Raw genomic sequence first — 72,089 nt, forward strand, 5'->3', positions numbered from 1 at the left:
CTAAAAATAAAAAAAATTATTTACAGACCAAATGTAATGAATAAATCAAGAAACTGCAAATCTTGCAGGTTCCCTGCGCAAACCAAGAATTCGATCTCCTCTTGTACGAACAGCCCATAAATCAAGAAAATCATAAAGAACTATTCTAAACAATAATCAGATTTATATAAAATCAATTTCAGATTATTTGCCCATTAATTTTGGGAACAAATTTACCAAAACCCATATTTGCGCAAATCGAATAGAACACCTTCTGCCCATTTGCGCAGGTTCAGATCTGAATTAAATTGATTCAAGCTTTGAACCATGACTCTGATACCACTGAAAGGATGGGATATCCATCACATGGATGCCCAAGTATAGCGGAATGGATTGGGTGAATTTCAAAATTTTCTCCCATCTTTGTAGGGAATCGAATTCCCTATTTTTAGAAAAACATGTTTTTCAAGGATCAATCTTGAATCAAGAACCAAACCAGATCTATACCAAAAGGAGTAGGAGGGAGGATGTACCTGATACGGAGAAACAATATCTCCTAATGGAGGTGTTCACGCCCAAGGAAGGATCCAAAATCTGCTCCCACTGAAAATGGCGTAGTGCAGGATGAAGCAGAAACAACAATGTTCTTCCAAAAGAACTTGACCCTTCACAAGAATCAACTGGATGGCTTGTGAGTACAGCTCCAACCAATCTTTTCCCAAAAGATTGGAGTCAAGATCAGATCTTGATTTCTCCAAAGAACTGGAGGTTGAACTGAAGGTAATGGCGGCGGCAGAAAGGAGGTGACAAGAGAGTATTCGCAGGGTGCAGAATTCTCTCTTCTTGTGATTTTCAGCTCTGAGGAGAATTGAACATCAATCACTAACAGTTGCTGCCCCTTTCTTCTTTCATAATCTTAAAGGGATCAGCTCCTAATCCCATTAGGAGTTGCTAATCCAAATCATATTTGGATTAGAAGTCCCTTTAAGTGATAAGGGATAACCCTTATCTTATCTGCAGATCAGATCAACCATCTCCTAATCTAATTAGGAGGCTTCCAGATCTAAATCTCATTTAGATCTTGGACTCTCTAAGTGGATAGGGTCTACGCCCAATCCTATCAGCTGATCCATCTCAGAATTCGCCCATTTTAATTGACTGATCAAATCAGCCCAGTTCGAAATGGGCTTAAGGCCCATTTAAGGTTATGTACTCACTTAGCCTTCCAAACTGCTACCCAGTTGCGCTTCCTTGTATGGCATGGGACCCAAACATTGATCTACACATCAGCCACATGGGTTCAGCCCAGCCTTTGTTACAATGCCTGGCCGAATACACTGTTATGGACAGTGCACCCCCTGAAACCCATCTTATGGGTATGGGCCCAACACTTACCCTAAGTGGTCCCTGGGCCAAGCCACCTTGTAACACCCAGGGACTGTGGGCAGATGCAAGATTAGCCCATCAGGTATTATCCTCAATGGTCTTACACTTAACCTCTCAGCCCATAATGATCAAACACTACTCGACAAGGGAGGACCTCTCCCTCGACTACAAGGAACAGGGTTGCACTCTCTGCTTACATGGATCCCGGGAATTAAAACCTTTTGCAAATCATTTCGAAACCATAACATATATATATCTTTATATAAATATATTTTGCAAAACAAAATCTCAACAATTGAAATCGGCTGCCGGTAGTCTTGGTTTCCATCAGAGAGAGTGCATCCCCGATCATTACCTTTGTCCGACAAAGGGGCTGATCTTGTCACTATTATCACCCACTCAGATGAATTCTCGGACTGTCCCAACATACCCAGGTTTTGACCCCCGCTAAGGATCTCACTGATTGGTACATCAAAGACAGCCCAATCCGACACCTAGCGTAGTATCATAATCGAGTCTAGGGGTTAGGTGTAACTTTCCAGTTTTGCCCATCTATCTCCAAGGTCCAGGGCAATACTGGAAATCTGGTCCAGTTCAAAGGTTCTATTAATCCTACACTGTATGTGCTTCGGGTCTCACCCTGGTAGCTGAGACAAGCCACCCCAACAGTTGGCCGCACACTAGTGTCAGCCTTGGCAGGATAAATCTCCCCAGACTTACCCAATGGCTGTGAACATTCTAAACTAACACAAGTCTCATTAAGTGTCTAGTTTAAGGGTTTTACACAGAAACACACCACTGGAACATGAACCAAATGTGTACTTTATTCATTTACAATAAATTCATTGATTGAAGCTAAGGGCATACAACTGTCTAACAACCAAAACTGCTAGCAGTTGATTTCGATCGTTGAAATTTTGTTTTACAAAATATATTTATATAATATATATATATAGGTTTCCAAAATTGTTTGCAAAAGGTTTTAATCCCCGGGGTACATGTAAGAGGAGAGTGCAGCATTGGGTCCATAACAGTGTATTCGGCCAGGCCTTGTAACAAAGGCTGGGCTGAACCCATGTGGCTGATGTGTAGATCAATGCTTAGGTCCCACGCCATACAAGGAAGCCCAACTGGGCAGCAGTTAGGAAGGCTAAGTGAGCACATAACCCTAATGGGCCTAAAGCCCATTTCGAACTTGGTTAATTTAAGCAGTTAAATTAAGGGGGTGAATTCTGAGATTGGATTAGCAGATAGGATTGGGTCTTAACCCTATCCACTCAGAGAGTCTAGATCTGAATGTGATTCAGATCTGGAAACCTCCTAATGAGATTAGGAGAAGGATGATCCAATCTATAGATAAGATAAGGGTTTACCCTTATCACTTAAAGGGAAATCTGATCCAAATATGATTTGGATCAGCAACTCCTAATGGGATTAGGATGATCCCTTTAAGCTTATAAAAGGAGGGGGTGACAGCCTTTAGACACACAACAGCAACATCACTGCAAGTCTTTAGAGATAAAATCACAAAAAGGAAGAATTCAGCAACCCCGATGGGCTAATCTTGCATATGCCCACAGTCCTTGGGTGTTACAAGGTGGTTTGGCCCAATGACCACTTAGTGTAAGTGTTGGGCCCATAAAGTCCATATGATGGGCTCAAGGGGTTCACTGGGCTTTCCAGTGAATTTGGCATGGCCTTGTGACAGAGGCTGGGCTGATCCCTTGTGGCTGATGTGTAGATCAATGTTTGGGTCCCCCGCCATACAGAGAAAGCCCTACTAGGCAGCAATTTGGAAGGCTTAAGTGAGCACATACACTTAATAGGCCAAAAGCCCAATATGAGCTGGGCTAATTAGATTGGCTTGAATGGGGCGAATCTGAGATATGGACCAGCCTTAAAGGATAAGGGAAAGTCCCTATCCACTCAGTAGGAGTCCAGATTTGAATATGATTCAAATCTAGAAACTCCTAATCAAATTAGGAGGGTAGATCAGGATCTACAGATTAGAAAAGGACTCTACCTTATCACTAAAAGGGATCAACATCTCTTAATAGGATTAGGAGCTGACCCCTTTAGGTTATAAAAGGAGGAGGGGGTGGCAGCCTCAAAACACACTCATCTGAGATACAGATACAACACAGAAGAGAGAAATCAGCAAACAGTGAGACCGTGCCAATTTCTCCCTGCCGCCTCCTTCTTGCTGCCTCGATTAGCAGTTCGTCTCCACTCACGTGGGAGTCATCAAGAAGCGTTCTTGATTTCAGTTCTTTGTGAAAGAATTGAAAAGAAGTTGTGCTCACTGACGGATTTGTCGAAGCCCTCAAAATTAGTACTAGTCCCACAATCAAATAATTGCAGTAAAAAGTGGTACTAGGTCGAATCCCACAGGGAGCAAATCAGTAATCTCTTAGCCGAATGGATAAAGTAATTGAGTGGGAAAATAACTAATATTTAAAAGAATAAGAAATCAATAGAAAACTAAACTAACAAGAGAAAATCAGTATTACCGAATTCTGGTTCAAGAGTTCGGGTTGAATCGATTGGCCATCGATGCTAAGTACATTTCAGCATTCTTGCAATTCAAACACTTAACCTTAAATTTATTAGGATAGCCATAATAAACCTTGTGTTTTCCTAATTCAGTTAACCAAACCCAACATTTGATCAACACTTATCACCACTCAACTGGGTACGATAGCGTCCATATTAAACAGTGATAGCATTAAGATTTGTGAAAACAGTTAAACCAAAATAACAATAATTGAGATAACTACAATTACTGTTTCTTGTTCCATCGATTCCTTTAGGTTGAATCATGTTAAAACATTGGTCACAGGCTGTCATGAACAATTGACCCAAAAACAAATCAACCTAATTGCTACTTGGACCATTATTCGTGACAATTACGGATCACCGAAATCATGGATAGCAGTAGGAAGATCAACATTAATTTAGTTTGTCAACTAATTAACATCAACAACCAATAAAAATATGCACAAGAATCAATGAATATTTCAATTAGAAAGCAAGAAAATAAAGTAACTATAGAACCTCACAATGAAAAAATCGAACCTCCCCCCTTGAACCAGAAAAAGAAGCTTAGCTACTCATGATCTGCACAATCTCCATGCCTTTCTTCTCCGTAGTCGAACTGCTTTCTTGAGCTTCTTGGCCTCTATGATCTCTTGGATCTTGGAATGAGTGATTATAGAGCTGGTTCACCCCCCTCTTTATATAGCCAAAGGAGAGGTCTATTTTCCAACTCCTTCTAGGAGATCATCTTATCTTTAGGGAGTCTTGATCTTCTTTGAACTAATCCTATCCTATCTCTTATCTAATCCCCAACCTTCTTATCGTTATAGGATTACATTCAAAGTTTAGATCTAATAAGACTCTCTCCCTCTTGGGAGATTACATTCGAATTAGGACTCTAGACTCTTGTATCCGAGTTGGGCTTCTCTGCTACTTGGGCTGCTCCAGGTTCTTCTGCGAGTTGGGCTTCAGTTGTTAAATGGGCCTGGCTGTGAACTTGCTCCGACTTTGGGCTCGGTTTCGTACTTGATGCGAACCGAATCAGTCAAAACCCAAAACACAAAGGTTGTGGGCCTTTCATTCTTCTTTCTAATGCTTCTTGAATTGCCCAATTCGGAGTCTGGAATTGTGAGTTAGGCCCAGATCACTGAGTGTCGCCGAAACTGTGCAAAATCATCCGAATTGGCCTGTTTCCTTCCAATTGCCTTCTTTACTGCCCTGAATCGAAATACAACAGTAATGAGTCCATTTAAGTGCTAAATAAATGTAAAAGTGTGAATATTAGGGGATAAAAATAGGATTCTTTTTTGTCTCATCACTCACCTTCCATTCAGTGGGTTCTTGCGAAGGATCCAGTTCTTGTGAAGAATGTTGCGGATTCTGCTCTGTCCTACACTATGCCATCTTCAGTGGAAGCAGTCTTTGGTGACTTTTCTGGGCGTGAACACCTTGGTTGGGGGATACTAATTCTCTGTATTAGGTATTTCACTCTCCTACTGTTTTGTCCAGATCTGGTTTGATTCTTGATTCAAAATTGATCCTTTGATGGGTTGTCAAAGCCCTCAAAATTAGTACTAGTCCAACAATAAAATATTTGTAGTAAAAGTGGTACTAGATCGAATCCCACAGGGAGCTAACAATAATCTCTAAGCCGAATGAATATTATCACTGAGTGAGAAAATTAAATAACTAAAATTAAAAGAGAGTAATAGCAAACTAAACAGACAAGAGAAATCAGTCTTATTGAATTCTGGTTCAAGGGATTCGGGTTAGTCAATTAACCATCGTTCATAGGTAGACTCTGGTAGTCTAACAATTCAAGCATTTAACCTTAGGTTTGAAGGGATGAGAGATCCATCCTATGGATGCCCAAAAGATTGCGGAGTAAGGGGCAAATTTCAAAAATTTTATCTCTTCCTTCAACTGGGAATCGTATTCCCTATTTAGAAAATCATATTTTCAAGGAACAATCTTGAACCATAAACTGACCCAGATCTGAACCAAAAGGAGTGGGAGAGGATTATACCTGATACGGAGAAATACTATCTCCCAATGGAGGTGTTCACGCCCAAGGAAGGATCCAAAATCTGCTCCCACTGAAGATGGCGCAGTGCAGGGTGGAGCAGAATCAGCAACGTTCTTCAAAAGAACTTGATCCTTCGTAAGGATCAACTGGACGACTTGAGTACAGCTCCAACCAATCTTTTCACAAAAGATTGAAATCAAGATCCAATCTTGATTGCTCCCAAGAACTGGAGATCGAACTGAAGGAATGGCAAAAGCAGGAAGGTGGCAGCAGGAAAGAATTCGCAGTATGCAGGAAATCTCTCAATCTCTCTTTCTTGAAAGAGAAGAATGCTATGGATGTTGTTGTTGTAGTAGGCTGCCGCCCCCTTCCCCTTTTATAATCTCAAAAGGGATCAGCTCCTAATCAGATTAGGAGCTGCTAATCCAAATCATATTTGGGTTAGTAGTCCCTTAGTGATAAGGTATAACCCTTATCTTATCTGCAGATAAGATCAGCTGTCTCCTAATCTAATTAGGAGGTTTCCAGATCTAAATCCCATTTAGATCTTGGACTCTCTGAGTGGATAGGGTCTAAGCCCAATCCTTTCAGCTGACCCTCTTTAGAATTCGCCCCCTTTAAATGACTGATCAAATCAGCCCAGTTCGAAATGGGCTTAAGGCCCATTTAAGGTTATGTACTCAAAAGGCTTCCAAATTGCTGCCCAGTTGGGCTTCCTTGTATGGCGTGGGACCCAAGCATTGATCTACACATCAGCCACATGGGTTCGGCCCAGCCTTTGTTACAAGGCCGGGCCGAATACACTGTTAATGACAGTGCACCCCCTGAAACCCATCAAATGGGCTCTATGGGCCCAACACTTACACTAAGTGGTCCCTGGGCCAAGCCACCTTGTAACACCCATGGACTGTGGGCAGATGCAAGATTAGCCCATCAGGTATTATCCTCAATGGTCTTACACTTAACCTCTCAGCCCATAATGATCATACACTGCCCGACAAGAGAGGACCTCTCCCTCGGCTACAAGGAACAGTGTTGCACTCTCCACTTATATGGATCCCGGGAATTAAAACCGTCTTGCAAACAATTTAGAAACCATACATATATACTTTTATATCTTATATAAAATATATTTTGCAAAACAAATCTCAACGGTTGAAATCGGCTGCCGGCAGTCTTGGTTTCCATCAGTGAGAGTGCATCCCCGATCATTACCTTTGTCCGACAAAGGGGCTGATCCTGTCACTATGATCACCCACTCAGATGAATTCTCGGACTGTCCCAACATACCCAGGTTTTGACCCCCTCTAAGGATCTCACTGATTGGTACATCAAAGACAGCCCAATCCGACACCTAGTGTAGTATCATAATCGAGTCTAGGGGTCGGGTGTAACTTTCCAGTTTTGCCCATCAATCTCCAAGGTCCAGGGCAATACTGGAACTCTGGTCCAGTTCAAAGATTCAATTAATCCTACACTGTATGTGCCTAGGGTCTCACCCTGGCAACTGAGACAAGCCACCCCAACCGACTTGGTGGCACTACAGTGTCAGCCTTGTCAGGATAGGTCTCCCCAGACCGACCCACTGGCTGTGAACATTCTAAACTAACACGTGTCTCATTAAGTGTCCAGTTTAAGGGTATTACACAGAAACATACCAAGGGAACATGAATCAAATATGTATCTTTATCCATTTACAATAAACTCATAAAGTACATCATTCTGATTGAAGCTAAGGGCATACAAAACTGTCTAACAGCTCCCACTTGCACTTAGGTCCAATCAGGTACTAGCCGGAGTCCCATGCTTTCCACGTGTTTCTCAAACACTTTCTGTGATAGTGGCTTTGTCAATGGGTCTGCTACATTTTCCGCTGACGCTACCTTCTGAATCAGGACGTCCCCTCTACCAACAATCTCCCGCAGTACGTGGTACTTCCTCTCGATGTGCTTCGACTTCGAGTGGGCTCGTGGCTCCTTAGCCTGAGCAATGGCTCCATTGTTGTCACACAACAATGGGATGGGTGATGTGCTGGACGGAACTACTCCCAACTCGTGAACGAACTTCTTCATCCACACGGCTTCTTTGGCAGCCTCACTTGCGGCAATGTACTCGGCCTCGGTCGTGGAGTCTGCAGTGGACCCCTGTTCGCTGCTTTTCCAGCAAACATCACACGATCCTATCGTGAAAACATATCCAGATGTAGACTTTCTATCATCTGGGTCTGACTGGAAATCGGCATCTGTAAACCCTTGGATCTGTAATGAGCTACCGTCGAATACTAGACAAAACTCTTTTGTCCTTCGAAGGTACTTAAGTATGTTTTTCACAGCAGTCCAATGCTCCTGCCCTGGGTTGGCCTGAAATCTGCTTACTACACTCACTGCCTGAGCTATGTCAGGACGAGTGCACAGCAAGGCATACATGATGCTCCCTATGGCTGAGGCATAAGGAACGTCTTTCATGCCATCAATCTCCTCAGACGTCTTGGGAGACATCTTCTTGGAGAGAGTGACTCCGTGCCTGAAAGGAACATTTCCTTTCTTGGAGTTTTCCATGCTGTATCTTTTGACTATTTTGTCAATGTAAGCAGATTGGGATAATCCTATTATCCGCTTCGATCTATCTCTATAGAGTTGAAGACCCAGTATATAGGAGGCTTCTCCAAGGTCTTTCATGGAGAATTGCTGCGAAAGCCATACTTTCACCGTAGTTAACATTCCCACATCATTCCCAATGAGTAGAATGTCATCTACATACAGAACCAAGAAGGTAACCTTATCCCCACTGTACTTCCTGTAGACACAGGGTTCATCCGGATTCTGCTCGAAGTCAAACGATTTGACAGCAGAGTTAAAACGGATGTTCCAACTTCTAGAAGCTTGCTCAATCCCATAAATGGATCTGTTAAGTTTACATACCATGGTTTCCTGACCTGCAGCAACGAAGCCTTGCGGCTGCTGCATATAGATATCTTCAGCAAGATCTCCATTCAGGAATGCAGTTTTGACATCCATCTGCCAAATCTCATAATCATGGTATGCTGCTGCAGCTAGTAGGATCCTAATGGATTTAAGCATGGCCACAGGTGAAAAGGTTTCCTCATAATCGATGCCCTCTTTCTGAGTGTACCCTTTCGCCACCAGACGAGCCTTGAAGGTCTCAACTTTACCATCGGGGCCCTTCTTCCTCTTGTAAATCCATTTGCAACCGATTGCCTTTACCCCGAAGGGCGGATCTACTAGAGTCCAGACTCCATTGGTCTCCATTGAGTCCATCTCTGTCCTCATGGCCTCCACCCACTTCTGGGAATCTATGTCCAACATAGATTTCGCGTAAGTCACGAGATCCTCCTCACTAGTCAAGGTTTCCACCAGGTAACTATCCTGGTCATAACCATAACGGACTGGTGGCCTGGATGCCCGAGTGGATCTTCTAAGTTGGTCACTACCTGGAATTTGTGAGACATCTCCCACTGCTCCTGAGCTCTCCTCATCAAGAACAACTTCCTGACGATGGGTGTCCAGGATATAGTCGGTTTCCAAGAATTGCGCATTTCGACTGCAGAACACTTTCTGCTCACTTGGGTCATAGAAAAGGTAACCTATAGAGCCTTTTGGGTAGCCTACAAATAGGCAACGGCTGGTCTTAGATTCCAACTTGTCTGCACTCGTTCTTTTGACGTGTGCTGGACAACCCCAAATCTTCAAGTGTCTGACACTTGGTTTCTTTCCGGTCCAAAGTTCATATGGAGTATTCGGAACCGATTTGGTTGGAACCCGATTCAGCACATAAATCGCAGTCTCTAATGCGTAACCCCAAAAGGATGTGGGTAACTCTGAGTGTATGAGAAGCGACCGGACCATATCTAATAAGGTCCTATTCCTCCTCTCTGAAACATCGTTAAGTTGTGGTGTAGCAGGAGGAGCTAATTGTGATACTATCCCATTGTCCTTTAAGTAGTCCCTGAATTCGTCAGAGAGATATTCGCCACCTCGATCGGATCGAAGGGCTTTAATTTCTCTCCCTAACTGTTTCTCGACCTCTTGTCTAAACTCTTTGAACTTTCCAAAGGATTCAGACTTGTGTCTCATTAGGTACACGTAACCATATCGTGAAAAATCATCTGTGAAGGTGATGAAATACACCTGTTGATTTCGTGTCCTAACACTCAGGGGACTACATACATCAGTATGTATTAGGTCAAGTGTGCCTGTACATCTTTCAGGCTTACCGTCAAATGGCCGTTTCGTCATCTTGCCTTGTAGGCAAGGCTCACAGGTGGGAAGATCTTCTACAGCTAGAAAATCCAAAGGACCATCCTTTACCAACCTTGTGATTCGGTCAACACCGATGTGGCCAAGTCGGTAATGCCACAGACACGTGGGATTAAATGTATCACGGGCTCTCTTCTTGGGGTTTTCAACCGACGTAGTTTCGGTTATGTTAGTTTCTAGAGAAGGATGTAGAACATAGAGACCGTTCTCCAGTTCCCCGTATGCGATGAATCTGTTATTTCTTTTAATAGTAATCGTATTACTAAAGAAGACAGAATAACCATCTGCACACAATTTTGAGACAGAAATCAAATTTCTTCTTAAATTTTGTACATAAAGACAATCTTTAAGTACAATTATTCCTTCTCTAAAATATAGTTCCACGGTTCCTATGGCCGCGGCTGCAACAGTTGCAGTAGTCCCCAAGTAGAGTGTGACTTCTCCTTCACTCAGCCTTCTGCTTACCTTGAACCCCTGCAGTGAGTTACACGCTTGAGTTGAAGCCCCGGAGTCAATACACCAGGACACAGAAGCTACCAATAAATTGGTTTCTATAACACAAGTTTCGAAGTTACCTTTCTTGGATTCCAGGTAGGCAGGACAATTCCTTTTCCAGTGGCCGGTCTTCTTGCAGAAGTGACAGGCATCTGATGCCTTGTCCTTCCTCTGTTTCTTGGGTTTGGCAGCCTTTTTCTGGGGCTTTCTCTTCGCCTTCCTTTTCTTGCCCGATTTGCCAGTTTCAACAAGCATGGCAATGGGCTCATCCTTTTTAATCAATTCTTCGGCCCTCTGCAACATATTGCTGAGTTCCTGCAAGCTGACGTTCAGCTTGTTCATGTTGTAGTTCATGATGAATGGATTAAAGGATGGAGGCAGAGAGTTGAGAATAGCATCGATCTGAGTCACCAGATCCAGCCCGGATCCAAGAGCCTCTAGTTCGTTGATATACCCCATCATCCGGAGACAATGGTCGTGAACTTGTTGGCCCTTGGTCATCTGCGCGGTCATGAACTGTTTCAAGACCTTCTGCCGAGTAGAACGATTCTACTCTTCGTACATTGTCCTAAGACTGTCCAATACGTCTTTAGCAAGTTCGATCTGATCGAACTGCCTCTGAATTGGATTGTCCAAGGAGGCAATGAATAGCAACGGGCAAGGGAGTTTTTCTCCTCCCATTCTTGGTATTCTCTTCTTCGGGCCTCAGAAGCCCTATCTCCCGGACGGTCCGGGGCAGGATTCTTGGCTACCTTGTCCAATCTCTCAGAGGTCAAGACCAACATAAGGTTCCTGTACCAGTCAGCATAGTTTGGGCCTTTCAACTTGTTATCATCAAGTAGCTTTGCAAATGATCCGTTCGCCATTTTCTGATAAAAGAGCAAACATCAGTCCACGACCTAATTTGATTCATGTTCATTGCATAGATATGGATTTTAATCTACGATCCATTTCCATTTATTCATCTCTGAGATTTCCCTCCTTTCTCACTGACGGAGTCTACGGGTTGTCTCTGGAAATGTGGGAAATCACATAGGGTGCATGAGGCCAACTGTTTCAGCTGCATAACCCCACCACCTTTCTGTGAAGGATCATATCCACTCATCATATGAGTTTTCCCTTTGGCCTCTGTCAGACAAGGTTCAGAGCCGTTTTCAGGTAAACCTTTCTGTCCAGTGAGTGCATACCCATCATATTCGTGAACGCCAAGGTATCGTGAGAGAGTTCCCATTTTCTGGTGAAGCCCCTCCCACATCGGTCTATGACGCCCCTATCATCTTATGAAACACTTAGACAAGCCCAACAGCAAATGGATAGCCCATTTTCTGGTGCGTTTCCTCATTACTGAAGGACCCATCCTCGTGCTAATGATGGAAGGCCTTTAGAGAGTTCATCATATGAATCTCCCTATCACATGCACTCATATTATCTGGAGGGAACAGATAATTACGCCCTAGTTTTGTCTTTAGGTCAAACCAAAGTGGCTCCCACTAACTTTCATAAAGCCAGATTTTGGTGGGCCTAAATCGGATAGGGTTCCGCACGAGACCTCATGATGAGGTGTTGGGCCCACCACTGAGGGAGGTCATCCAATGACCAAAAGGGACACCATGGCAATGATGTGCATTCAGCCATGGTGTGCGAAAGAGCCACTGTCGATTGAGCATGGGCCAAGTACTTATGGCCCATGTACGTAGCACATCACACATCCATACATCACATGCAGGGATAAATTGATCCAATCAATTAATTATCTGTAAAGCCCATTTGAAGCCCATTTTAAATCCATAATATTAACCATTAACATTATCTAGGTATATGGGCCGAACGGTTCAACCCATATAGCTTTAAGGGTTAAGTGGGCTTTTAGCAGTTTTAACTGTTTAAAACTGGGCCTTTACAGGTTGGGCCGAATTAACCATTCAATTAAATATCAATCCTTAGGCCCATTAGTGGGAAAATTAGGGCTGACTTTCAGCCTTGATTAAACCCTAGATTCGGTCCAAACAGTTTGAACCAATCGTGGTTCGAATGGGTCTAGGGTTTGATTTTTAATTAAATCTTTAATTCAAAAAAAATAATCTGAAATTAATTACTGATAAAAGAAAAGCAACAATCAGTAAATCGGGGCTGTTCGCACAATCCATCCTGCAAAACAGAGGTTAGATCACAGAATGCAGTTTCATAAACTGCAAATCGCCGATAGCGATTGTCCCATCTGCGAAATCTTCTTCTCTACGATTTCTCCTTTTCTGCGCCGCCATCTTCGATCCATAATTACAATAAATAGAAATCCTATTTCTATTAATAATTACAACAGATCGAATACCTATACATTGAGTCTAGAAAATAAAAAAAATATTTACAGACCAAATGTAATAAATAAATCAAGAAACTGCAAATCTTGCAGGTTCCCTGCGCAAACCAAGATTTCGATCTCCTCTTGTACGAACAGCCCATAAATCAAGAAAATCATAAAGAACAATTCTAAATAATAATCAAATTTATAAAATTAATTTCAGATTATTCGCCCATTAATTTTGGGAACAAATTTCCCAAAACCCATATCTGCGCAAATCGGGTAGAACACCTTTTGCCTATTTGCGCAGGTTCAGATCTGAAACAAATTGGTTCAAGATTTGAACCATGGCTCTGATACCACTGAAGGGATGAGAGATCCGTCCTATGGACGCCCAAAAGATTGCGGAATAAGGGGCGAATTTCAAAAATTTTATCTCTTCCTTCAACTGGGAATCGTATTCCCTATTTAGAAAATCATATTTTCAAGGATCAATCTTGAACCATAAACTGAACCAGATCTGAACCAAAAGGAGTGGGAGAGGATTATACCTGATACGGAGAAATACTATCTCCCAATGGAGGTGTTCACGCCCAAGGAAGGATCCAAAATCTGCTCCCACTGAAGATGGCGCAGTGCAGGGTGGAGCAGAATCAGCAACGTTCTTCAAAAGAACTTGATCCTTCGTAAGGATCAACTGGACAACTTGAGTACAGCTCCAACCAATCTTTTAACAAAAGATTGAAATCAAGATCCAATCTTGATTGCTCCCAAGAACTGGAGATCGAACTGAAGGAATGGCAAAAGCAGGAAGGTGGCGGCAGGAGAGAATTCGCAGTATGCAGGAAATCTCTCAATCTCTCTTTCTTGAAAGAGAAGAATGCTATGGATGTTGTTGTTGTTGTAGGCTGCCGCCCCCTTCCCCTTTTATAATCTCAAATGGGATCAGCTCCTAATCAGATTAGGAGCTGCTAATCCAAATCATATTTGGGTTAGAAGTCCCTTAGTGATAAGGGATAACCCTTATCTTATCTGCAGATAAGATCAGCTGTCTCCTAATCTAATTAGGAGGTTTCTAGATCTAAATCCCATTTAGATCTTGGACTCTCTGAGTGGATAGGGTCTAAGCCCAATCCTTTCAGCTGACCCTCTTTAGAATTCGCCCCCTTTAAATGACTGATCAAATCAGCCCAGTTCGAAATGGGCTTAAGGCCCATTTAAGGTTATGTACTCGAAAGGCTTCCAAATTGCTGCCCAGTTGGGCTTCCTTGTATGGCGTGGGACCCAAGCATTGATCTGCACATCAGCCACGTGGGTTCGGCCCAGCCTTTGTTAGAAGGCCGGGCCGAATACACTGTTAATGACAGTGCACCCCCTGAAACCCATCAAATGGGCTCTATGGGCCCAACACTTACACTAAGTGGTCCCTGGGCCAAGCCACCTTGTAACACCCAGGGACTGTGGGCAGATGCAAGATTAGCCCATCAGGTATTATCCTCAATGGTCTTACACTTAACCTCTCAGCCCATAATGATCATACACTGCCCGACAAGAGAGGACCTCTCCCTCGGCTGCAAGAAACAGTGTTGCACTCTCCACTTATATGGATCCCGGGAATTAAAACCTTCTTGCAAACAATTTAGAAACCATACATATATACTTTTATATATCTTATATAAAATATATTTTGCAAAACAAATCTCAACGGTTGAAATCGGCTACCGGCAGTCTTGGTTTCCATCAGTGAGAGTGCATCCCCGATCATTACCTTTGTCCGACAAAGGGGCTGATCCTGTCACTATGATCACCCACTCAGATGAATTCTCGGACTGTCCCAACATACCCAGGTTTTGACCCCCTCTAAGGATCTCACTGATTGGTACATCAAAGACAGCCCAATCCGACACCTAGTGTAGTATCATAATCGAGTCTAGGGGTCGGGTGTAACTTTCCAGTTTTGCCCATCAATCTCCAAGGTCCAGGGCAATACTGGAAATCTGGTCCAGTTCAAAGATTTAATTAATCCTACACTGTATGTGCCTAGGGTCTCACCCTGGCAGCTGAGACAAGCCACCCCAACCTACTTGGTGGCACTACAGTGTCAGCCTTGTCCGGATAGGTCTCCCCAGACCGACCCACTGGCTGTGAACATTCTAAACTAACACGAGTCTCATTAAGTGTCCAGTTTAAGGGTATTACACAGAAACATACCAAGGGAACATGAATCAAATATGTATCTTTATTCATTTACAATAAACTCATAAAGTACATCATTCTGATTGAAGCTAAGGGCATACAAAACTGTCTAACAAGGTTTATTAGGATAGCCATAATAAACCTTGTGTTTCCTAATTCAGCTGACCAAACCCAGCATTCGATCAACACTTATCACTACTTAACTGGGTACGATAGCGTTCTATTTTAACCAATGACAGCATTAAACTTTATGAAAATAGTTAAAACAAGATAACAACAATTGAGATAGCTGCAATAATCAAATCTTGTTCCATCGATTCCCTTTAGGTAAAAACATGTCAATACATTGGTCAAAGGCTGTCATGAACAATTGACCCAGAAAGATATTAACCTAATTGCTACTTGTACCACTATTCGTGACAATTAAGGATCACCGAACCATGGATAGCAGTAGGAAAATCAACATTAATTAATTTGTCAGACTAATTAACATTAACATCCAATCAAAATATTCACAAGAACCAATGAATTCTTGAATTAAAAAGCAAGATCTTAAATTAGATACACAACCTCACAATAGCACAGTTGAACCTCCCTCCTTGAACCAAAAAAGAAAAGCTTAACTGCTCATGATCTTCGAACTCTCCCTGCTCTGCTTCTCAGTGGCCGAATTGCTCTCTTGGTAGCTTGAGTTGCTTGATGATCACTTGGATCCTTGGATTGAGTGATGCTAGAGCTGGTCCGCCCCCCTCTTTATATATCAGAGGGGAGGGCTATTTTCCAACTTCTTCTAAGAGATCATCCTAAATTCAGGGAGTCCTGATATGCTTTGAACTAATCATATCCTATCTCTTATCTAATGATCTGATCTCAATCTTCTTATCTCTCTAGGATTACATTCAAGACTTTAGATCTGATAAGACTCTCTCTCTAGAGATTACATTCGAAATTGGGACACTTGGTTCTTGAATTCGAGTTGGGCTGCTTGATAACTTGGGTTGCTTCAAGGTTCTTTTGCGAGTTGGGCTTCAGTTGTGAAATGGGCCTGGCTATGAACTTGCTCCAACTTTGGGTCCGGTTTCATATTCGATGCAGACCGAATCTGTCAAAACCCAAAACATAAAAGTTGTAGGCATTTCTTTCTTCTTTCTGATGCCTCTTGAATTGTGTAATTCTGAGTCCGGAATTGAGAGTTATGCCCAGATTACTGACTATTGCCGAAACTGTGCAAAATCGTCCGAATTGCCCTGTTTTCTTCCAATTGCCTTCTTTCTTGCCCTAAATCGAAATACAAGAGTAATGAGTCCATTTAAGTTCTAAATAAATGTAAAAGAGTGAATATTAGGGGATAAAAATAGGGTACTTTTTAGTCTCATCAAATCCCCCCACACTTAAACTTTGCCCGTCCTCGGGCAAGGCAAAACTCAAGTAAAACAAAAGAAACTACGTACTGATTTTTAATCTCTCTTTCTCTCAACATAAAGCCTGATCCATTATATGCTTCAGTCCAGAATTGGTAACCTTCCCCTTCCATCCCTTTCTCCCATTTTCTCATCCAAGAGTAATCGCAAATCACCATTCCTCATGGTACCAAGTTAAATCAATAGTCAAGGAAACAAGCCTTCCACCGGCTGAACCTTCTTGGACTGAACAAGTACCCATTGCTTTAACAAACCAATTCAGCTAGATTCAATTATCTTTCTTTGTTTCTTAGGTCAAAACAAGGTGTGTTATTGCCATAAGCTTGCTATGTATCACATCTCCAGCACTTAGTATGAGTTCCAAGGGTCTGAAGGTGAGAATGGGGTTGGGATTTTAGGGTGAGTGCATTTTCTGCTCCATATCATCCTTGTTTTCGTTTCTAGATGTGAGTGCATTTTATGCTCCATTTCGCATTAGTCACGATTTTTTTTTTATTGTAGAAGAACGAATCACAAGGCATCACCATCTGATCCATGAACTCATCGATCATGGTCTCAACATGCCTAACACAGTAAGTTCTAGAATAATCAAACCATGTTTGACAGATATTTATGTGAAAATCAATCAATATGCATCTTGCCTATTGGTCAATTAAAATAATGAGATACCATATGCAGCCAAGAAAAATTCAGTTAGTCCTGCTTGCATCCTATCCTATCAATTCAGCCTAAGCACATGAGTCCTGATGGGTTGAAATCATTCAAGGATAAGCTTCCAGGGAGTAGAAATTTCAAAAGGCAGGGTTAAGAAGTGATGATCGAAGCATGCTAGGGTTATCCCAAATTCCACCAGATTTCCCTAATCCCCCCACACTTAATTATACATTGTCCCCAATGTATGTGATTATGCATATAATAGAAGGATTTAGGGGAACTTCCCTATACGCCTTGTTGGGTTCCTTCAGATATAAAGTCAACTGCTAAACACAAAAATAAAAACCAAACAAAATAACAAAATTAACTAAACACAATGGGTTGCCTCCCACAAGTGTAATTGTTTAACGTCGTTATGCTCGACATCCTCTTTTTCTACCTTAACTCGATGCATAACGCAGAATGTCCAACGAGATGTCTACCGTAGAGGAGACAATTGCATCCTCATGGAACCACTTCAATCGATGCCCATTCACCTTGAAAACCTTACCTGTATTGAGACTTTTGATCTCTACTGCACCATAAGGAAACACATTAGTCACAATAAATGGACCCATCCACCTGGAACGCAACTTACTTGGCATGAGTTGGAGTTGAGAATTGTACAATAAGACCTTTTGTCCAATTTTAAATTGTTTTCTTAAGAGTAAATTATCATGGAACAATTTGGTATTCTCTTTGTAGATTTTTGAATTTTCATATGCTTCTAACCTCAACTCTTCCAATTCTTGCAATTGGAGCTTCCTTTCCTTTCCGGCTTCTTCCTTATTCATATTGCATCGCTTGATTGCCCAATAGTTCCTATGTTTAATTTTGACCGGCAAGTGGCAAGATTTTCCAAAAATCAACCTATAAGGGGACATCCCTATTGGGGTTTTGTAAGCTGTTCGATATGCCCAGAGAGCATCATCTAGACATAGGCTCCAATCCTTCCTTCCCGGATTCACCGTCTTTTCTAAGATGGACTTTACCTCTCTATTAGAAATTTCAGCTTGTCCTTTAGTCTGGGGGTGATAAGTAGTGGTGATTCGATGATGCACCCCATACTTCCTTAGCAAGACTTCGACGACTCTATTGCAAAAGTGGGTCCCTTGATCCCTTATGATGGCTCGGGGAATGCCAAACCTACTGAAAATGTTAGATTTGATAAACCCTTCAACACACTTAGAATCATCAGTTTTGGTGGCCTTTGCTTCCACCCATTTTGAGACATAATCGACTGCCAAAAGAATATAAGCAAAACCACAAGAGGGAGGAAAGGGTCCCATGAAATCAATACCCCAAAAATCAAATATTTCACAAATAAGAATGGGGGTTTAGGGCATCTCATTCCTGCGAGATAGTGTACCTGTTTGCTGACATCTTTCGCAATTTTTACAAAACAAATATGCATCTCTAAATAGGGTTTCCTAATATAACCCACTATCTAAAACCTTTCGAGCAGTTCTCTTTGGCCCAAAATGACTACCACAAGCATAATTATGACAAAAGCTTAAAATTGACATATGCTTATTCTCAGGGACACACCTCCTAATTACTTGATCAGAGCAGAATTTCCATAGATAAGGTTCGTCCCATACATAAAATTTTGCCTCATACCTGATTTTATTCTTCAGGGATTTGCTTAGGTAATTAGGCAAAATTCCGGTAACCAAGTAGTTCACAATATCAGCATACCAAGGGACCATACCTTTTATGTGAAACAATTGCTCATTAGGAAACAACTTAGAGATGGGTGAGGAGTCCTCATCTTTCACCAACCTACTTAGATGATCCGCCACCGAGTTTTCAGCTCCCTTTCGATCCTTAATCTCCAAATCAAACTCTTGGAGCAAGGGTATCCACCTTATCAGCCTCGGTTTTGACTCTTTTTTTCGCTAGAAGGTATTTCAAAGCTGCATGATCAGAAAATAGAATTACTTTAGAGCCAAGCAAATATGATCGAAATTTATCTAAAGCAAACACAATTTCTAATAGCTCCTTTTCAGTGGTTGTGTAGTTGCACTATGCAGCATTCAATGTTTTTGAAGCATAGTAGATGATGTGGCTCCTCCCATCAACTCATTGACCTAAAATAGCTCTACCGCATAGTTTCTTGCATCGCTCATGATCTCAAAGGGCAAGTTCCAATCCGGTGGTTGAATAATGGGTGCAAGTGTTAATAGTTTCTTGAGCTTGTCAAATGCTTCCTTGCACTCATCTCCAAAATCGAAAGGCACATCCTTCTGAAGCAAATTGGACAATGGCAGGGCGATTTTTGAAAAGTCTTTGATAAACCTGCGATAGAAACCTGCATGTCCAAGAAAGGAACAAACTTCCCTAACATTTGTAGGGTAAGGTAAGCTCACAATTAAATCAATCTTGGCCTTGTCGACCTCTATTCCTCTAGCCAAAATAACATGTCCCAACAAAATAACTTCCTTTACCATAAAGTGGCATTTTTCATAATTCAAAACAAGATTTCTCTCTACACATCGATTCAGAATTTTACTTAAATTACTTAAGCAGTCATCAAACGAATCACCATAAACAGTAAAATCGTCCATGAACATTTCAATGCACTTCTCAATAAAATCAGAAAATATACTTATCATGCATCTTTGAAAAGTGCCTGGAGCATTACACAGACCGAAAGGCATCCGTCTATAAGCAAAGGTACCGAATGGGCAAGTGAAAGTTGTTTTCTCTTGGTCCTCCTGGGCAATAACTATCTGATAATATCCTGAGAATCCATCGAGAAAACAGAAGAAGACCTTACCTGCTAATCTTTCTAACATCTGATCGATGAAGGGTAAGGGAAAGTGGTCCTTTCGAGTGGCTAAATTAAGTTTTCGAAAATCAATTACCATACGCTAGCCACTTTGTACCCTCATTGGGATTAGTTCATTATTTTGATTTTTTACCACAGTTATCCCAATTTTCTTGGGTACAACATGTATAGGACTTACCCATTTACTATCCAAAATTGGGTAGATTATCCCTTCATCTAACAACGTAAGTACTTCTTTCATTACCGGGTTGAGTTTTCTTTGTGGTTCCCTAACTGGTTTGGCGCCATCTTCCAAAAGGATCCTATGCATGCAAATCGAGGGGCTGATCCCCTTTATGTTGGCTAAGGTCCAACCAATCGCTGCCTTATGTTCCCTTAGGACTTCGATGAGCTGCTCCTCTTGTTCTTCGGTCAACCCTTTCGCAATGATCATGGGTAGTGTCACTTTTTCACCCAAGTATGCGTACTTAAGGTGACCAAGTAAGGTCTTTAGTTCCAACTCCAGAGCCTGCAAAACAGAAGGCAACATATAGAGACCGTTCTCTTGTTCCCCGTATGCGATGATTCTATTGTTTCTTTTAATAGTAATCGTATTACTAAAGAAGACAGAATAACCATCTGCACACAGTTTTGAAACAGAAATCAAATTTCTCCTTAAATTTTGTACATAAAGACAATCTTTCTATACAATTGTTCCTTCTCTAAAAAATAAATCCACGGTTCCTATGGCCACGGCTGCAACAGTTGCATTAGTCCCCAAGTAGAGTGTGACTTCTCCTTCACTCAGCCTTCTACTTACCTTGAACCCCTGCAGTGAGTTACACGCATGAGTTGAAGCCCCGGAGTCAATACACCAGGACGCAGAAGCTACCAAAAAATTGGTTTCTATAACACAAGTTTCGAAGTTACCTTTCTTGGATTCCAGGTAGGTAGGACAATTCCTTTTCTAGTGGCCGGTCTTCTTGCAGAAGTGACAGGCATCCGATGCTTTGTCTTTCTTCTACTTCTTGCTCTTAGTGGCTTTCTTCTGAGGCTTCTTTGCCTTCCTCTTTCTCTTGCCTGTCTTGCCAGCTTCAACAAGCATGGCTACAGGCTCATCCTTTTTAATCAGTTCTTCAGCTCTTTGCAACATATTGCTGAGCTCTTGCAAACTAACATTCAGCTTGTTCATGTTATAGTTCATGATGGACGGATTAAAGGAAGGAGGCAAAGAATTAAGGATAGCATCTATCTGGGTTACTAGGTCCAGCCCGGATCCAAGAGCCTCCAGTTCGTTGATGTATCCCTTCATCCGAAGACAATGGTCGTGAACTTGTTGACCCTTGGACATTTGTGCGGTCATGAACTGTTTCAAGACCTTTTGTCAAGTAGAACGATTCTGCTCTTCATACATTGTCCTGAGACTGTCCAATATGTCTTTGGCAAGTTCGATCTGATCGAACTGCCTCTGTATCGGGTTGTCCAAGGAGGCAATGATGTAACACCGGGCAAGGGAGTTTTTCTCCTCCCATTCTTGATAGTCTCTCCTTCGGGCCTTAGAAGCTAGGACCAGCATCAGGTTCCTATACCAGTCAGCATAGTTTGGGCCCTTCAACTTGTTGTCATCAAGCAGTTTTGCAAATGATCCGTTTGCCATTTTCTGATAAAAGAGCAAACATCAATCCACAACCTAATTTGATTCATGTTCATTTCATAGATATGGATTTTAGTCTACGTCCCATTTCCATTTATTCGTCTTTGAGATTTCCCTCCTTTCTCAGTGACGGAGACTACGGGTTGTCTTTGGAAATGTGGGAAATCACATAGGGTGCATGAGGCCAACTGTTTCAGCTGCATAACCCCACCACCTTTCTGTGAAGGATCATATCCACTCATCATATGAGTTTTGCCTTTGGCCTCTGTCAGACAAGGTTCAGAGCCGTTTTCAGGTAAACCTTTCTGTCCAGTGAGTGCTTACCCATCATATTCGTGAACGCCAAGGTACCGTGAGAGAGTTCCCATTTTCTGGTGAAGCCCCTCCCACATCGGTCTATGACGCCCCTATCATCTTATGAAACACTTAGACAAGCCCAACAGCAAATGGATAGCCCATTTTCTGGTGTGTTTCCTCATTACTAAAGGACCCATCCTCGTGCTAATGATGGAAGGCCTTTAGAGAGTTCATCATATGAATCTCCCTATCACATGCACTCATATTATCTGGAGGGAACAGATAATTACGCCCTAGTTTTATCTTTAGGTCAAACCAAAGTGGCTCCCACTAACTTTCATAAAGCCAGATTTTGGTGGGCCTAAATCGGATAGGGTTCCGCACGAGACCTCATGATGAGGTGTGGGGCCCACCACTGAGGGAGGTCATCCAATGACCAAAAGGGACACCATGGCAATGATGTGCATTCAGCCATGGTGTGCGAAAGAGCCACTGTCGATTGAGCATGGGCCAAGTACTTATGGCCCATGTACGTAGCACATCACACTTCCAAACATCACATGCAGGGATAAATTGATCCAATCAATTAATCATCTGTAAGGCCCATTTGAAGCTCATTTTAAATCCATAATATTAACTATTAATATTATCTAGGTATATGGGCCAAATGGTTCAACCCATATAGCTTTAAATGTCAAGTGGGTTTTTAGCAGTTTTAACCTTTTAAAACTGGGCCTTTACAAGTTGGGCCGAATTAACCATTTAATTAAACACCAATCCTTAGGCCCATTAGTGGGAAAATTAGGGCTGACTTTCAGCCTTGATTAAACCTTAGATTCGGTTCAAACTATTTGAACCAATCTTGGTTCGAATGGGTCTAGGGTTTGATCTTTAATCAAATCTTTAATTCAAGAAAATAATCTGAAATTAAATACTGATAAAAGAAAAGCAAGAATCAGTCAATCAGGGCTGTTCACACAATCCATCCTGCAAAACAGAGGTTAGATCACAGAATGCAGTTTCACAAACTGCAAATCGCAGATAGCGATTCTTCCATCTGCGAAATCTCCTTCTCTACGAAATCTCCTTTTCTACGCCGCCATCTTCGATCCAAAATAAAATAAATAGAAATCCTATTTCTATTAAGAATTACATCAGATCGAATACCTATACATTGAGTCTAGAAAATAAAAAAAAAAAAATTATTTACAGACCAAAAATAATTCAAGAACTGCAAAATCGCAGGTTCCCTGCGCAAACCAAGAATTCGATCTCCTCTTGTACGAACAGCCCATAAATCAAGAAAATCATAAAGAACAATTCTAAATAATAATCAGATTTATGTAAAATTAATTTCAGATTATTCGCCCATTAAGTTTGGGAACAAATTTCCCAACACCCATATCTGCGCAAATTGGGTAGAACACCTTCTGCCCATTTGTGCAGGTTTAGATCTGAAACAAACTGGTTCAAGATTTGAACCATGGCTCTGATACCACTGAAGGGATGAGAGATCCATCCTCATGGACACCCAAAGATTGCGGAATAAGGGGCGAATTTCAAAAATTTTTCTCTCCCTTCAACTGGGAATCGCATTCCCTATTTAGAAAATCATATTTTCAAGAATCATTCTTGAACCTTAAACTGAATCAGATCTGAACCAAAAGGAGTTGGAGAGAATTATACCTGATATGGAGAAGTAGTATCTCCCAACGGAGGTGTTCACGCCCAAGGAAGGATCCAAAAACTGCTCCCACTGAAGATGGCGCAGTGCAGGATGGAGCACAATCAGTAGTGTTCTTCTCCAAGAACTCTGTCCTTCGCAAGTATCAGCAGGATGATACGTGAGCACATCTTCCTTTCAATCCTTTCTCAAAGAACTGATGTCAAGTTCCACTCTTGACTTCTCCCACAACTGGAGATCGATCTGGCAAACTGGGCAGCAAGAACAGGGAGGCGGTAAGAGAGTATTCGCAGGGTGCAGAATTCTCTCTTCTTGATTTCAGCACTAAGGGAAATCCGATGTCCCCTTTCTTTTGTTAACCTAAAAAGATTAGCTCCTAATCTCATCAGGAGGTTCTTATCCAAATCATATTTTGATCAGCCTTCTCTTCAGGTGATAAAGATAAACCCTTATCTTCTCTGCAGATTAGATTAGCTTTCTCCTAATCTCATTAGGAGGTTTCTAAGTCTGAATCACATTCAGATCTGGACTCTCTGAGTGGATAGGGTCAAGACCCTATCCTATCTGCTAATCCATCTCAGAATTTGCCCCATTATTAACTAAATAAATAGCCCAGTTCGAAATGGGCTTTAGACCCATTAAGCTTATGTGCTCACTTAACCGTCCTAACTGCGGCCCAGTTGGGCTTCCGTATGGCGTGGGACCCAAACATTGATCTACACATCAACCACATGGGTTCAGCCCAGCCTTTGTTAGAAGGCCTTGAAGGGATGAGAGATCCATCCTATGGACGCCCAAAGATTGCGGAATAAGGGGCGAATTTCAAAAATTTTATCTCTCCCTCCAACTAGGAATCGTATTCCCTATTTAGAAAATCATATTTTCAAGGATCAATCTTGAACCATAAACTGAACCAGATCTGAACCAAAAGGAGTGGGAGAGGATAATACCTGATACGGAGAAATACTATCTCCCAATGGAGGTGTTCACGCCCAAGGAAGGATCCAAAATCTGCTCCCACTGAAGATGGCGCAATGCAGGGTGGAGCAGAATCAGCAACGTTCTTCAAAAGAACTTGATCCTTCGTAAGGATCAACTGGACGACTTGAGTACAGCTCCAACCAATCCTTTCACAAAAGATTGAAATCAAGATCCAATCTTGATTGCTCCCAAGAACTGGAGATCGAACTGAAGGAATGGCAATGGCAGGAAGATGGCGGCAGGAGAGAATTCACAGTATGCAGGAAATCTCTCAATCTCTCTTTCTTTAAGAGAAGAATGCTGTTGATGATGTAAAAGGCTGCCGCCCCCTTCCCCTTTTATAATCTCAAAGGGATCAGCTCCTAATCAGATTAGGAGTTGCTAATCCAAATCATATTTGGGTTAGAAGTCCCTTAGTGATAAGGGATAATCCTTATCTTATCTGCAAATCAGATCAGCTGTCTCCTAATCTAATTAGGAGGTTTCCAGATCTAAATCTTATTTAGATCTTAGACTCTCTAAGTGGATAGGGTCTAAGCCCAATCCTTTTAGCTGACCCACTTCAGAATTCGCCCCCTTTTAAATGACTGATCAAATCAGCCCAGTTCGAAATGGGCTTAAGGCCCATTAAGGTTATGTACTCAAAAACCTTCCAAATTGCTGCCCAGTTGGGCTTCCTTGTATGGCGTGGGACCCAAGCATTGATCTACACATCAGCCACATGGGTTCAGCCCAGCCTTTGTTACAAGGCCTGGCCGAATCCACTGCTGAAGACAGTGTACCCCCTGAAACCCATCAAACGAGCTCTATGGGCCCAACACTTACACTAAGTGGTCCCTGGGCCAAGCCACCTTGTAACACCCAGGGACTGTGGGCAGATGCAAGATTAGCCCATCAGGCATTATCCTTAATGGTCTTACACTTAACCTCTCAGCCCGTAATGATCATACACTACCCGACAAGAGAGGACCTCTCCCTCGGCTGCAAGGAACAGTGTTGCACTCTCCACTTATATGGATCCCGGGAATTAAAACCTTCTTGCAAACAATTTAGAAACCATACATATATACTTTTATATCTTATATAAAATATATTTTGCAAAACAAATCTCAACGGTTGAAATCGGCTGCCGGCAGTCTTGGTTTCCATCAGTGAGAGTGCATCCCCGATCATTACCTTTGTCCGACAAAGGGGCTGATCCTGTCACTATGATCACCCACTCAGATGAATTCTCGGACTGTCCCAACATACCCAGGTTTTGACCCCCGCTAAGGATCTCACTGATTGGTACATCAAAGACAACCCAATCCAACACCTAGTGTAGTATCATAATCGAGTCTAGGGGTTGGGTGTAACTTTCCAGTTTTGCCCATCAATCTCCAAGGTCCAGGGCAATACTGGAAATCTGGTCCAGTTCAAAGATTCAATTAATCCTATACTGTATGTGCCTAGGGTCTCACCCTGGCAACTGAGACAGGCCACCCCAACCGACTTGGTGGCACCACAGTGTCAGCCTTGTCAGGATAGATCTCCCCAGATCGACCCACTGGCTGTGAACATTCTAAACTAACACGAGTCTCATTAAGTGTCCAATTTAAGGGTATTACACAGAAACGTACCAAGGGAACGTGAATCAAATATGCACTTTTATTCATTTACAATAAAATCATAAAGTACATCATTCTGATTGAAGCTAAGGGCATACAAAACTGTCTAACACAAACTGCTGCCCAGTTGGGTATCCTTGTATGGCGTGGGACCCAAACATTGATCTACACATCAGCCACATGGGTTCAGCCCAGCCTCTGTTACAAGGACGGGTCGAATTCACTGTAGGGTACAGTGAACCCCTGAGTCCATCACCATGGGCTCTTAATGGGCCCAACATTTACACTAAATGGTCCCTGGGTCAAACCACCTAATAAAAACCCAAGGACTGTGGACAGATGCAAGATTAGTGAAGGGATGAGAGATCCATCGTATGGACGCCCGAATCATGCGAAATAGAATGGGCGAATTTCAAAAATTTCTCTACATCCTACTAGGAATCACATTCCCTATTTTAGAAAAATCATATTTTTCAAGGATCAATCTTGAACCAAGAACCAAACCAGATCTGAACAAAGGTAGTAGGAGAGGGATATACCTGATACAGAGAAATAGTATCTCCCAATGGAGGTGTTCACGCCCAAGGAAGGAACCAAAGACTGCTCTCACTGAAGATGGTGCAGGGCAGGATGGAGCAGAATCAGTAGCGTTCTTCAAAAGAACCAGATCCTTCGCAAGAATCAGTTGGACGACACGTGAGCACTACTTCCAATCAGCCCTTTCACAATGGACTAATATCAAGATCCAATCTTGATCACTCCCACTGAGAATATGAGATCGAATTGGCAGATATGGCGGCGGCAGAAAGGAGGCGGCAAGAAAGAATTTTCGCAGAGGTGCTGAATTCTTTCTTCTGTGATTTCAGCTCTGAAGAGAATGTGAATATGAATATCTTCTAAAGGCTGCCGCACCCTCCTCCTTTTATAACTTTAAAGGGATCAGCTCCTAATCCCATTAGGAGTTGTTCATCCAAATCATATTTGGATCAGAATTCCCTTTAAGTGATAAGGGTAAACCCTTATCTTATCTGCAGATTAGATCAACCCCCTCCTAATCCTATTCGGAGGTTTCCAGATCTGAATCACATTCAAATCTAGACTCTCTGAGTGGATAGGGTTAAGACCCAATCCTATCTGCTAATCTAATCTCAGAATTTGCCCCCCATTTAACTGATCAAATCAGCCCAGTTCGAAATGGGCTTTAGGCCCAATAAGGTTATATGCTCACTTAGCCTTCCAAATTGCTGCCTAGTTGGGCTTCCTTGTATGGCGTGGGAGCCAAACATTGATCTACACATCAACCACATGGGTTCAGCCTAGCCTTTATTACAAAGCCTGGCCGAAATAACTGTTATGGGCAGTGAACCCTGAGCTCATCACCATGGGCTCTTAATGAGCCCAACACTTACACTAAGTGGTCCCTGGGCCAAGCCACCTTGTAACACCCAGGGACTGTGGGCAGATGCAAGATTAGCCCATCAGGTATTACCCTCAACGGTCTTATACTTAACCTCTCAGCCTATAATGATCAAACACTGCCCGACAAGAGAGGACCTCTCCCTTGGCTGCAAGGAACAGTGTTGCACTCTCTGCTCACATGGATCACGGGAATTAAAACCTTTTTGAAAATGATTGGAAACCATATATATATACTTTTATATCTCATATAAAATATATTTTGCAAAATAAATCTCAACATATGAAATCGGCTGTCGGCAGTGTTGGTTTCCATCAGAGGGTGCATCCTCGATCATTACCTTTGTCCGACAAAGGGGCTGATCCTGTCACTAAGATCACCCACTCAGATGAATTCTCGAACTGTCCCAACATACCCAGGTTTTGACCCCCGCTAAGGATCTCACTGATATGCATATCAAACACAGCCCAATCCGACACTTAGTGCAGTATCATAATCGAGTCTAGGGGTCTAGTGTAACTTTCCAGTTTTGCCCATCAATCTCCAAGGTCCAGGGCAATACTAGAAATCTGGTCCAGTTCAAAGATTCAATTAATCCTACACTACATGTGCCTTGGGTCTCACCTTGGTGGCTGAGACAGGCCACCCCAACATTTGGCAGCACACCAGTGTCAGCCTTGGTAGGATAAATCTCCCCAAAGTTATCCAACGGCTGTGAACATTCTAAACTAACACGAGTCTCATAAGTGTCCAGTTTAAGGGTATTACATAGAAATACACCACAAGAACATGAATCAAATATGTACTTTATTCATTTACAAAAAATTCATAATGTACATCATTCTCATAGGAGCTAAGTGCATACAACTGTCTAACAATTAGCCCATCAGGTATTACTATCAATGGTCTTATACTTAACCTCTCATCCCATAATGATCAAACACTGTCTAACAAGAGAGGACCTCTCCCTCGGCTACAAGGTACATTGTTGCACTCTCTACTCACATGGCTCTCGAGAATTAAAACCTTTTGCAAACATTTTGAAACCACAATATATATAAGTATATCTCTATATAAATATATTATGCAAAAACAAATTTCAATAGTTGAAATCGACTGCCGGCAGATTTGGTTTCCACTAGAGAGAGTGCATCCCCGATCATTCACTTTGTTCAACAAAGGGTCTGATCCTGTCACTATGATCACCCACTCAGATGAATTCTCGGACTGTCCCAACATACCCATGTTTTGACCCCCTCTAAGGATCTCACTAATTGGCATATCAAAGACAACCCAATCCGACACCTAGTGCAGTATCATAATCGAGTCTAGGGGTCAGGTGTAACATTTCAGTTTTGCCCATCTATCTCCAAGGTCCAAGGCAATACTGGAATTCTGGTCTGATTTAGGGTTTCAAGAAAACCCACACTGCATGTACCTCAGGTCTCACCTTGGCAGCTAAGAAAAGCCACCCCAACCAACTTGGCGGCACATCATATGTGTCCAATTTAAGGGTATTACACAGAAACACACCATAATAACATGAATCAAATATGTACTTTATTCATTTACATTAAATGTCATAATGTACATCATTCTGATTGGAGCTAAGGGCATACACTGTCTAATAGCTCTCACTTGCACCTTGGTCCAATCTGGTATAAGCCGGAGTCCCATGCTTTCCACGTGTTTCTCAAACACTTTCTGTGTCAGTGGCTGAGTCAATGGGTCTGCTACATTCTCTGCTGATGCTACCTTCTAAAGTAGGACGTCCCCTCTTCCAACTATCTCCCGCAGTACGTGGTACTTCCTCTCGATGTGCTTCGACTTCGAGTAGGCTCGTGGCTCCTTAGCCTAAGCGATAGCTCCAATGTTGTCACAAAATAGTGGAATGGGTGATGTGTTGGATGGAACTACTCCCAATTCATGAATGAACTTTTTCATCCATACGGCTTCTTTGGCAGCTTCACTTGCGGCAATGTATTCGGCTTCGGTTGTGGAATCCGCCGTGGATCCCTGTTTTCTGCTTTTCCAGCAAAAAACACACGATCCTATCGTGAAAACATAAACAGATGTAGACTTTCTATCATCTGGATCCGATTGGAAGTCGGCATCAGTATACCCCTAGATCTGTGGTGAACTACCATCGAATACCAAACAAAACTCTTTTGTCCTTCGAAGGTATTTGAGTATGTTTTTTACAGCAGTCCAACGCTCCTGCCCTGGGTTGGCCTGGAATCTTCTTACCACACTCACTGCCTGAGCGATGTCTGGATGAGTGCATAGCATGGCATACATGATGCTCCCTACGGCTGAGGCATAGGGAACGTCCTTCATGCCCTCAATCTCCTCGGGAGTCTTGGGAGACATGCCCTTGGAGAGAGTGACTCCAAGCCTGAAAGGAACATTTCCTTTCTTGGAGTTCTCCATGCTGTATCTTTTGACTATCATGTCAATATAAGTAGATTGGGATAATCTTATTATCCTCTTCGATCTATCTCTATAGAGTCGAAGACCCAATATATAGGAGGCATCTCCAAGATACTTTCACCGTAGTCAATGTTCCTACATCATTCCCATTGAGTAAAATGTCATCTACATACAAAACTAAGAACGTAACCTTATCTCCACTGGATTTCCTGTAAACACAGGGTTCATCCAGATTTTGCTCAAAGTCAAACCTTTTGATAGTAGAGTCAATCCGGATGTTCCAACTCCTAGAAGCTTGCTTAAGTCCATATATGGATCTATTTAATTTACATACCATGTGTTCCTGACCTGCAACTATGAGACCTTGCGGTTGCTGCATGTAGATATCTTCACTACGATCTTCATTCAGGAACGCAGTTTTGACATCCATTTGCCAAATCTTGTAATCATGGTATGCTGCTATAGCTAGCAAGATTCTAATGGATTTAAGCATGGCCACCGACGAAAAGGTTTCCTCATAATCGTTTCCCTCTTTCTGAGTATACCCTTTCGCCATAAGACGAGCCTTGTATGTCTAAATCTTAACATCGGGGCCCTTCTTTCTCTTATAGATCCATTTGCAACCGATTTCTTTTACCCCAAGGGGCGGATTTACCAGAGTCCAGACTCCATTGGTCTCCATTGAGTCTATCTCAGCTCTCATGGCATCTACCCACTTCAAAGAATCTATGTCCAACATATCTTCCATATAAGTCATGGGATCCTCCTCACTAGTCGTAGCTTCCACCAAGTAACTATCTTGGTCATAGCCAAAACGAACTGGAGGCCTGGAAACCCGGGTAGATCTTCTAGGTTGGTTATTACCTGGAACTTATGGGACACCTCCCACTACCCCTGACCTCTCCTCACCAAGAACAACTTCCTAACGATGATTGTTCAGGATGTAATCATCTTCCAAGAAATGGGCATTTTGGCTACAGAGCACCTTCTATTCTCCTGGGTCATAGAATAGGTAACCCACAGAGCCTTTTGGGTAGTCAACTGGTGGGTGTCGAATCCAACCAAAGATAAATGTCCTGCTCAAATTAAATATTTGTATATAGTGATGAGCAAGGTCGTCTCACAGGGATTGGGTGGATTTATTTCCAAGTAAACGAAGTAGGGGGTTGTATGGATAAGGAAAATAAGATGAAATAAAAGAAAAAAACAGTAAGCAAGGACCAAACTATGGGAGATAGCTTCTAGTTGAAGGGACAAGTTCAGGCTTTGACTCTTATCATTGATCATCGATGCAAGGATAAATTCATATGTTTATGAATAAATTGGTTGTAGCCATTAACAAGCTCTCACTGCCAGCCACTACTCGTATTATTTGGCAACCAAAACAAGCTCTTTGATTGCTTCTCTTATTAATAGACAGTCCTAAACAATCTCTTAGGATTTAATCTATTAATAACATTAAGAGGGGAGAGACCCAATTCTGGTCAGCGATCTCACAAGCTTGGACCGTTTAAACTAGATCATATACCTTCCTAACATAAATAAAAAATTTTTCTATAATCAATTATGTTAGTTGCCACCATGATTGAACTTACCAATCATATATGAAATTGGAGGTTCAATCGGCCATAGATTATTCTTCTTGAATGAGCAAGGGCACCTTCTTGCTTAATCAATAAAAATAATCTTACACACACTTCATGATGAAATCGTAGCTTCCAGATGAGAGGGGGCGAACTCAGCTTCTTCCTCCTTGGTTGCTGATTGCTCTCTTCGAAGGTTGAAGCTCTCTTGGAGGATTTGATGATGCGTTGGGTGCTAGTCCGCCCCCCTTTATATAACTTTAGGAGGAGGGGCTGTTTTCAACTCCTTTTTGGAGTTCTTTCTCAAAAATAGAAAGTCCTATTTCCTAATGGAATAATAATTAATTCAGATCTAATCTTATCCTTATCTCTTAACTAAGATGGACTCTAACTCTCTCTTTCTTTTTCTTTTTAGAAATACAGCAAGAATTTGAATCTAATAAAACTCTTTGATGATTCAGTCGAATTCTTATTCTTGCATGCTAAATACGTATTGGGCTTTCTCAACGATTTGGGCCGCTGCAAGGCTTCTCTACGAACTAGGCTTCTGCTATGAGTTTGCTTAGACTTTGGGCCTGACTTTGACCTCAATGCAGTCCGGATCTATCAAAACTCAAAACATGAAAGTTGTATAGTTTCTAATGCATCTTGAATCATCTCAATCGGAGTCCGGATGGGAGTTATGCCCAAATTACCACACAGCACTGGAACTGTGAAAAATTACCCGATCAACTTTGTTTTTCTCCTAGCATCTCCTTTTGTGCCCTAAATCAAAAAACAAGAATAGTGAGTCCAATTAGGTACTAAAGAAGTATAAAAGACTGAATATTAAGGGGTATAAATATGATAATTTTCATTCTCATCAAATCCCCCCACACTTAGACCTTGCCCGCTCGGGCAAGACAAAATTCAAGCAAAAACAAAACAAACAACTATCCTACCAATCTTTAAACTCAATTCTCCTTCATCTTTCTCCCCAAATATTCTAGGTTAACTATTGCAAGCCATTAAATCAACCCAACCAAGTCATACACGACTCATCCATTAGTCAATCCAATTTCTGCTACTACAAACCAGGTAGAAAACTAGGGAAAACATTTTTATCTTTCCTCTCTTTTTTTTTTTTTTTGCTCTTTTTCTCTCCTTGGTGGAAGTGAGTGCATTTTATGCTCCATCTCACTTTTAGGAATACTTGGTCAGTAGGTGCATTTTATGCTCCATCCTACTATTTGAATTGCTGACAAGTAGGTGCATTTTATGATCCATCCTTCGATTGATTTTCTTGGCTGGTAGGTGCATCTTATGCTTCGTCCTACCAATTGTAGTAATGGTAAAATATTTACCCCATTTATTTAAACCTGAATTTAGGACTAGCTTAAAAGGGATGGCTTCAGATGAATGGTGTACTCCCTGATCATATTTCTTTACTTAGTTCACAAGAATCTTCCCAGAACACTATTTCAATTGATTCCAAAAGAGTTGAGTTTTTTTTTTTTTTGAATTGAAATAAATACTACTTATCTAAAATCCTAAATCCTATACTTCCCCCCCACACTTAAAACTTACATTGTCCCTAATGTAAGGTGAAATGCAAAGAAAAGGTGGAAATAAGTAAACTATAAATGCAAAAACAAGAAGAAAAAGAAAAAACAAACTTCCCTATTTTTAATCATCATAAACCGGATCCTATAGGTCTTGTAATTGCAACTTCCGATGCTTTCCCCTTTCATCCATCATGGGTGGGTTTAAATTCAGAATAGGGGCCTGTAGAACCAAGGGTAATAGTCTCCCATTAGAAATTGGTAACACAATATAAGGAACATTACATGACTGTTGTAACTCTGGAGAATAATTCAATGCTGTAACAATTTCCTGCAATTTAGAATTCAAGGTTAACTCATCTTTCTCAGGATGCTTACTAATGGTAATTCCGAATCCATCCTTCCCACCAAGTTCAAAAATTCAAGGTTAACTCATCTTGAAACATACACCATTTCTGCTTCATATTCACATGTAAAAGCATCTAAGAAACACAAATTCTAAATTTTGTTAGTGTGGCATATTTTCATAGGCAATGTCATATTCAAATTCTATCCAAATACATGCAAAAAGAGCAATTCAAAACATGTGAGGAACGAATCATTTAAGAGTGGTGCTTACCTCTTTGGAAAGTGACAGTCCATGAGGTTCAAGAAAAAGAGAAACAAATGAAGGGATGAGAGATCCATCATATGGATGGCCGAACCCTGCAGGTAGGTTGGGTGAAATTTCAATAATTTCTCTCTCTCCCATGTGGGAATCACATTCCCTGTTTTAGAAAACTGCATTTTCAATGATCAATCTTGAACCCTAAACCAGATCAGATCTGAAACCAAAAGGTAGGAGAGGGATATACCTGATACAGAGTAGTAGTAACTCCCAATGAAGGTGTTCACGCCCAAGGAGATCTCCAAAAACTGCTCCCACTGAAAATGACATAGCGTAGGGTGGAGCAAAATCAATAGGGTGGTTCTTCAGCGAGAACCTGATTCTTCACCAAGAATCTGATGGAGGGTGAGTGAGCATGACTTCAGATCAGTTTTTCTCCAAAATCTGATATCAAGAACCTTTCTTGATCGCTCCTACAGGTGGAGATTGAACTGGCAATGGCGGCAATAGCAGGAGAAGGCAAGAGTAGAAGATGGCGTCAATCCAACAATTGCTGTCTTGTCTCTTGTATCAGTAATCTGATGGATTAATTGGGGTTTGCCCTCCTCCTCTATTTATAGCCTTAAAGAGAGGTTCTCCTAATCCCATTAGGAGTTTCCTAATCTAAATCTTGTATTTGGATCTGAACTCTCTTTAAGAGATAAGAATAATCCCTTATCTTATTTGCAGATAAAGATCAGCCCTTCTAATCTCATTAGGAGTTTCCTGATCCAAATCTCTATTTGGATCTGGAGTCTCTAAGTGGATAGGGATAATCCCTTATCCTATCTGTTGATCTAAATCCCAAAATGACCCCTCTTTAATTAATCATATTAAACCAGTTCGAATTGGGCCTGGCCGAATTCGAACTTATCAGCCACATGGGTTCAACCCAACCTTTGTTACAAGGCCTGGCCGAATTCACTATAGGGTACAATGAACCCCTGAGTCCATCACCATGGGCTCTTAAATGGGCCCAACATTTACAATAAATAGTCCCTGGGTCAAGCCACCTTATAAAAACCCAAGGACTGTGGGCAGATGCAAGATTAGCCCATCAGGTATTACCCTCAATGGGCTTACACTTAACCTCTCAGCCCATAATGATCAAACATTGCCCGACAAGAGTCCCTCGGCTGCAAGGTATAGTGTTGCAGTCTCTACTCACATGGATCCCAAGAATTAAAACCTTTTGCAAACATTTTGAAACCTTAATATATATAAGTATATCTCTATATAAATATATTTTGCAAAAACAAATTTTAACGGTTGAAATCGACTGCCAGTAGTTTTGGTTTCCATTAGAGAGAGTGCATCCCCGATCATTCACTTTGTCCGACAAAGGGGCTGATCTTGTCACTATGATCACCCACTCAGATGAAATCTTGGACTGTCCCAACATACCCAGGTTTTGACCCCCTCTAAGGATCTCACTGATTGGCATATCAAAGACAGCCCAATCTGACACCTAGTACAGTATCATAATCGAGTCTAGGGGTCAGGTGTAACATTCTAGTTTTGCCCATCTATCACCAAGGTCCATGACAATACTGGAATTCTGGTCCGGTTCAAGGTTTCAAGAAAACACACACTGCATGTACCTCAGGTCTCACCCTAGCAGCTGAGACAAGCCACCCCAACCAACTTGGCCACACATCAGTGTCAGCCTTGGCAGAATAAATCTCCCCAAATCTATCCAATGGTTGTAAAGATTCTAAACTAACACGAGTCTCATATGTGTCCAGTTTAAGGGTATTACACAGAAAAACACCATAATAACATGAATCAAATATGTACTTTATTCATTTACATTAAATGTCATAATGTACATCATTCTGATTGGAGCTAAGGGCATACACTGTCTAACAGCAAAGTGATCAAGAGAGTGGTGCTTACCTCTTTGGAAGTCCCAAACATTAGTCATGAGCATTAAGAAGAGAAATCCATGCTTTCTCAAGTAAAAACTATGCTCCTCATGTGAAATGATTCATTGGCAACCCATTGAATTTAAGTGTGCATATGCTTTCAAAACTCCTCAAACAATTGAATGTTAATTCATCACATACACATAAAGAAATTGTGAGAGGAAATACACATGTAAAATTCAATATATTTCCATTTCCTTCCTTGTTTTAGCATTCATTCCCCTACAAACTTACCCCATCTTCACATTCATCTTCTCTCTTCCTCACTTGAATTAAATTAAGGGATAGGGATATGGAACATGCAATTTGTTGACAGTCTTGTACACTTCCTCACATCCAAATTGAATTTTATCTCCCAACAAAACATATAATTCCACTATCCAAACATGAATAACACAAGAGCATGCAAGAGGCTTATTCCCTAAGGAAAATTTCCTAATTCAAGAAAGCAACATAAATACACCAAGCAAAATTCTTAATCCAAAGTCATATAGATCAAAACTTGAGAAAGAAAGAAGAAATCCATTCAATTGATACAAGTAGGTTGATTATGCAGGAAAAAAAAAGAAACTCATATGCCAAAAGTGGGGCAAGAGACACACAATTATTATCAACAAAATAACACAAGAAGCATTGCATGCAATAATCAAAACAAGAAGCATGGAAAACAAACTTATTTCCAATAAGAGAGGAAAAACCCACTGTGTTCCCCATGTGGGCCCCACCCATGGTCCAAGAACTCCCTAGTGGAGTCACCACTGTCCATGAGTGTTGGAAAATGGCTCACTTGGGGCTGATTTAGAGTTTCCACCCATTAGTTATGGAATTGGAGGTGATGGGCCCTCCGAGAATGATTTTCAAAAATATGTTGGTCCAATGATGATTCCAAAGCCCAAGGCATTGGCTAAACTAGTTTGTGTAAGACTTGGAAGGGAGAGGGAAGGGATTAGGCATCCCTCTCCCAGGTCCAATAGGTAGGGCCCACATGATGTCCCAAATAAGCATTTAAGCATAATCACAAAAACACAATTATTTAATTGACTAAGAGCATGATGAGGCAAACAAACAAAGTACAAAGCAACACAAAGGATTCCCCCTAATTATATTTTTATTTATTTTGTTCATTTTATATTTTTTACTTTTAATCACTTTTAGTTATTATTATTAGTTTTTATTTACTATTTTTTATATATTTTTTAAATTGATTTTATCATTTACTTGTTTTACTTTCTTATGGAACCACACTTAATTCTTAACTATTTTGTTGAATTATTTTTGTTATTATTTCTTTTATATGTTTTTCTCCCCTTTTACTTTTTATCCTTTTTTATATTTTTATGCTTGTCTTTTCTTTTTTGTTTTACATTTTTTTATTTATTTACTTTTTAATTTATATTATCATTTCTTACAATGTCCTATTCTCCCCTTTGCTTGATTTACTTATGATTTGATATTTTTTTGTATGAATGGTTTAATTTGCCCTTTTTCGACTAATCATCCCTTTCTACCCATTCCCTATCACCACTCTTTAATTCTCTTTTCTCCTTTTCTATTTTTTTATTTGCTTTTTATTTCTTATTTTGGACTATTACAACCAACTCCATATCGATAGTCTTCATTAGGCAACAGAATAACTAGTAGGTTCGGGATCTCTCATCAAAATTTAGTGGTGCTAAATCTAGTAGGTTTCCTTAGTTCAAATAAACCTATTCAACTGATGGATGTAACCACAAAGAACTAAACCATTCGCCAGCATATAGAATACAATAAAAAGAAAAAAAAATTATATTCAAATTGACCTTAAGGCTGAGTTTGGAAATGATGCAAATGGAGTGTAAATCTCGGTTCAGGGTAAATTTGCACTCTGGTTCACTTTTGCCTGTGTTTGGCAACATTACATTTATGCATTGACAAATGATAGACCAATGCATATTTACATTGACAATAAGATGAAAAGTACATCAATAAAAAAGAAGTAAATTTGTATTTGAGTGGAATTTTGATAAAAAAAGCATATGCTTTATTGGAATTCATGTTTGCATCAATTACAACTAAAAGTCTATTTGTTAAGAAGGTAAATTAGTTAGTGAAAAACTAACCCAATTTTGCAATTTATATGAACCACTTTACACTCTACAAATTTGCATTCACACTTATTTGCATCGTTTCCAAATGCAGCGTAAACAAAACGAGTATGACAAATCAATGTAAGGAAACAATTAAGCAAAAAAAAAAAAAAAAAACACATGCAATGGGACCTGTAACTCACGAGCTTCCTCATTCTAACAAGATTTCATGTTTAAAGAGAAGAAAAATAAGAATAGAATTAGATCGGCAATTCTGTTATTAGCAATATTAGTAGAGGATAATGATAACTAGAAGATAAAGCAGTCAATTTCCTCTCTAAATCACAACCGACATGTTGGCTTCTCCAAGTCCAATGTAGGGATTCCATTATTATCTCTAGTATTCAAATACAGAGGTTGTAGTAACAAATTTGGCATCAACTAGAGCTTACAGAGGACAGCTTTAATGGGGCGCGATCTGATGACTCTCACGTGTTAGATGACTCGGATGCCGAAGTGGATGCTTGCCTTGTCGGTGGCCAATCTAGGGCTAGTCGAGCTGTGCTGTTTTGCAAGAGAAAGAGTTAGAGTGTCTGGTTTGTTTGTACCCGAGGTGGGCACTCTAATGCTTAAGTCAGCAAAGAGTTCTTAGAATTCTTGAGGACTTAGAGAGTGTGAGAGCTTAATCATGAGTACCTCTTTAGGTAGAAATGAGCCCTTTATATAGGTGTGGTGCTTAGAGACATTCTCGTAACGGTCCTCGAGTCCTCATAGAGTCATTTCTATTAAGTTGGGAGAGTAATGATGCCAGTTACATAATCTATACAAGGGGTTGAGGTTTGTCCGATTAACTCTAATGCGTGCGGTGCTGGTAGGTCGGCCTAACAGTCGACTCATTAATGCTTCAGAGATCCCGAACTGGTAACAGATTTATGTGACAAGTCAGCGAGCATGCCTCATAGCTTTCCAGTGGTATTTCTCATAGCTCAGCCAGTTCAGAAGTAGGTCACTCCTAGCTCAGAGTCCTATTAGTTTGGCTGAGCCAAGGTATTCTAGATCGGCCTGTACAAGGTGCTATAAGCCAACTTGTCGAGGTGATTTGCTTACTCAGTGCTGAGGTGTCACTTAGATGCCACGCGTTGTGATGTCATTCGGAGGACCAAATTACCCTTCATCGAGCACCAAAGAGCTTCATGGCCATCCCCAACAACTGACTGCGGGGTAGATAAAATACAGATAAAAATAAGAGAGAGAATTACAACCTTACAGGTGAGGAGGAGACTTACTTAAATCATATTTTGGCCCGAAATGGAGCTCTGCAATAGGGGAATTGAGATTGTGTACTTCCTAGCCTCACTCTATGGATTGCAATGATGAGTAGCAATATCAACCAAGTGTTTGGTGAGAAAAATAGTTTGTTGGGTGTATGTCTTGCCTGAGGTCAATGGAAGAACATATACAATTGATGGTCCATTGTCGAGTTTCCACTTTGCTGGTGAAGAAGACTGAGGACAAGGAGGGGGCATTGAAAGCTTTGGAGGCTGAGATGAGATTTCCACTAGGTTCGATCAAGAGAACAAGGAAGCTTCAATTGGGATTATGATTTTGAAGTAAATTGTTGTAGCTGGAAGTATGCACCCAGTTTATTGATTTCGTAAAAAATGAGATGAAGACGATGTCAAAGGGTGACTGACGGCGTTGTTTCTACTCCACCGACTGAGGAAACTTTTATCATTGCCGAGAGGATTCTCCCTTGGATGGAAATCAGAGATGGAGAAACTGATGCAGATAGATAGGGACAAGAAGAGGAAGATAGAAAAAGAAAGAGGAATAGAAAGGAAGAGAAGGGATTTCAATCCAAATCACTGTGTGAGAGTGCCGCTGCTAGTTCACTTAGAGGTGTAAATTGGGTCGTGTCACCTACAGCCTGGTACGACGCAGCCCGACTTTGAATCAGCCTGACACAATGGTCCAGACCGTGCTAGGCTTGGGGTTTGAAGTCCACAAGCCATCACAGCATGACACAACTGTGTGTGCCATGCCACCCGTGGCCCATGGGCTAGCACGACCCAGCTCACGGCATGGCCTACGGGCCCATAGTGGGCTACGCTCGGCCCGTCCAAGAACTAGCCGTAAGGGAACCCCCTCTACAAGAACTAGCTGTAGGAGAACCCCCTCTCCAATGGAAAGTTTCAACTTTTTTTGGGCGGGTTTATAGAAATACCCCCCAACAACTATAAACTATACGGGGGTATTTATGTATTTTGGTTATGGGGGAAGAAAAAATGACACACATGGCCCCCAACAGCTATATATCAACTAGTTTAGGGGGGCATTTTGGGTAACATGATAAATAACTATACAATGACCAAAATACCCCTTCCAACAACTAAAAAAGGCAAGTTTTTAGGGTATTTTGGGCAATTGAATTATTTTCAATTCCTATAAATAGCTCTATCCTCTGCCATTCTGAATAACACTAATTCAACAATTCTCTTAATCTCTTCTCTAGTTCTCATACTCTCTAAAGTTTCAATCTCCCAATCTCTCAAATTCTCAATTTCTCATACATTCTCTGAACTTTGATTGACTAATTCTCCAATTCTCAACATTATTGAAGTTTGAATAAGAAGAAGAGTTTATTAGTCAGGTTTGGATGCTATTGATATTAATGGAACTTCCACCCCTAGTATTGATACTAGGGGAAAGAAAAAGAGGGCCTCTAAGTTGATTAACCCGGTTTGGAAAATATTTAAAGTAGAAGAGATTAAGGGAAAGAGAAAAAGAGTTGTTTGACAAAAATGTAGGAAAGACTTTAGCTATTGTAGCAAGGGTGGCACTGGCCATTTGGGCAAACATTTGCTCACCCATGAGAAAGAAGAAGAAGAAGAAGAAGAAGAAGAAGAAGAAGAAGAAGAAGAAGAGGAAGAAGGGAGAGAAACAATACAAACACAAATTGGGAGGAGAGTTTTGGTACATTTAAATGTTCTTAAGAAAAAATGGGGCAAGAATTGGAAATACATTATACATGCTAAACAACCATTATTGTTAACTGAAGATGCTAAACTTGAAAAATGGTTACATAATTCTATAAATCCACAATTTAAAAGGTGTCTAGGATTACTATTAGATCGGATGCTTTAAAATTTTTTTATTCATATAAACAAAATTTAATTTATATGTTATCAAATCTTAAATCTAAAGTTGCAATTACTTCTAATGTTTAGACTTCTAAATTTAACATAAGTTATATTTGTGTTACTAGTCAATTTATTGATGAAAATTGACTTTCAAATAAAAGAATTTTAAGTTTTACTAGGCTTGAATAGTCACATATTGGCCCAATTATTGCTGCAAGCATTTTAAATACTTTACATGCTTATGGAATTGAGAATAAATTATTTTCTATTAGTTTTGATAATGGTAGTAATAATAATTCAGCAATAAATATTTTAAAATCTCAATTAAAACCATGCTTAAACGGTAAATTATTTCATATCAGATGTGCATGTCACATCTTAAATTTTTGTATTCAAGATACTTTAAATATTATTTCTACTCATATTTCTAAAATTAGAAATTGTATTATATATATTATAAGTTCTGGAGCAAGAAAATAAGAATTTAAATGTTTATGTCAAAACTATGGTTTAAAATATAAACATTTTATATTAGATGTTAAACATAGATGGAACTCTACCAATGCTATGTTACAAAGTTGTATTTCTCACAAATAAATTCTTAGTGAATTTTATAATGCAAAAATGCCTAATGATATTATATTTGAGGAAGACTGGAAAATAGCAATTTATATAAGAGATTTTTTAAAACATTTTTATGATGCAACTAATGAATTATCGGGTATTTATTATCCAACTAGTTGTAATTTACCTTATCAATTAATGGTGATTAGTGATTGTTTTGCAAGATATTGAAATAATCCATAATTTAAAAGTATTGTTGAAATAATAGAAAATAAATTTAAAAAATATTGGGAGAACATTTCTCCTATTTATTGCTTAACTACAATATTAGATCCTAGGATTTGGAAAGATGGTTTAGATATTTTACTTGAAACATATTATGAAAATATGAATATTGAAATTGGAAATAAAAAAGAAGAAATTAATAGTTTATTATTTGAAAAGTACAATTTATATGAATCTGAAGTAATAGGAAATAATGTACTTTATGAATCAATTACGTACTTTATTCATTTACAATAAATGTCAAAATGTACATCAATCTGATTGGAGCTAAGGGCATACACTATCTAACAACTCCCACTTGCACTTAGGTCCAATCAGGTACAAACCGGAGTCCCATACTCTAAAGGGATGAGATATCCATCTTATGGATGCCCAAATCCTATAGGAAGGTTAGGCAAAATTTCAAAAATTTCTTTTCTCCCATTCAGGAATCGTATTCCCAATTTAGAAAATTACATTTTCAATGTTCGTTCTCTTAACCAAACTGAACCAAATTTGAAACCAATATTAGAGAGAGGTATACTTGATATGGAATCCATGCAAAAATGCTCCTCCCAACGCAGGTGTTCATGCCGAAAGAGTGTACCAAATCCTCCCTCCACTGAAGATGTTACAACTTAGGATGAGGCATGATCAGTAGATAGTTCTTCACCAAGAATCTCTAATTCTTCAGCAAGAATCAAATGGGGTAGTGAGCATAGCTTCAGAATTGTTTCTCCTAGCAAGAAACAATATCAAGATCTAAACTTGATCAGTTCCAAGAAATGGAGATCAAACAGGGTAGGGTGGCAAGAGCAGAGAGAGAACTAAAGAGAAAAATAGTCAAACTGTGTTGTATTGTTATGTGTTTTTCAGATCAGCCCTACTCTTTATACATAGCCTTAAAGAGATGATCTCCTAATCTGATTAGGAATTTATTGATCCAAATCTTTATTTGGATCTAAACTCTTTAAGTGATAAGGATAATCTCTTATCTTATCTGCAGATTAAGATCAGCTACTCCTAATCAAATTAGAAGTTCCCTAATCCAAATCTCTATTTGGATCTGCACTCTTTAAGTGGATAAGAATTATCCTCTTATCCTTATCTACTGATTCATACCCAGATTCGCCCCTATTTTATTAATCCAATTAATCCACTTTGAAATGGGCATTAGGTCCATTAAGCTTTCAGGCTCACTTCCTTTCAACATTGGCTAGCTTGGCTCTCTTTGTATGGCATGGAACCCTATCATTGATCTACACATTAGCCACATGGGTTCAGCCCTGAGTCCATCATCATGGGCTCTTAATAGGCCCAACATTTACACTAAATGGTCCTTGGGTCTAGCCATCTTATGAAGGCTGAAGGACTATGGGCAGATGCATGATTAGCCCATCAAGTATAACCCTCAATGGTCTTACACTTAACTTTTCATCTCTTAATGATCAAACATTGCCCGACAAGAGAGGACCTCTCCCTCGACTACAAGGTACAGTACTACACTCTCTACTCACATGGATCCTAGGAATTAAAACCTTTTTGCAAACAATTTGTGAAAACATAATATATAAGTATATCTCTATATAAATATATTTTGAAAAACCAAATTTCAAACACATTTAAAATCCATTGTCGGCAATTTAGGTTTCCATCAGAGAGAGTGCATTTCCCCGATCATTCACTTTGTACGACTAAGGGGCTGATCCTGTTACTATGATCACCCACTTAGGTGAATTCTCGGATAACCCCAAGATACCCAGATTTAATTCAGGATTTTAGATAGGTAGTATTTTATTTCAGTTCAAAAAAAAAAAAAAAACTCAACTCTCTTGTAATCAATTGAAACAATATTTTGGGAAAAGTCTTGTGGACCTAGTAATGAGGTACAATTAAGAAGTACACGACCTATCTGAAGCCATTTTCTGTTAAGCTAGATCTAAATTTAGGTTTAAGTAAATAGGGTAAATATTTTACCATTGCTACAATTGGCTCCTTAATTGTCAAAGTTAATAATCTAATTGCTCTAAGTTTCACATCTGTAACTATATCTTAATGAGAGTTCAACTTTAGTATGCCCCTTTGAACCTCAGTTGTCACCAAAATTACTTATTTGTAGGGGTGAGTGCATTTTATGCTCCGTCTCACCCTTTTCTTCTTCTTTTAGTGTGAGTGCATTTTATGCTCCATCTCACACTCTTCTTTTTCTCTTTTTTTTTTTTGGTGTGAGTGCATTTTATGCTCCATCTCACACTGGTCACATGCTTGAGGTAGATAACAAGACTCGTGTTTTGAGCTGTTAGTTTTACTATTCATCTCAAAATAGCGGAGTCAATTTGGGTTGAATCTCATGTATCAGTAATTCAGATGTGCACTAGCTTCCTTGACCATTAACAGTGAAATCAAGTGCTTTCATACACATGAAAGGTAGTTAAGGCTAGTTATGCTGAAAGACATATTCATCTCCCCCTTTTTTTTCTCATGCATATACTAAGTTGGGTCATTTGCAAGAATAAAAACTTAGCAAATACATTGGTCTCCCTCAACTCATTATATTCCTTCTTAAAAATCACCTAATAAATAGCAATGAACTTGGGGGGTTCTAGTTTGCTTGGATATGTCATTGCCTGCAAATGTGTGTTGGGGTGAATGAGGTGCATGGCTTCAGCCCCCAAATTCTAGTTCTCAGGCTCACTCCCCTACACTTAAGATGAACATTGTCCTCAATGTTCGTAGTGTTAGGGAATCACACTTGCTAGAGCAAACTGAAGAAAAGAAAAGGATGAACAGTGTCCTTAAAGAATTGGAATTTTGAGAAAGAGATCTTTATTTTACTAACTAATATTCTAAAAAGATAAATGACAAAAAGATGCCTTAACCTGTTCATGAGCAAGCATAGAAGATCATTGGTTATCAGGATAAACAATGGATGGAGGGGGTACAGTACCGCCCACTAAATATGGTTTCAGGCGCTGACCATTTACTTTAAATGTGCCTTGAACCGGGTGGGTGATTTCTATAGCCCCATGGGGAAAAAACTGTAAAATGGTAAAGGGTCCAGACCACCTGGATCTCACCTTACCTGGGAACAAGCGGAGACGGGAATTATATAACAATACCTGCTGGCCTACATAAAAGTCCCGTCTCAGCAAGTTCTTATCATGCCAACTTTTGATTCTTTCTTTATAAACTTTGGCATTCTCATAGGCGGCAAGTCTGAATTCCTCTAATTCATTCAATTGCAACCACCTTTTAGCCCCGGTGGCCTGAATGTCAAAATTTAAGAATTTAAGAGCCCAATAGGCCTTGTGTTCTAATTCAACTGGTAAATGGCATGCTTTACCAAAGACCAATCTGTACTGGGACATGCCAATGGGTGTTTTAAATGCAGTTCTATATGCCCACAAATCTAATTTGATGGACCAATCTTTTCTGGCAGATGCTACGGTCTTTTCCAGAGTAATTTTGAGTTCCCTGTTAGCCAACTCCACTTGGCCACTAGTTTGAGGGTGATAAGGGGTAGCTAATTTATGTGTAATTCCATATTTCTGCATTAACCTCTCAAATTGGCTATTGCAGAAGTGAGTTCCCCTATCACTAATTATAGCTCGCGGAGTGCCAAATCGGGAGAATAGCTTCTTTAGGAAGTGTACCACCCTCCTTGAGTCATTTGTGGGCAAAGCCATGGCTTCTACTCATTTAGATACATAATCAACTGCAACAAGGATGTACTTATTCCCAAAAGAATTCGGGAAAGGTCCCATGAAATCTATACCCCAAACATCAAAGATTTCACAGATCAAAATATTAGAAAGGGGCAATTCATTCCGTCAGAAAATGTTTCCCAATCTCTGGCATTTGTCACATGTGGACACGTACCTATGGGCATCTTTGAATAGTGTGGGCCAATAAAAACCTGATTGCAAAACCTTGGCTGCAGTGCGACTAGCTCCAAAATGACCTCCTGCTTCTTTATCATGGCAAAAATGGAGTACTGACTCCATCTCCTCCTCGGGGACACATCTCCTTATGATCTGATCTGCACACAATTTAAACAAAAAGGGTTCCTCCCATAGATAGTATTTTACATCATAAAGGAATTTCTTTTTCTGTTGATATGAAAGGTTAAGAGGGAGGACTTGTGCAGCTAGATAATTAGCAAAATCAGCATACCAAGGATATGAGTATTCCTGTATTGAGTATAGCTTTTCATCTGGAAATTCTTCTTGAATGTTGCTTGTTATCTCCTCTTTTGAGCTTACCTTGTCCAACCAGGAGAGATGATCAGCAGCTAGGTTTACAGCACCCTTCATGTCTCTAATCTCAATGTCAAACTCTTGCAATAAAAGGATCCACCTGATCAGTCTTGGTTTTGAATTTTTCTTGGTAAGCAAGTGCCTTAATGCCGAGTGATCTGTGTATACAACAACTTTGGACAATATCAGATATGAATGAAACTTGTCAAGTGCAAATATTACTGCTAGCAGCTCCTTTTCTGTGGTGGTGTAATTGAGTTGGGGTCCATTCAAGGTTCTTCTAGCATAGTAAATTGAATGAAAATGTTTGTTCATTCTTTGTCCTAAAACAGCTCCTATAGCAGAATCACTCGCATCACACATTAATTCAAATGGGAGGGTCCAATCGGGTGCTACCATGATAGGTGCATGGATTAATTTGTCTTTCAAGATGTTGAAAGCATGAAGGCATTCATTTGAAAATTCAAAAGTCACTTCTTTCTGAAGCAAGGTAGATAATGGCTTGACAATTTTTGATAAATCCCTAACAAACCTCCTATAGAATCCGACAGGTCCTAAGAAACTTCTCAAAGAACGGACAGATGTTAGGGGTGGCAATTTTTCAATTGCCTCCACCTTGGCCTTGTCGACTTCTATACCTCTTTGAGAGATTTTGTGTCCAAGCACTATGCCTTCTTGCACCATAAAATGACATTTCTCCCAATTCAACACAAGATGTGTTTCTTCGCATCTAGTAAGCACCTGTTCCAAATATTCAAACATGCATCAGACGAAGAGCCAAAAACTGAAAAATCATCTATAAAGATCTCAATAAATTTTTCAACCATATCAGAAAATATAGACATCATGCATCGCTGAAAGGTTGTTGGGGCATTGCATAACCCAAAGGGCATCCTTCAGTATGCAAAGGTACCATATGGGCAAGTAAAAGTGGTATTTTCTTGGTCTTCTGGTGCAATTGGTATCTGGTTATACCCTGAATATCCATCCAAGAAATAATAATACTCATGCCCGGCTAGCCTCTCTAACATTTGGTCTATAAATGGGAGAGGGAAATGGTCCTTCTAGGTGGCTTCATTTAATTTTCTATAATCAATACACACATGCCATCCGGTGACAGTTCTAGTAGGGATGAGTTCATTTTTCTCATTTGGAACAACATTCATACCCCCTTTCTTAGGCACAACTTGCACAGGGCTTACCCAAGAACTATCAGAAATAGGATAAATGATCCCGGCATCTAACAGCTTAATTATTTCAGCCTTTACCACTTCTTTCATGTTGGGGTTCAGACGCCTTTGAGACTGAATGGAAGGCTTGCTGTCCTCTTCCATCAAAATTCTGTGAGTGCAGATTGATGGATTAATGCCTTTGATATCCTCTACCTTCTAAGCTATAGCATTTTTGTGTTCCCGCAACACTCTTAATAATTTTTCTCTTTGTAAGGGATTCAGTGCTGCGGAAATTATTACGGGGAGATCTGATGGTTCCTCAAGGAAAGCATACTCTAAATGGGAAGGTAATTGCTTCAGTTCAAGGGTGGGGGGTTCTTGGGGTGATGGCTTACCTGATGGTCCAGGCAATTTGCTTAAGTTTTCTAACTTGAGAAACCCCTTTCCCTTCAATTGAGGCTTATCATTTAGGTATGCTATCATGAGGTTTATTTCTTCATTTTCTCCTTTTTCAAGTTCTCCCTGCTGGAGGCAGAGTTCAAGAGGATCAGCTAATCTGCTTACTTGGAAGCATTCATCAATTGTCAAATCAATGGCATCAATCATAAAACAAGAATCATCACTAGAGGGTGCATGTTTCATAGCATCAGACATTTTAAAAATTATCTCCTCATCTTGTATCCTAAGGCTGAGTTGTCCTTGTTGGACATCAATCATTGCTTTCTTGGTAGCCAGAAAAGGTCTCCCTAGGATAAGCGAGACCTCCACATCTTCTTGCATGTCTAACACAATGAAATCAACTGGAAAAATGAATTTGTCAACTTTAACTAACACATCTTCTATGATCCCCCTAGGATGTCTAATGAATCTATCAACCAATTGTAATGCCACTCTAGTAGGTTGGGGTTCATTCAACCCCAATTTCTTAAAGATCGAATATGGCATTAAATTGATGCTAGCTCCCAGGTCACATAAAGATTTTTCAATTTTTAAACTGCCTATGGTACAAGGAATAGTGAAACTCCCTAGATCTTTAAGTTTCTGAGGCAGCTTGTTCAGAAGGATAGCAGAACATTCCTCATTTAAAGCAACTATAGCCACATCTCCCAGTTTCCTTTTGTTTGCCAATAATTCCTTCAAAAACCTTGCATAGTGTGGCATCTGGGCTAAAGCATCAGCAAAAGGAATATTAATATGTAAACTTTTAAATATTTCAAGAAACCTACCAAATTCCTTCTCCATTTTTTGTTGCTTCAGCCTGTTAAGGAATGGAACTTGTGGCTACTAGTGCATCCCTTGTTGTGCTTCAGGTTGTTCCTTCTTTTGTTGTCCAGTCCCAATGCTTGTTTCTGCATTGGGATAAACCCAATTCTTCTTTTCTACCTCGGGCAACTCTTTTCCTTTCCTTAATGTAATAGCTTGTGAAGGGATGAGAGATCCATCCTATGGACGCCCAAAGATTGCGGAATAAGGGGCGAATTTCAAAAATTTTATCTCTCCCTTCAACTGGGAATCGTATTCCCCATTTAGAAAATCATATTTTCAAGGATCAATCTTGAACCATAAACTGAACCACATCTGAACCAAAAGGAGTGGGAGAGGATTATACCTGATACGGAGAAATACTATCTCCCAATGGAGGTGTTCACGCCCAAGGAAGGATCCAAAATCTGCTCCCACTAAAGATGGCGCAGTGCAGGGTGGAGCAGAATCAACAACGTTCTTCAAAAGAACTTGATCCTTCGTAAGGATCAACTGGACGACTTGAGTACAGCTCCAACCAATCTTTTCCCTAAAAGATTGAAATCAAGATCCAATCTTGATTGCTCCCAAGAACTAGAGATCGAACTGAAGGAAAGGCAAAAGCAGGAAGGTGGCGGCAGGAGAGAATTCACAGTATGCAGGAAATCTCTCAATCTCTCTTTCTTTAAGAGAAGAATGCTGTTGATGATGTAAAAGGCTGCCGCCCCCATCCCCTTTTATAATCTCAAAGGGATCAGATCCTAATCAGATTAGGAGCTGCTAATCCAAATCATATTTGGGTTAGAAGTCCCTTAGTGATAAGGGATAATCCTTATCTTATCTGCAAATCAGATCAGCTGTCTCCTAATCTAATTAGGAGGTTTCCAGATCTAAATCTTATTTAGATCTTGGACTCTCTGAGTGGATAGGGTCTAAGCCCAATCCTTTTAGCTGACCCACTTCAGAATTTTCCCCCTTTAAATGACTGATCAAATCAGCCCAGTTCGAAATGGGCTTAAGGCCCATTAAGGTTATGTACTCAAAAAACCTTCCAAATTGCTGCCCAGTTGGGCTTCCTTGTATGGCGTGGGACCCAAGCATTGATCTACACATCAGCCACATGGGTTCAGCCCAGCCTTTGTTACAAGGCCTGGCCGAATGCACTGCTGAAGACAGTGTACCCCCTGAAACCCATCAAATGAGCTCTATGGGCCCAACACTTACACTAAGTGGTCCCTGGGCCAAGCCACCTTGTAACACCCAGGGACTGTGGGCAGATGCAAGATTAGCCCATCAGGCATTATCCTCAATGGTCTTACACTTAACCTCTCAGCCCATAATGATCATACACTGCCCGACAAGAGAGGACCTCTCCCTCGGCTGCAAGGAACAGTGTTGCACTCTCCACTTATATGGATCCCGGGAATTAAAACCTTCTTGCAAACAATTTAGAAACCATACATATATACTTTTATATCTTATATAAAATATATTTTGCAAAACAAATCTCAACGGTTGAAATCGGCTGCCGGCAGTCTTGGTTTCCATCAGTGAGAGTGCATCCCCGATCATTACCTTTGTCCGACAAAGGGGCTGATCCTGTCACTATGATCACCCACTCAGATGAATTCTCGGACTGTCCCAACATACCCAGGTTTTGAACCCCGCTAAGGATCTCACTGATTGGTACATCAAAGACAGCCCAATCCGACACCTAGTGTAGTATCATAATCGAGTCTAGGGGTCGGGTGTAACTTTCCAGTTTTGCCCATCAATCTCCAAGCTCCAGGGCAATACTGGAAATCTGGTCTAGTTCAAAGATTCAATTAATCCTACACTGTATGTGCCTAGGGTCTCACCCTGGCAGCTGAGACAGGCCACCCCAACCGACTTGGTGGCACCACAGTGTCAGCCTTGTCAGGATAGGTCTCCCCAGACCGACCCACTGGCTGTGAACATTCTAAACTAACACGAGTCTCATTAAGTGTCCAGTTTAAGGGTATTACACAGAAACATACCAAGGGAACATGAATCAAATATGTATCTTTATTCATTTACAATAAACTCATAAAATACATCATTCTGATTGAAGCTAAGGGCATACAAAACTGTCTAACAGCTCCCACTTGCACTTAGGTCCAATCAGGTACTAGCCGGAGTCCCATGCTTTCCACGTGTTTCTCAAACACTTTCTGTGATAGTGGCTTTGTCAATGGGTCTGCTACATTTTCCACTGACGCTACGTTCTGAATCAGGACGTCCCCTCTACCAACAATCTCCCGCAGTACGTGGTACTTCCTCTCGATGTGCTTTGACTTCGGGTGGGCTCGTGGCTCCTTAGCCTGAGCAATGGCTCCATTGTTGTCACACAACAATGGGATGGGTGATGTACTGGACGGAACAACTCCTAACTCGTGAATGAACTTCTTCATGCACACAGCTTCTTTGGCAGCCTCACTTGCGGCAATGTATTCGGCCTCGGTCGTGGAGTCTGCAGTGGACCCCTGTTTGCTACTTTTCCAGCAAACAGCACACGATCCTATCGTGAAAACATATCCAGATGTAGACTTTCTATCATCTGGGTCTGACTGGAAATCGGCATCTGTAAACCCCTGGATCTGTAGGGAGCTACCGTCGAACACCAGACAAAATTCTTTTCACAGCAGTCCAATGCTCCTGCCCTGGGTTGGCCTGAAATCTGCTTACTACACTCACTACCTGAGCTATGTCAGGACGAGTGCACAGCATGGCATACATGATGCTCCCTACGGCTGAGGCATAAGGAATGTCTTTCATGCCATCAATCTCCTCAGAAGTCTTGGGAGACATCTTCTTGGAGAGAGTGACTCCGTGCCTGAAAGGAACAATTCCTTTCTTGGAGTTTTCCATGCTGTATCTTTTGACTATTTTGTCAATGTAAGCAGATTGGGATAATCCTATTATCCGCTTCGATCTATCTCTATAGAGTCGAAGACCCAGTATATAGGAGGCTTCTCCAAGATCTTTCATGGAGAATTGCTGCGAAAGCCATACTTTCACCGTAGTTAACATTCCTACATCATTCCCAATGAGTAGAATGTCATCTACATATAGGACCAAGAAGGTAACCTTATCCCCACTGTACTTCCTGTAGACACAGGGTTCATCCGGATTCTGCTCGAAGTCAAACGATTTGATAGCAGAGTTAAAACGGATGTTCCAACTTCTAGAAGCTTGCATAAGCCCATAAATGGATCTGTTAAGTTTACATACCATGTTTTCTTGACCTGCAGCAATGAAGCCTTGCGGCTGCTGCATATAGATATCTTCAGTAAGATCTCCATTCAGGAATGCAGTTTTGACATCCATCTGCCAAATCTCATAATCATGGTATGCTGCTACAGTTAGCAGGATCCTAATGGATTTAAGCATGGCCACAGGCGAAAAGGTTTCCTCATAATCGATGCCCTCTTTCTGAGTGTACCCTTTCGCCACCAGACGAGCCTTGAAGGTCTCAACTTTACCATCGGGGCCCTTCTTCCTCTTGTAAATCCATTTGCGGTAATTGCCTTTACCCCGGAGGGCGGATCTACTAGAGTCCAGACTCCATTGGTCTCCATTGAGTCCATCTCTGCCCTCATGGCCTCCACCCACTTCTGGGAATCTATGTCCAACATAGCTTCCGCGTAAGTCATGGGATCCTCCTCACTAGTCAAGGTTTCGACCAGGTAACTATCCTGGTCATAACCATAACGGACTGGTGGCCTGGATGCCCGAGTGGATCTTCTAAGTTGGTCACTACCTGGAACTTGTGGGACATCTCCCACTGCTCCTGAGCTCTCCTCATCAAAAACAACTTCCTGACGATGGGTGTCCAGGATATAGTCGGTTTCCACAATTGTGCATTTCGACTGCAGAACACTTTCTGCTCTCTTGGGTCATAGAAAAGGTAACCTACAGAGCCTTTTGGGTAGCCTACAAATAGGCAACGGCTGGTCTTAGATTCCAACTTGTCTGCACTTGTTCTTTTAACGTGTGTTGGACAACCCCAAATCTTCAAGTGTCTGACACTTGGTTTCTTTCCGGTCCAAAGTTCATATGGAGTATTCGGAACCGATTTGGTTGGAACCCGATTCAGCACGTAAATCGCAGTCTCTAATGCGTAACCCCAAAAGGATGTGGGTAACTCTGAGTGTATGAGAAGCGACCGGACCATATCTAATAAGGTCCTATTCCTCCTCTCTGAAACACCGTTAAGTTGTGGTGTAGCAGGAGGAGCTAATTGTGATACTATCCCATTGTCCTTTAAGTAGTCCCTGAATTCGTCAGAGAGATATTCGCCACCTCGATCGGATCGAAGGGCTTTAATTTCTCTCCCTAACTGTTTCTCGACCTCTTGTCTAAACTCTTTGAACTTTTCAAAGGATTCAGACTTGTGTCTCAATAGGTACACGTAACCATATCGTGAAAAATCATCTGTGAAGGTGATGAAATACACGTGTTGATTTCGTGTCCTAACACTCAGGGGACCACATACATCAGTATGTATTCGGTCAAGTGTGCCTGTACATCTTTTAGGCTTACCGTTAAATGGCCATTTCGTCATCTTGCCTTGTAGGCAAGGCTCACAGGTGGGAAGATCTTCTACAGCTAGAAAATCCAAAGGACCATCCTTTACCAACCTTGTGATTCGGTCAACACCGATGTGGCCAAGTCGGTAATGCCACAGACATGTGGGATTAACTGTATCACGGGCTCTGTTCTTGGGGTTTTCAACCGACGTAGTTTCGGTTATGTTAGTTTCTAGAGAAGGATGTAGAACATAGAGACCGTTCTCCAGTTCCCCATATGCGATGAATCTGTTGTTTCTTTTAATAGTAATCGTATTACTAATGAAGACAGAATAACCATCTGCACACAGTTTTGAGATAGAAATCAAATTTCTTCTTAAATTTTGTACATAAAGACAATCTTTCAGTACAATTATTCCTTCTCTAAAATATAATTCCACGGGTCCTATGGCCGCGGCTGCAACAGTTGCAGTAGTCCCCAAGTAGAGTGTGACTTCTCCTTCACTCAGCCTTCTGCTTTCCTTGAACCCCTGCAGTGAGTTACACGCATGGGTTGAAGCTCCGGAGTCAATACACCAGGACGCAGAAGCTACCAATAAATTGGTTTCTATAACACAAGTTTCGAAGTTACCTTTCTTGGATTCCAGGTAGGCAGGACAGTTCCTTTTCCAGTGGCCGGTCTTCTTGCAAAAATGATAGGCATCTGATGCCTTATCCTTCCTCTGTTTCTTGGGTTTGGCAGCCTTTTTCTGGGGCTTTCTCTTCGCTTTCCTTTTCTTGCCCGATTTGCCAATTTCAACAAGCATGGCAATGGGCTCATCCTTTTTAATCAATTCTTCGGCCCTCTGCAACATATTGCTGAGTTCCTGCAAGCTGACGTTCAGCTTGTTCATGTTGTAATTCAGGATGAATGGATTAAAGGATGGAGGCAGAGAGTTGAGAATAGCATCGATCTGAGTTACCAGATCCAGCCCGGATCCAAGAGCCTCCAGTTTGTTGATATAGCCCATCATCCGGAGACAATGGTCGTGAACTTGTTGGCCCTTGGTCATCTGCACGGTCATGAACCGTTTCAAGACCTTCTGCTGAGTAGAACGATTATGCTCTTCATACATTGTCCTAAGACTGTCCAATACGTCCTTAGCAAGTTCGATCTGATCGAACTGCCTCTGAATTGGATTGTCTAAGGAGGCAATGATATAGCAGCGGGCAAGGGAGTTTTTCTCCTCCCATTCTTGGTATTCTCTTCTTTGGGCCTCAGAAGCCCTATCCCCCGGACGATCCGGGGTAGGATTCTTGGCTACCTTGTCCAATTTCTCAAAGGTTAAGACCAACATAAGGTTCCTGTACTAGTCAGCATAGTTTGGGCCTTTCAACTTGTTGTCATCAAGTAGCTTTGCAAATGATCCGTTTGCCATTTTCTGATAAAAGAGCAAACATCAGTCCACGACCTTATTCGATTCATGTTCATTTCATAGATATGGATTTTAATCTACGATCCATTTCCATTTATTCATCTCTGAGATCTCCCTCCTTTCTCAGTGACGGAGACTACGGGTTATCTCTGGAAATGTGAGAAATCACATAGGGTGCATGAAGCCAACTGTTTCAGCTGCATAACCCCACCACCTTTCTGTGAAGGATCATATCCACTCATCATATGAGTTTTCCCTTTGGACTCTGTCAGACAAGGTTCAGAGCCGTTTTCAGGTAAACATTTCTGTCCAGTGAGTGCTTACCCATCATATTCGTGAACGCCAAGGTACCGTGAGAGAGTTCCCATTTTCTGGTGAAGCCCCTCCCACATCGGTCTATGACGCCCCTATCATCTTATGAAACACTTAGACAAGCCCAACAGCAAACGGATAGCCCATTTTCTGGTGCGTTTCCTCATTACTGAAGGACCCATCCTCGTGCTAATGATGGAAGGCCTTTAGAGAGTTCATCATATGAATCTCCCTATCACATGCACTCATATTATCTGGAGGGAACAGATAATTATGCCCTAGTTCTATCTTTAGGTCAAACCAAAGTGGCTCCCACTGACTTTCATAAAGCCAGATTTTGGTGGGCCTAAATCGGCTAGGGTTCCGCACGAGACCTCATGATGAGGTGTGGGGCCCACCACTGAGGGAGGTCATCCAATGACCAAAAGGGACACCATGGCAATGATGTGCATTCAGCCATGGTGTGCGAAAGAGCCACTGTCGATTGAGCATGGGCCAAGTACTTATGGCCCATGTACGTAGCACATCACACATCCATACATCACATGCAGGGATAAATTGATCCAATCAATTAATTATCTATAAAGCCCATTTGAAGCCCATTTTAAATCCATAATATTAACCATTAACATTATCTAGGTATATGGGCCGAACGGTTCAACCCATATAGCTTTAATGGTTAAGTGGGCTTTTAGCAGTTTTAACTGTTTAAAACTGGGGCTTTACAGGTTGGGCCGAATTAACCATTCAATTAAATATCAATCCTTAGGCCCATTAGTGCGAAAATTAGGGCTGACTTTCAGCCTTGATTAAACCCTAGATTTGGTCCAAACAGTTTGAACCAATCTTGGTTCGAATGGGTCTAGGGTTTGATTTTTAATTAAATCTTTAATTCAAGAAAATAATCTGAAATTAATTACTGATAAAAGGAAAAACAACAATCAGTAAATCAGGGCTGTTCGCACAATCCATCCTGCAAAACAAAGGTTAGATCACAGAATGCAGTTTCACAAACTGCAAATCGCAGATGGCGATTCTCCCATCTACGAAATCTTCTTCTCTGTGAAATCTCCCTTTCTGCGCCGCCATCTTCGATCCAATATTAAAATAAATAGAAATCCTATTTCTATTAATAATTACAACAGATCGAATACCTATACATTGAGTCTAGAAAATAAAAAAAAAAATTATTTACAGACCAAATGTAATAAATAAATCAAGAAACTGCAAATCTTGCAGGTTCCCTGCGTAAACCAAGATTTCGATCTCCTCTTGTACGAACAGCCCATAAATCAAGAAAATCATAAAGAACAATTCTAAATAATAATCAGATTTATATAAAATTAATTTCAGATTATTCGCCCATTAATTTTGGGAACAAAATTTCCCAAAACCCATATCTGCGCAAATCGGGTAGAACACCTTCTGCCCATTTGCGCAGGTTCAGATCTGAAACAAACTGGTTCAAGATTTGAACCATGGCTCTGATATCACTGAAGGGATGAGAGATCCATCCTATGGACGCCCAAAGATTGCGGAATAAGGGGCGAATTTCAAAAATTTTATCTCTCCCTTCAACTGGGAATCGTATTCCCTATTTAGAAAATCATATTTTCAAGGATCAATCTTGAACCATAAACTAAACCACATCTGAACCAAAAGGAGTGGGAGAGGATTATACCTGATACGGAGAAATACTATCTCCCAATGGAGGTGTTCACGCCCAAGGAAGGATCCAAAATCTGCTCCCACTGAAGATGGCGCAGTGAAGGATGGAGCAGAATCAGCAATGTTCTTCAAAAGAACTTGACCCTTCGCAAGAATCAACTGGACGGCTTGTGAGTACAGCTCCAATCAATCTTTTCCCAAAAGATTGAAATCAAGATCCAATCTTGATTGCTCCCAAGAACTGGAGATCGAACTGAAGGAATGGCAATGGCAGGAAGGTGGCGGCAGGAGAGAATTCGCAGTATGCAGGAAATCTCTCAATCTCTCTTTCTTTAAGAGAAGAATGCTGTTGATGATGTAAAAGGCTGCCGCCCCCTTCCTCTTTTATAATCTCAAAGGGATCAGCTCCTAATCAGATTAGGAGTTGCTAATCCAAATCATATTTGGGATAGAAGTCCCTTAGTGATAAGGGATAATCCTTATCTTATCTGCAAATCAGATCAGCTGTCTCCTAATCTAATTAGAAGGTTTCCAGATCTAAATCCTATTTAGATCTTGGACTCTCTAAGTGGATAGGGTCTAAGCCCAATCCTTTTAGCTGACCCACTTCAGAATTCGCCCCCTTTAAATGACTGATCAAATCAGCCCAGTTCGAAATGGGCTTAAGGCCCATTTAGGTTATGTACTCAAAAAACCTTCCAAATTGCTGCCCAGTTGGGCTTCCTTGTATGGCGTGGGACCCAAGCATTGATCTACACATCAGCCACATTGGTTCAGCCCAGCCTTTGTTACAAGGTTTGGCCGAATGCACTGCTGAAGACAGTGTACCCCCTGAAACCCATCAAATGAGCTCTATGGGCCCAACACTTACACTAAGTGGTCCTTGGGCCAAGCCACCTTGTAACACCCAGGGACTGTGGGCAGATGCAAGATTAGCCCATCAGGCATTATCCTCAATGGTCTTACACTTAACCTCTCAGCCCATAATGATCATACACTGCCCGACAAGAGAGGACCTCTCCCTCGGCTACAAGGAACAGTGTTGCACTCTCCACTTATATGGATCCCGGGAATTAAAACCTTCTTGCAAACAATTTAGAAACCATACATATATACTTTTATATCTTATATAAAATATATTTTGCAAAACAAATCTCAACGGTTGAAATCGGCTGCCGGCAGTCTTGGTTTCCATCAGTGAGAGTGCATCCCCGATCATTACCTTTGTCCGACAAAGGGGCTGATCCTGTCACTATGATCACCCACTCAGATGAATTCTCGGACTGTCCCAACATACCCAGGTTTTGAACCCCGCTAAGGATCTCACTGATTGGTACATCGAAGACAGCCCAATCCGACACCAAGTGTAGTATCATAATCGAGTCTACGGGTCGGGTGTAACTTTCCAGTTTTGCCCATCAATCTCCAAGGTCCAGGGCAATACTGGAAATCTGGTCTAGTTCAAAGATTCAATTAATCCTACACTGTATGTGCCTAGGGTCTCACCCTGGCAGCTGAGACAGGCCACCCCAACCGACTTGGTGGCACCACAGTGTCAGCCTTGTCAGGATAGGTCTCCCCAGACCGACCCACTGGCTGTGAACATTCTAAACTAACACGAGTCTCATTAAGTGTCCAGTTTAAGGGTATTACACAGAAACATACCAAGGGAACATGAATCAAATATGTATCTTTATTCATTTACAATAAACTCATAAAGTACATCATTCTGATTGAAGCTAAGGGCATACAAAACTGTCTAACACTTCCGTCATTAGCACAATGATAGGTCCTTCGGTAATGAGGAATCGCACCATAAAATTGGGCTATCCATTTGCTGTTGGATCTGTTAGAGTGTTTCATAAGATGATAGGGGAGTTATAGACCGATGTGGGAGAGGCTTCACCAGAAAATGGGAACTCTCTCACGGTACCTTGGCGTAACCTGAATATGATGGGTGTGCACTCACAGGACAAAAAGGTTTACCTGAAAACGGCTCTGAACCTTGTCTGACAGAGGCCAAAGGGAAACTCATTTGATGAGTGGATATGATCCATCGCAAAAAGGTGGTGGGGTTATGCAGTTGAAACAGTTGGCTTCACGCACCCAATGTGATTTCCCACATTTCCAGAGACATTTTCGTCGTCTCCGTCGCTGAGAAAGGAGGGAAATCTCAGAGATGAACAAATGGTAATGGATCATAGATTAAAAGCCATATCTATGTAGGTAACATGAATCAAACTAAGGTTGTGGACTAATGATTTTGCTGTATCATCAGAAAATGGCAAACGGTCAATTTGCAAAGCTTCTAGACGATAACAAGCTTAAGGGCCCAAACTATGCCGACTGGTACAGAAATCTTATGCTGGTCCTAACTTCCGAAAAGTTAGACAAGGTGGTGAAAAATCCTGCCCCGGAACGTCCGGGTGATAGGGCTTCTGAGGCCCGTAGGAGGGACTACCAAGATTGGGAGGATAAGAACTCCCTAGCCCGCTGCTTTGTCATTGCCTCATTAGACAACTCAATACAGAGGCAGTTCGATCAGATCGAACTGGCCAAGGACATATTGGACAGTCTAAGGACAATGTATGAAGAGCAGAACCGTTCTACTCGACAGAAGGTCCTGAAATTGTTCATGACCGCGCAGATGACTAAAGGGCAGAAAGTTCATGACCATTGTCTTCGGATGATGGGATACATTAACGAACTTGAAGCTCTTGGATCCGGGCTAGATCTTGGCACGCAAGTGGATGCCATCCTAAATTCTTTGCCCTCTTCCTTCAATGCGTTCACTATGAACTACAATATGAATAAGCTGAATGTCAGCGTCCAGGAACTCAGCAATATGTTGTAGTGGGCCGAGGATTTACTCAACAAAGATGAGCCTGTGGTTATGCTTGCTGAAGCTAACAAATCGGGCAAGAGAAAGAGAAAGGCAGAGAAGCCCCAGAAGAAGACTACTAAACCTAAGAAGCAAAAGAAGAACAAGGCATCTGATGTCTGTCACTTCTGCAAGCAGACCGGCCACTGGAAGAGGAATTGTCCTGCCTACCTGGAATCTAAGAAAGGTAACATCGAAACTTGTGTCATAGAAACTAATATGTTAGTTACTTCTATGTCCTTGTGTGTTGACTCCGGGGCTTCAACTCATGCGTGTAACTCACTGCAAGGGTTCAAAGTTAGTAGAAGGCTGAGTGAAGGTGAAGTGACACTGTTCTTGGGAACGACTGCAAGTGTTGCAGTTGCGGCAATAGGAACCGTAGAATTAGTTTTTAAAGAAGGAATACTTGTACTTAAAGATTGTCTTTACGTACAGAACTTGAGAAGAAATTTAATTTCTGTTTCAAAATTGTGTGCTGATGGATATACTGTTTATTTTAGTAATATGATTACTGTTAAACGGAATAATAAATTCATCGTATGCGGGGAACTAGAGAGTGGTCTCTATGTTCTACATCTTTCTCTGGAAACTAACTTAACCGAAACTACGTCGGTTGAAAATCCCAAGAAAAGGAATCGTGATACAGTAAGTCCCACGTGCCTCTGGCATTACCGACTTGGCCATATCGGTATTGACCGAATCACAAGGCTGGTAAAGGATGGTCCTTTGGATTTTCTAACCGTAGAAAATCTTCCCACTTGTGAACCTTGCCTTCAAGGTAAAATGTCTAAGCGGCCATTTGACAGTAAGCCTGAAAGATCTGAAGGCACACTTGACCTAATACATACTGATGTATGTGGTCCCCTGAGTGTTAGGACACGGAATCAACACGTGTACTTCATCACCTTTACAGATGATTTCTCACGATATGGTTACGTGTACCTAATGAGACATAAGTCTGAATCATTTGAAAAGTTCAAAGAGTTCAGACAGAAGTCGAGAAATAGTTAGGGAGAGAAATTAAGGCCCTTCGATTCGATCGAGGTGGCGAGTATCTCTCTGACGAATTCAGGGACTACTTAAAGGCCAATGGGATAGTGTCACAACTAGCTCCTCCTGCTACACCTCAACTCAACGGTGTTTCAGAGAGGAGGAATAGGATCTTGTTGGACATGGTCCGGTCGCTTCTCGTACACTCACAATTACCCACATCCTTTTGGGGATACGCATTAGAGACTGCTATCTACGTGCTGAATCGGGTTCCAACCAAATCAGTTTCGAAAACTCCATATGAACTTTGGACCGGAAGGAAGCCAAGTGTGAGACACTTGAAGATTTGGGGTTGTCCTGCACACGTTAAAAGAACAAGTGCGGACAAGTTGGAATCTAAAACCAGTCGTTGCCTGTTTATAGGCTACCCAAAGGATTCGGTGGGTTATCTATTCTATGACCCAAGTGAGCAGAAAGTGTTCTGCAGTCGAAACGCCAGATTCTTAGAATCCGATTACATCCTGGACACTCATCATCAGGAAATAGTTCTTGATGAGGAGAGCTCAGGAGCAGTGGGAGATGTCCCACAAAATCCAGGTAATGACCAACCTAGAAGAACCAGAAACGTAACCTTGTCACCATTGGTCTTTCTGTAAACACAGGGTTCATCCGGGTTTTGCTCAAAATCAAACTTTTTGACCGTAGAGTCAAATTGGATGTTCCAACTTCTAGAAGCTTGCTTCAATCCATATATAGATCTATTCAACTGACAGACCATGTGTTCCTGACCCGCAGCTATAAAACCTTGTGGTTGCTGCATATAGATATCTTTAGTAAGATCTCCATTCAGGAACGCAGTTTTGACATCCATCTGCCAAATCTCATAGTCATAGTAAGCTGCTACAGCTAGCAGGATCCTAATGGATTTAAGCATAGCCACGGGCGAAAAGGTTTCCTCATAATCGATGCCTTCTTTTTGAGTGTATCCTTTTGCCACCAGACGAACTTTGTAGGTCTCAACCTTGCCATCGGGGCCCTTCTTCCTCTTGTAGATCCATTTGCAACCAATTGCTTTTACCCCGGAGGGCGGATCCACTAGAGTCCAGACTCCATTGGTCTCCATTGAGTCCATCTCAGCTCTCATGGCATCTACCCATTTAAGGGAGTCTATGTCCAACATAGTTTCCGTATATGTTACGGGATCCTCTTCACTAGTCAAGGTTTTGACCAGGTAACTATCCTGATCATAACCAAAATGGACCGGTGGTCTGGACACCCGGGTAGATCTTCTAGGTTGGTCACTACCTGGAACTAGTGGGACACCTCCCACTGCATCTGAGCTCTCCTCATCAAGAACAATTTCCTGACGCAAATTGTCCAGGATGTAGTCATTTTCCAAGAATAGTGCATTCCGACTGCAGAACACCTTCTGCTCACTTGGATCATAGAATAGGTAGCCCACTGAGCCCTTTGGGTAGCCTACGAATAGGCAACGGCTGGTCTTGGATTTCAATTTGTCCATATTCATTCTTTTAACGTGGGCCGGACAACCCCAAATCTTCAAGTGTCATACACTTGATTTCTTTCCGGTCCAAAGCTCATAAGGAGTCTTAGGAACCGATTTGGTTGGAACCCGGTTCAGCACGTATAACGCGGTCTCTAATGCGTATCCCCAAAAGGATGTGGGTAACTCTAAATGGGTGAGAAGTGACCGGACCATATCCAATAAGGTCCTATTCCTCCTCTCTGAAACACTGTTAAGTTGTGGTGTAGCAGGAGGAGCCAACTGTGATACTATCCCATTGTCCTTTAAGTAGTCCCTGAATTCATCAGAGAGATACTCGCCACCTCAATCTGATCGAAGGGCCTTAATTTCTCTCCCTAACTGTTTCTTGACCTCTTGCCTGAACTCTTTGAACTTTTCAAAAGATTCAGACTTTGTCTCATGAGGTATACGTAACCATATCGTGAAAAATCATCGGTGAATATAATGAAATACATGTGTTGGTTACGAGTCCTAACACTCAAGGGACCACAAACATCAGTATGTATAAGGTCAAGCGTGCCTGTACATCTTTCCACTCAAGCGATGTAAACGTCCTTGTGCTAAACCCACAAACTTAAGCTTCTAAGGATCAAAAAAGATGTTTTGGTATTTCATTGCCAAAAATTTCAAAGCACTAACAATTTCATAGCCAGAAAAGTCTTCGAAAGCCCTAACGAATAACACATTAAACTATTAGGGCCAAACTACAAACAGCGATCACTCTCAGCATCTTACAACAATCCGCCCAATGGAGTCTGTTAAAATAGAGCTCTAACAAAAGCCAACCTGGCCAACCCAAATTGGAACACACAACCATTTCAAGTCGGCCGAAACGATCATTCTGTTACTGATAAAGCAAAAGCATAGGAAAAATTATCCACTTTATTTAAAAAATCCAACCAAAGTTATCGATAGCATCTCAGAATGATGCCATTAAAGAAAATCGTTGCTGAAATCAGTCCAAACAATCCAATACTATCCAAACCGACCTAATTTATCAAGTCAAAAACTAAAATAGAGTCAACCCCCATACGAAATAAGATGTGGACAATTTTAGATTATTCCTGATGAGGGCAGATTTGGCCCTCCAGTGAAATTGTGACACGTGGCACCTCGTGACAACTAGGCAACAACTTACCAAGTTGGCCCCCCCGGGGCACCGGTCTGGCTGGCCTGGCGTGACCTGGCGCGACCTGGCGCGGCCTGCGCGCGACTTGCGAGGCCTGGCGTGGCCTGGCGCGGCCTGCGCGTGACCTGCGCGGCCTGGCGTGGCCTGCACGCGACCTGCACGCGGCCTGCACGCGGCCTGCGCGAACTGCGTGCGGCCTGCGCGCGGCCTGCACGAGAACTGTGCGCGACCTGCGTGCGGCCTGCACGCGAACTGCGCGCGACCTGGCTGGATCAGCCTGCCACATGCACCGACCTGGCAACCTGGCCCGGACATAGGCACCGACCTGGCAATCTGGCCCGGACACAGGCGCCGACTTGGCAATCTGACCCGGACACAGGCGCCGACCTGATGACCTGACCCGTACACAGGCGCCAACCTGGCAACCTGGCCGGACACCGACCCGCTGACTGACACAGGCGCCGACCTGACAACCTGGCCCGGACACCGACCCGCCGACTGACACAGGCGCCGACCTGGCAACCTGGCCCGGACACCGACCTGCCGACAGACACAGGCGTCGGCCTGGCAACCTGGCCCGGACACCGACCCGTCGACTGACAGGCGCCGACCTGACAACCTGGCCCAGGCGCCGACCTGGCCGCCTGGCACAAGCGCCAGCCTGACAACCTCGAGGAGTTCATCACTGTACCCCGGTTCTGACGGGATATGACGTCTTACCATTTGAAGGCTTTTCACCCACCTAACCCGCGAGGGGACCACTATATAAAGACTCTGACCCCCAAAGCCAGGGGGGAGGAAAAAGGGTATGGTAACCCCCACTCTCCAGCTCTCTCATTTCTCTCCAAGCCCGCCGGGAAAATACCCCCGGGTCCTCTGATTCAGTTCCCGCAGGTCCCTCAGCTCCCGCCGTCTACAAAGGAGAGAAAATCACCTCACGCGGGGGGTAGTCGGGTAGCACTGCACCAGGGAGCTCCACCATCCTCTGAGTTACAGACCGCCTAGGAACAAGTCAAGTGACGAGTTCGCCACCAGGGAGCACTACTAGGCAGTTCACCGTCAGGCAGTTCGCCACCACGGAGCACTGCCGGGCAGTTCGCCACCAAGCAGTTCGCCACCAGGGAGCACTGCCGGGCAGTTCGCCACCAGGAAGTTCACCCCCAGGCAGTTCACCATCAGGCAGTTCGCCACCAGGGAGCACTGCCAGGCAGTTCGCCACCAGGCAGTTCGGCATCAGGCAGTTCGTCACCAGGCAGTTCGCCATCAGGCAGCGCCACCAGGCAGTTCGCCATCAGGCAGTTCGCCACTAGGCAGTTTGCCATCAGGCAGTTCGCCACCGGGCAGTTCGCCACCAGGCAGTTCGCCCCTAGGCAGTTCGCCACCAGGCAATTCTCCCCCAGGAAGTTCGCCACCAAGTAGCTCATCACCAAGGCACGTCACCACTAGGTCAAACACGAGGTACTTAGCCAAAAAAATGTTACACATCCCAAAAAATGGTACGTGACCAAAAACGGTTACATCAATTCCCTTTCTAACAAACCAACCCTGATCAAATGAATTAAACTCAACATAGAGAAAAACCATCTGGTAGAGATCGAATATAGCTAAGTTTAATCAAACCTATCCTTCCAACTCCTATGAAACTGAGGCTATCCATACCTAAGTAGAAGCAATTACAGACTATCCAAAACTAACCAAGCCGTGGCAAACCAATCAAATCAAAACTGACAGAAACAAATCAGGCATACCCAATTAAAGTAGGAAGTCAAATCAACTCCTCTCTAAAATATAAGTAGACGATGAACTTATTGTTTCTTTTGATAGTAATCGTATTACTGAAAAAGACAGAATATCCATCCGCACATAGTTTTGAGACAGAAATCAAATTTCTTCTTAGATTTTGCACAAAAAGACAATCTTTAAGTACAATATTTCCTTCTCTAAATTTTAATTCTACGGTGCCTATTGCCGTAGCTGCAACGCTTGCAGAAGTCCCCAAGTAGAGCATCACTTCACCATCATTCAGCCTTCTGCTTACCTTGAATCCCTGCAGTGAGTTACACGCATGAGTTGAATGATGTACTTTATGAGTTTATTGTAAATGAATAAAGATACATATTTGATTCATGTTCCCCTGGTATGTTTCTATGTAATACCCTTAAACTTGACACTTAATGAGACTTGTGTTAGTTTAGAATGTTCACAGCCAGTGGGTCGGTCTAGGGAGACCTATCCTGACAAGGCTGACACTGTGGTGCCACCAAGTCGGTTGGGGTGGCCTGTCTCAGCTGCCAGGGTGAGACCCTAGGCACATACAGTGTAGGATTAATTGAATCTTTGAACTGGACCAGATTTCCAGTATTGCCCTCGACCTTGGAGATTGATGGGCAAAACTGGAAAATTACACCCGACCCCTAGATTCGATTATGATACTGCACTAGGTGTCGGATTGGGCTATCTTTGATGTACCAATCAGTGAGATCCTTAGCGGGGGTCAAAACCTGGGTATGTTGGGACAGTCTGAGAATTCATTTGAGTGGGTGATCATAGTGACAGGATCAGCCCCTTTGTCGGACAAAGGTAATGATCGGGGATGCACTCTCACTGATGGAAACCAAGACTGCCGGCAGCCGATTTCAACCGTTGAGAAATGTTTTGCAAAATATATTTTATATAAGATATAAAAGTATATATATGGTTTCTAAAATGTTTGCAAGAAGGTTTTAATTCCCGGGATCCATATGAGTGGAGAGTGCAACACTGTTCCTTGCAGCCGAGGGAGAGGTCCTCTCTTGTCGGGCAATGTATGATCATTATGGGCTGAGAGGTTAAGTGTAAGACCATTGAGGATAACACCCGATAGGCTAATCTTGCATCTGCCCACAGTCCCTGGGTGTTACAAGGTGGCTTGGCCCAGGGACCACTTAGTGTAAGTGTTGGGCCCATAGAGCCCATTTGATGGGTTTCAGGGGGTACACTGTCTTCAGCAGTGCATTCGGCCAGGCCTTGTAACAAAGGCTGGGCTGAACCCATTTGGCTGATGTGTAGATCAATGCTTGGGTCCCACGCCATACAAGGAAGCCCAATTGGGCAGCAATTTGGAAGGCTTTTTGAGTACATAACCTTAAATGGACCTTAAGCCCATTTCGAACTGGGCTGATTTGATCAGTTACTTAAAGGGGGCGAATTCTGAAGTTGGTCAGCTAAAAGGATTGGGCTTAGACCCTATCCACTTAGAGAGTCCCAGATCTAAATGAGATTTAGATCTGGAAACCTCCTAATTATATTAGGAGATAGCTGATCTGATCTGCAAATAAGATAAGGATTATCCCTTATCACTATGGGACTTCTAACCCAAATATGATTTGGATTAGCAACTCCTAATCTGATTAGGAGCTGATCCCTTTGAGATTATAAAAGGGGAAGGGGGCGGCAACCATTTAGATGATCAACAGCATTCTTCTCTTAAAGAAAGAGAGATTGAGAGATTTCCTGCATACTGCGAATTCTCTCCTGCCGCCACCTTCCTGCCATTGCCATTCCTTCAGTTCGATCTCCAGTTGTTGGGAGCAATCAAGATTTGATCTTGATCTCAATCTTTTAGGAAAAGATTGGTTGGAGCTGTACTCACAAGCTGTCCAGTTGATTCCTGCGAAGGGTCAAGTTCTTTTGAAGAACATTGTTGATTCTGCTCCATCCTTCACTGCGCCATTTTCAGTGGGAGCAGATTTTCGATCCTTCCTTGGGCGTGAACACCTCCATTGGGAGATAGTATTTCTCCGTATCAGGTATAATCCTCTCCCACTCCTTTTGGTTCAGATCTGGTTCAGTTTATGGGTCAATGGAGACCGGCCACTGGAGAAGGAATTGTCCTGCCTACCTGGAATCCAAGAAAGGTAACTTCGAAACTTGTGTTATGGAAACCAATTTATTGGTAGCTTCTGCGTCCTGGTGTATTGACTCCGGGGCTTCAACTCATGCATGTAACTCATTGCAGGGGTTCAGGGTAAGCAGAAGGCTGAGTGAAGGAGAAGTCACACTCTACTTGGGGACTATTACAACTGTTGCAGCCGCGGCCATAGGAACCGTGGAATTGTATTTTAGAGTAGGAATAATTGTTCTGAAAGATTGTCTTTATGTACAAAATTTAAGAAGAAATTTGATTTCTATCTCAAAACTGTGTGCAGATGGTTATTCTGTCTTCTTTAGTAATACGATTACTATTAAAAGAAATAACAGATTCATCGCATACGGGGAACTGGAGAACGGTCTCTATGTTATACGTCCTTCTCTAGAAACTAACATAACCGAAACGTGTAAAGGCCCTGTTGTAAACAATTAAAACTGCTAAAAGCCCACTTAACCCTTAAAGCTATATGGGTTGAACCATTCGGCCCATATACCTAGATAATATTAATGGTTAATATTATGGATTTAAAATGTGCTTCAAATGGGCTTTACAGATAATTAATTGATTGGATCAATTTATCCCTACATGTGATGTATGGATGTGTGATGTGCTACGTACATGGGCCATAAGTACTTGGCCCATGCTCAATCGACAGTGGCTCTTTCACACACCATGGCTGAATGCACATCATTGCCATGGTGTCCCTTTTGGTCATTGGATGACCTCCCTCAGTGGTGGGCCCCACACCTCATCATGAGGACTCGTGCGGAACCCTAGCCGATTTAGGCCCACCAAAATCTGGCTTTATGAAAGTCAGTGGGAGCCACTTTGGTTTGACCTAAAGCTAGAACTAGGGCGTATTTATCTGTTCCCTCCAGACCATATGAGTGCATGTGATAGGGAGATTCATATGATGAACTCTCTAAAGGCCTTCCATCATTAGCACGAGGATGGGTCTTTCAGTAATGAGGAAATGCACCAGAAAATGGGCTATCCATTTGCTGTTGGGCTTGTCTAAGTGTTTCATAAGATGATAGGGGCGTCATAGACCGATGTGTGATGGGCTTCACCAGAAAATGGGAACTCTCTCACGGTACCTTGGCATTCACGAATATGATGGGTAAGCACTCACTGGACAGAAAGGTTTACCTGAAAACAGCTCTGAACCTTATCTAACAGAGGCCAAAGGGAAAACTCATATGATGAGTGGATATGATCCTTCACAGAAAGGTGGTGGGGTTATGCAGCTGAAACAATTGGCCTCATGCACCCTATGTGATTTCCCACATCTCCAGAGACAACCCGTAGTCTCCGTCACACAGAAAGGAGGGAAATCTCAGAGATGAATAAATGGAAATGGATCGTAGATTAAAATCCATATCTATGAAATGAACATGAATCAAATTAGGTCATGGACTGATGTTTGCTCTTTTATCAGAAAATGGCAAACGGATAATTTGCAAAGCTACTTGATGACAACAAGTTGAAGGGCCCAAACTATTCTGACTGGTATAGGAACCTTATGCTGGTCCTTGCTTCTGAAAAACTTGACAAAGTGGCAAAGAATCCTACCCCGGAGCGTCCTGGAGATAGGGCTTCTGAGGCCCGAAGGAGAGACTATCAAGAATGGGAGGAGAAAAACTCCCTTGCTTGGTGTTACATCATTGCCTCCTTGGACAATCCGATACAGAGGCAGTTCAATCAGATCGAACTTGCCAAAGACATATTGGACAGTCTCAGGACAATGTATGAAGAGCAGAATCGTTCTACTCGACAAAAGGTCTTGAAATAGTTCATGACCACACAAATGTCCAAGGGTCAACAAATTCACGACCATTGTCTTCGGATGATGGGATACATCAACGAACTGGAGGCTCTTGGATCCGGGCTAGACCTTGCAACCCAGATAGATGCTATCCTTAACTCTTTGCCTCCTTCCTTTAATCCGTTCATCATGAACTATAACATGAACAAGTTGAATGTCAGCCTGCAAGAGCTCCGCAATATGTTGCAAAGAGCTGAAGAACTGATTAAAAAGGATGAGCCTGTAGCCATGCTTATTGAAGCTAGCAAGACAGGCAAGAGAAAGAGGAAGGCAAAGAAGCCTCAAAAGAAAGCCACTAAAAGCAAGAAGCAGAAGAAAGACAAAGCATCGGATGCCTGTCACTTCTGCAAGAAGACCGGCCACTGGAAAAGGAATTGTCCTGCCTACCTGGAATCCAAGAAAGGTAACTTCGAAACTTGTGTTATGGAAACCAATTTATTGGTAGCTTCTGCGTCCTGGTGTATTGACTCCGGGGCTTCAACTCATGCGTGTAACTTATTGCAGGGGTTCAAGGTAAGCAGAAGGCTGAGTGAAGGAGAAGTCACACTCTACTTGGGGACTACTACAACTGTTGCAGCCGCGGCCATAGGAACCTGGAATTATATTTTAGAGAAGGAATAATTGTTCTGAAAGATTGTCTTTATGTACAAAATTTAAGAAGAAATTTGATTTCTATCTCAAAACTGTGTGCAGATGGTTATTCTGTCTTCTTTAGTAATACGATTACTATTAAAAGAAATAACAGATTCATCGCAAACAGGGAACTGGAGAACGGTCTCTATGTTATACGTCCTTCTCTAGAAACTAACATAACAGATTCATCGCATACGCCCCTTATTCCGCCATCTTTGGGCGTCAATTGGATGGATCTCTCATCCCTTCACAGCAGTGCATTCGGCCAGGCCTTGTAACAAAGGCTGGGTTGAACCCATGTAGCTGTTGTGTAGATCAATGCTTGGGTCCCACGCCATACAAGGAAGCCCAACTGGGCAGCAGTTTGGTAGGCTTTTTGAGAACATAACCTTAAATGGGCCTTAAGCCCATTTCGAACTGGGCTGATTTGATCAGTCACTTAAAGGGGGCGAATTCTGAAGTGGGTCAGCTAAAAGGATTGGGCTTAGACCCTATCCACTCAGAGAGTCCAAGATCTAAATAAGATTTAGATCTGGAAACCTCCTAATCAGATTAGGAGATGGCTGATCTAATCTCCAGATAAGATAAGGATTATCCCTCATCACTTAAAGGGACTTCTAACCCAAATGTGATTTGGATTAGCAACTCCTAATCTGATTAGGAGCTGATCCCTTTAAGATTATAAAAGAAGAAGGGGGCGGCAGCCTAAAAACACATATACACATAGATCATCAGGTTTTCTTTAGTGCTGAAATCAAGAAGAGAGAATTCTGCTCCCTGCAAATACTCTCTTGCCGCCTCCCTGTTCTTGCCACCCTGTTTGCTAGTTCGATCTCCAGTTCTGGGAGAAGTCAAGATTGGATCTTGATATCAGTCCTTTGAGAAAGGATTGAAAGGAAGCTGTGCTCACGTACCATCTTGCTGATTCTTGCGAAGGATAGAGTTCTTGGAGAAGAACACTGCTGATTCTGCTCCACCTGCACTGCGCCATTTTCAGTGGGAGCAGTCTTTGGATCCTTCCTTGGGCGTGAACGCCTTCGTTGGGTGATATTACTTCTCCGTATCAGGTATAATCCTTCCCACTCCTTTTTGGTTCAGATCTAGTTCAGTTTATGGTTCAAGAATGATCCTTGAAAATATGATTTTCTAAATAGGGAATACGATTCCCAGTTGAAGGGAGAGAAAAATTTTTGAAATTCGCCCCTTATTCCGCAATCTTTGGGCGTCCATAGGATGGATCTCTCATCCCTTCAGAGGTAACAGAGCCAGGTTCAAATTTTGAACCAGTTTGTTTCAGATCTGAACCTGCGCAAATGGGCAGAAGGTGTTCTACCCGATCTGAACGAGTGCAGACAAGTGAGCAAAAAGTGTTCTGCAGTCGAAATACGCAATTCTTGGAAACCGACTATATCCTGGACACCCATCGTCAGGAAGTTGTTCTTGATGAGGAGAACTCAGGAGCAGTGGGAGATGTCCCACAAGTTCCAGGTAGTGACCAACTTAGAAGATCCACTCGGGCATCCAGGCCACCAGTCCATTATGGTTATGACTAGGATAGTTACCTGGTGGAAACCTTGACTAGTGAGGAGGATCCCATGACTTACGCGGAAGCTATGTTGGACATAGATTCCCAGAAGTGGGTGGAGGCCATGAGGGTAGAGATGGACTCAATGGAGACCAATGGAGTCTGGACTCTAGTAGATCCGCCCTCCGGGGTAAAGGCAATCGGTTGCAAATGGATTTACAAGAGGAAGAAGGGCCCCGATGGTAAAGTTGAGACCTTCAAGGCTCGTCTGGTGGCGAAAGGGTACACTCAGAAAGAGGGCATCGATTATGAGGAAACCTTTTCGCCTGTGGCCTTGCTTAAATCCATTAGGATCCTGCTAGCTGTAGCAGCATAGCATGATTATGAGATTTGGCAGATGGATGTCAAAACTGCATTCCTGAATGGAGATCTTACTGAAGATATCTATATGCAGCAGCCACAAGGCTTCATTGCTGCAGGTCTGGAAAACATGGTATGTAAACTTAACAGATCCATTTATGGGCTTAAGCAAGCTTCTAGAAGTTGGAACATCCGTTTTAACTCTGCTGTCAAATCATTTGACTTCGAGCAAAATCCGGATGAACCCTGTGTCTACAGAAAGTACAGTGGGGATAAGGTTACCTTCTTGGTTCTGTATGTAGATGACATTCTACTCATTGGGAATGATGTAGGAATGTTAACTACGGTGAAAGTATGGCTTTCGCAGCAATTCTCCATGAAAGATCTTGGAGAAGCCTCCTATATACTGGGTCTTCGACTCTATAGAGATAGATCGAAGCGGATAATAGGATAATCCCAATCTGCTTACATTGACAAAATAGTCAAAAGATACAGCATGGAAAACTCCAAGAAAGGAAATGTTCCTTTCAGGCACGGAGTCATTCTCTCCAAGAAGATGTCTCCCAAGACTTCTGAGGAGATTGATGGCATGAAAGACGTTCCCTATGCCTCTTCCGTAGGGAGCATCATGTATGCCATGCTGTGCACTCGTCTTGACATTGCTCAGGCAGTGAGTGTAGTAAGCAGATTTCAGGCCAACCCAGGGCAGGAGCATTGGACTGCTGTGAAAAACATACTTAAGTACTTTCGAAGGACAAAAGAGTTTTGTCTGGTGTTCAACGGTAGCTCACTGCAGATC

General features: G+C 41.9%; 1 protein-coding gene across 1 annotated transcript; it reads right to left on the reverse strand.

Moving 5' to 3' along the window:
• Nucleotides 1–17,708: 17,708 nt before the first annotated feature.
• Nucleotides 17,709–48,084, reverse strand: LOC148800694 (uncharacterized). The gene is made up of 10 exons (XM_088903826.1): nucleotides 47,639–48,084; nucleotides 47,335–47,473; nucleotides 45,793–46,873; nucleotides 45,584–45,645; nucleotides 44,996–45,142; nucleotides 20,277–20,606; nucleotides 19,829–20,039; nucleotides 19,413–19,618; nucleotides 19,019–19,205; nucleotides 17,709–18,547 (listed from the first exon to the last, which is right to left on the reverse strand). Exons 1-10 carry the CDS (start codon nucleotides 48,082–48,084, stop codon nucleotides 17,709–17,711), a joined length of 3,648 nt encoding a protein of 1,215 aa, XP_088759952.1.
• Between the last annotated feature and the right edge of the window lie 24,005 nt (nucleotides 48,085–72,089).

Source organism: Nelumbo nucifera, chromosome 4 (assembly GCF_055504915.1).
Source record: "Nelumbo nucifera cultivar China Antique chromosome 4, China Antique-T2T, whole genome shotgun sequence".
NCBI classification, from domain to species: Eukaryota; Viridiplantae; Streptophyta; class Magnoliopsida; order Proteales; family Nelumbonaceae; genus Nelumbo; species Nelumbo nucifera.

Coding starts and splice junctions, on each gene's coding strand:
- LOC148800694 (XM_088903826.1), bottom strand. CDS start 48,084: ATGCAAGAAGATGTGGAGGTCTCGCTTATCCTAGGGAGACCTTTTCTG. Junction 47,474..47,638: donor CAATTACCTTCCCATTTAGA/GTATGCTTTCCT, acceptor CTGCACTCACAG/AATTTTGATGGAAGAGGACA. Junction 20,607..44,995: donor ACTTTTATGTAGGCCAGCAG/GTATTGTTATAT, acceptor TCTGTTTTGCAG/GCTCTGGAGTTGGAACTAAA.